At 42.7% G+C, this 51974-nt stretch overlaps 1 protein-coding gene across 1 annotated transcript; it reads right to left on the reverse strand.

The window, feature by feature from the left end:
* Positions 1–307: 307 nt before the first annotated feature.
* Positions 308–50124, reverse strand: tecta (tectorin alpha). The gene is made up of 25 exons (XM_064982064.1): positions 49926–50124; positions 38768–38832; positions 38326–38465; positions 37880–38167; positions 34305–34442; positions 33847–34012; positions 33333–33745; positions 32609–33179; positions 31697–32307; positions 29447–30017; positions 28547–29217; positions 17288–17972; positions 16688–16887; positions 12466–12846; positions 12080–12241; positions 11825–11949; positions 11305–11585; positions 8888–8998; positions 7482–7684; positions 5545–5708; positions 4376–4624; positions 4045–4207; positions 3601–3685; positions 3354–3473; positions 308–1733 (listed from the first exon to the last, which is right to left on the reverse strand). The coding sequence occupies exons 2-25, from the start codon at positions 38829–38831 to the stop codon at positions 1630–1632; spliced, it is 6666 nt and encodes a 2221-aa protein (XP_064838136.1). The 5' UTR covers position 38832; positions 49926–50124; the 3' UTR covers positions 308–1629.
* Between the last annotated feature and the right edge of the window lie 1850 nt (positions 50125–51974).

Here is a 51974-nt window from a genome sequence, read left to right on the forward strand (position 1 = left end):
TTAACATTAAATTCACTGGCAACACCTCTGTTGGACATTCCTGCAGTCTGCATGCCAATCGCACGCTCCCTCAAAACTTGAGACATCTGTGACATTGTGTTGTGTAAAAAAAATGCACATTTTAGAGTGGCCTTTTATTGTCCACATGTGTAATGATGTTTAAATCAGCTTCTTGATATGCCACACCTGTCAGGTGGATGGATTATCTTGGCAAAGGAGAAAAGATTAGTAACAGGAATGTAAACATATTTGTGCACAAAATTGGAAAGTAATAAGCTTTTTGTGCATATGGAACATTTCTGGGATATTTTATTTCACCTCATGAAACATGGGACCAACACTTTACAGGTTACATTTATATTTTTGTTCAGTATACATTTGTACATAATGAAAATGTTATGAGATACTCCAATATTTTCTAACATAAATGGTTATTGCTAGCTATATGGAGTGGGATGAGCTTCTTTCTGTGTCATTGTACAAAAACATTGCTTATTTCACATGCTGATAACAGTAGCCTAGGTAGGCGTATTTTGACACAGGTCACATTGCTTTTTTGCTCATAATGATATCGGTCTGGAGAACTGGACCTGCATCAGTTTTTACAAAATGTATGTTGTGCACAAAAAAAAAAATCATTTTGAGAAGTAATTTAACTTTCACAATATTCATTATTTTTCAATCAAATGTTTCTAGGAGTATCATTTTGAACATACAAATTATTTTAGAACTGTTTCTGATTGAGGCTGGCACATGAGTAGGTACATAGAATGGCAGTGTGACATGACCAAACCCTTTGGTAGTCAAGGCACATCTACCAGCACATTGTATGTTATTGAGACTCATTCAATATTTTCAGAGTTGGGGATAAGGGGTTGAGTGGGGAACAAGTAATCAATTCACATACACAGCCTTAGACTTTACACATAAATAATGATAAAATATATTTTTTAATCATTTTGGAAACCAAGCTTTGCCATCAAAGATAAATGTAGTGCAAACTATGCCCTCACCTTTCATAAAAAAAAACGCTTTATCTAATACTAACTCACTAAGCTGTTTTTTAAATGAAATATACTGACTTTCTTGTGTCTAGCTAAAGTTTACGTGAGTAAAAATATTTATTTTTCATTGTGAACCAGGGCCTTGTGAGTTGTTGTTGTTGTGATCCAGGGCCTTGTGAGTTGTTGTTGTTGTGATCCAGGGCCTTGTGAGTTGTTGTTGTTGTGATCCAGGGCCTTGTGAGTTGTTGTGATCCAGGGCCTTGTGAGTTGTTGTTGTTGTTGTTGTTGTTGTTGTTGTGATCCAGGGCCTTGTGAGTTGTTGTTGTGATCCAGGGACTTGTGGTTGTTGTTTTTGTGATTCAGGGCCTTGTGAGTTGTTGTGATCAAGGGCCTTGTTGTTGTTGTGATCCAGGGCCTTGTGAGTGGTTGCTGTTGTCAAGTCCACCCAGAGGGAAGGGCTTCTTGTCTCTGTGATTGGTTGCTGTGGATGTCTCTGTGACCGTGAGCAGGAAGTGTAGCTGCCTGTTCTATATTTTGCTGTTATTTCGTATTACATTACTCTCCTCTTCTCTTTTTATCTGTCTCTCTCTCTCTCCCTCCTCTCTCTCTAACTGTCCTCCCAGTGTTAGGAGAAGAGAAAAGTGTGTGAGTGAGCATGGAGCACGGAGACCACTGTGCTAAGGGCCAGAGGGAGAACGAGGGGTCGTAGGTCAACGCTGGAGCTGACAGCTGGATGGAGGGAATAAAAAAGAAATGAAGAAGGATGTCTTATGAAGGACAGAATAAAGGGTCAGATGCAGGGATGAAAGTAATGCGGTCCGGTACGGCGTCCCATCAAAATAAATAGTGGGGGTACGCCGTACTGGTAAAACATGAGCCTATCACAATAACTAAAACCAAATGTCAAGAAAACTGGAGGCTATTACACCACTATTTATCATTAGGCTACCGCATGTCAGAGGCATGAAAAATGAGTGAATGGACAAGTAAACAGTTGGTATAGCCTACGCCCTAACATGCAATGTGGTTAGACGAGAACACTGAAATTTTGCCAAAGAAGAGATGAATTGCCGACACCAAGACGCACGCGGACAGTAGTGGATACATAAATTCTGGCCTAATGACAAAATGTCATTACACTTTGTGGTGTTTGAGGAAAAGATGTCTCTTTCCATTCACCACTGCTTGGAGGTTGGAAATATATTTCTCGTGGATGAACGTGTACGGGTAGCCTAGTAAAGGAGCTTCTTTGAAGTGACTAAAAACATCAAGACTGGTTGTGTTTATGCCACAATAAAATGTAATACATTTAAAAAGTTAAATTATAAATCTTTACGGCTAGGCCCACAGAGATCCTACTGAAGTAATAGGGATTCTCAATGTAATTCTATGATTAAGCATGTGCACACATAGGAGGTCCCATACTTTCACCCCTGGTCAGATGAGAAAGAAGAGAACCCCAGTGCCTATGGACGTAAACATTATTTTTTGGTAGCACTTACTTTACGGTACTGAAATGACCAGGTATTACTTAAAAATAGATGGTAACATGTTAATAACACAGTATTAATGATTTACGTGCTCGTTTGTTGAGGATTGATTAAAACAAGCACAACTGGTTATCATTAGGTAACAAGTAGTTACCAATTGTGTTGAAAAAGTACCAGAAAGTAACCATTGATACCACATATTTTCCCTAGTAAACACACCAAGTTAATACCAGAGGGAAAAGTACTGTAAATACTGTAAAAATATTGAACAAGGAAGTCACATGCACACTCTCTGTGCTTGTCACACTCTACATTTACATTTGACATTTTAGTCATTTAGCAGACGCTCTTATCCACAACAACTTACAGTAGTGAGTGCATACATTTTCATCATTTATTTTCTCCCTATACTGGTCCCCCATGGGAATCAAACCCACAACCCTGGCTTTGCAAGTGCCATGCTCTACCAACTGAGCTACACAGGACTTCCTCTACACATCACTTACTTGCAAGTACAGTACCATCAAAATTAAGACAGATTGTGTGCCCAGAGTACAGTGCGTGGGATAAATTCTATTTAAATTCAGTCAATTATAATGGAATTGACCCCAACCTTTGTAGAGTATATGTGCATTTTTGTTTGCACAATTCCCAAGTTATGCAGAAATCCAGATTTGGGAATTTTGGGAAAGTTACCGGAATTTTGCAACTCCAGTCACACTGTTGAGATGGGATAACATTGTTACGAAGAAGGTTAAAATGATGTGAAATAGTATTTTTTTAAAACAAAATTACAATACTTAAAAGGCACTTTATTCATAGAATGACCCATATAGCAATGTATAGGATGTGTGTTTACCTCTACAGCTCTTCCCGTCCCTCTGCAGCATCCCAGTCACACAGCTACACACAGCTCCCATCCCTTTACTGGTGCAGATCTGCTCACAGCCCCCGTTCCCCACCTCACACCAGTCCGACTCTAATATACACAAAATTGTGAATCGCACACATACTGGTATTTACACAAGTGCATGCATACACTAAGGCGACATGTCTGTATCACATACATGCACGCACACACACACAAGGGCAACACTGATCTGTACCTCTCCTTCTGATGGGTCCTACAGTGAGGATCTGCTCCTTGTGATTGCTGTAGTCCGTGTACATCCTCCTGTTGTGGGGACAGTTCTACACACACACACACACACACACACACACACACACACACACACACACACACACACACACACACACACACACACACACACACACACACACACACACACACACACACACACACACACACACACACACACACACACACACACACACACACACACACACACACACACACACACACACACACACACACACCACACACACTTGTATTAAGGTGGCATAACATAGCTATTGTAAGCTTAGCTATTCTAAGCATGCTTCACAACATGTTAGATTTGTTATCATTTGCCGCTTATAAAAACTGGACAAAGACAAAACTGGTTCCGGATTTAATTCAGTGTTCATCACCATGTTCAGGGTTTCCTCACCACTTTGCAGGCATTGATCTCGTGGTCACACAGAGACACATCACAGTGGAGGTGGACCTCATCATAGTCCCCAATGAACTTGAAGACTGTGACGTGGAAGCGGCAGGTGAGGGACACCCCGTTCTCAGCCATGCCTATGGTGTTATCCTTGATGTTGGGACAACTTCATAGATAAAGAAAGAGAAGTTAGTGTGGTCCTTTGTTTTCGTACAATACAACCTAACGTCTGTTCCTAACGTCTGTCCATCCGTCTGTCTGGTCATTTGTGCAATTTATAGGGGATAGGGTTCTATATTGGCTGCAGACATGTGGTATGTTATTTTGAGCCTACCCTCTTTCTATGATGATGTAGCGGAGCCGGTCGCTGCTATAGCGGGACGGCGTGGCCCAGCACATATTGACGATAAGGATGAGCTGGTTCTCGTCGGCTCCCTCCACAAACACCCCCACGAAGAGGATGTCCCGCGTGCTCAGCACCACCTCGCCCTCACGGTACGGCTGGTGGTACGACGAGTTCTTGTACAGTGCCATCTTAGTGATGAAGTTACCCTCCTGGGTGGGGAGGGTGAGGTTGATCACACTGGAGAAAGGGTTTAGGGAGAGAGAGATACAGTAAGGGGGGAGAGGAGGTGAGGGATATCATTGAGGGACATCATTGAATAAACTCTATAACAAGTCAGGCGATGGAAAACATTGGTCTTGTGTGGAGCAGTACTTTTCTGTACACGCATGCGAGGGCTACACAGAGAAGTATCGCTTGAGACCAACGGAATGCTATAACGTTGCGGATAAAGTTGTAATGACACAATTTCATGTGTACAACATGAACATACAACGAGCATGAGAAAGTATATCACTGGTGGGCAGGTTTCTCCAAACCAAGTTAAATCTAAAAAAAAGTGTCTGGACACTTCTATAACATGCCAAATACATTTTTGGTTAAAAAAAATAAAAAAAAGTGAACTTGTCCTTTAAAGGCCTAGTGCAGTCAAAAATTTGATTTCTAGTTTTTATATACATTTCCACACTATGGGGTTGGAATAATGCTGTTAAATTGTGAAAATGATAATCCCCTTTTAGTGTAAAAGCTGTTTAAAAAGACTGCCTGAAATTTCAGCCTGTTTTGGTGTGATGGAGTTTTGAGCTACCTGGTGACATCACCAGGTGGTACATTAGTTAATAGACCAATAAGAAAAAAGGTTTCCAAACCTCTGCCAATAACAGGTAGTTTTCAGTTTTCCCCTTCCCACTCAGACCACTCCCAGACAGTGCTAGTAAAATTCTTCCTTGAGAAATTAGTCTTTGCCAAGAAGCTATTTTAGTTTCTTTCTGACCATTTTAATTGAAAACAATCACAGTAGGGTTGCAAAATTCCGCTAACTCTCCCAAAATTCCCAGGTTTACAGGAAGTTATGATTTGAGGATTCCAGATTTCCTGCTTAGATTAGATTGGAAAACCTGGGAATTTGGGGAAAGTTGAGAAAAAGTAGGTCCTCTAACCTGAGCATGGGCCTAAGCACGGTCTCCAGAGATATTTTGAGGTCCAGCTCGTAGGCGCAGGAAAACTCCACATTGATTGTCTTGTCCCTGGTAATGATGTTGCCAGTGTTGTTCACGCTCTCAATCCACACCGTGTTCTTGTACATGATGTGTGTGCTGTTGGACTGGTAGAAAATAAAAATGGCAGATATGCTGGACAATAAACATCATTACAGTAAGCATAGTATGCCTATTGGTCGGGGAAGAGATTTCCTCAGTAACATGGAGCCCTACTGGCCCTTGCGATAGGAAATGACAGGTCTACCCTATTGGCTATACAGTTTCTCACCAATAAAATTAATCCTATTGCCCCTTGGTGATGAGTCACAAGCCTAAGGCATGTGTTTGGCACCAGTAGGTGGAAGTAGCACTAACCACTACTCCAGGATCAGATATTTCTCAATCCCCTTAATGACTAGTTATGATTAAAGGTAAGATAATCTGACTACAGATCTGTGGCAACCTTTACAATACAGCCACGTGGCCCCTGGTGTTGTTAATGTAGATGGAGGTCACTGATTTAGGGTCAGGTACACAGTTGAAGTCGGAAGTTTACATACACCTAAGCCAAATACGTTTGAACTTAGTTTCTCACAATTCCTGACATTTATTCAGAGTAAAAATCCCTGTCTTAGGTCAGTTAGGATCACCACTTTATTTTAAGAATGTGAAATGTCAGAATAATTGTAGAGAGAATTATTAATTTCAGCTTTTATTTCTTTCATCACATTCCCAGTGGGTCAGAAGTTTACATACACTCAATTAGTATTTGGTAGCATTGCCTTTAAATTGTTTAACTTGGGTCAAACATTTCCGGTAGCCTTCCACAAGCTTCCCACAATAAGTTGGGTGAATTTTGTCCCATTCCTCCTGACAGAGCTGGTGTAACTGAGTCAGGTTTGTAGGCCTCCTTGCTCGCACACACTTTTTCAGTTCTGCCCACAAATTTTTTATAGGATTGAGATCAGGGCTTTGTAATGGCCACTCCAATATCTTGACTTTGTTGTCCTTATGCCATTTTGCCACAACTTTGATTGGGGTAATATGCTTTGGGTAATTGTCCATTTGGAAGACCCATTTGCGACCAAGCTTTAACTTCCTGACTGATGTCTTGAGATGTTGCTTCAATATATCCACATAACTTTCCCTCCTCTATTTTGTGAAGTGTACCAGTCCCTCCTGCAGCAAAGCACCCCCACAACAGGATGCTGCCACCCCCGTGCTTCACAGTTGGGATGGTGTTCTTCAGCTTGCAAGCCCCCCCCCCCTTTTTCCTCCAACCATAACAATGGTCATTCTGGCTAAACAGTTCTATTTCTGTTTCATCGGGAGAGAGGACATTTCTCCAAATTGTACAATCTTTGTCCCCATGTGCAGTTGCAAACCGTAGCCTGGCATTTTTATGGCTGTTTTGGAGCAGTGGCTTCTTCCTTTCTGAGTGGCCTTTCAGGTTATGTCGATATAGGACTCGTTTTACTGTGGATATAGATACTTTTGTACCCGTTTCCTCCAGCATCTTCACAAGGTCCTTTGCTGTTGTTCTGGAATTGATTTGCACTTTTCGCACTAAAGTACGTTCATCTCTAGGAGACAGAACGCGTCCCCTTTCTGAGCGGTATGCGGTTCTATTGATTTTCCCATGATGTCAAGCAAAGAGGCACTGAGTTTGAAGGTAGGCCTTGAAATACATCCACAGGTACACCTCCTGTCAATCAGAAGCTTCTAAAGCAATTACATCATTTTTGGGAATTTTCCAAGCTGTTTAAAGGCACAGTCAACTGAGTATATGTACACTTAAGTGTATGTACACTTCTGACTTCAACTGTATTATCACATCCCTAATAATTAAGGTCAGGTTTTAATAATTATCCACTGATCCTAGATCTGTGGTTAATTACCTGTACGATGGAGCCGCAATGGCCCTTAGTGTTGTTGATATGAAAGGAGATGAAGTCCTCTCCCTCGATGCCGGGGCAGTGCTGGTCGTTGATCCTCACGTCCTCACGCTCGAAGCCCAGCTGGAAGAGCTTACACTTGGAGATGGACACCTCCATCTGGGCGTGCTTACACGTCACCTCTGCCTGGATGATGTCATCCTCGTCTAGTGGGAAAACACAGGGGTTGAGAAACATAAGACTACGGTAGCTAACTTGAATACAGATGCTAGACTTGGGCTTGGGTCGTGTTCAAACTTATATATATATATATATATATATATATCCCATTTAGCAGACGCTTTTGTCCAAAGCGACTTACAAGTCGGCTGGGGCCACTACTTTTACATATGGGTGGCCCTAGCTGGAATCGAACCCACGACGCTTGGCGTTGCAAGCGCCATGCTCTACCGACTGAGCCACACTTGAATCAAATAAAATCGTATTTGTCACATGCGCCGAATACAACAGGTGTAGTAGACCTTACAGTGAAATGCTTACTTACAAAACCTTAACCAACAGTGCAGTTTTAAGAAAATACCACAAAAAATAGTAAGAGATAAGAATAACAAATAATTAAAGAGCCGCAGTAAATAGCAATAGCGGGGCTTTATACATGGGGTACCGGTACAGAGTCAATGTACGGGGGCAACGGCGTCGAGGTAATTGAGGTAATATGTACATGTAGGTAGAGTTATTAAAGTGACTATGCACAGATAATAACAGAGAGTATCAGCAGTGTAGAAGGGGGGGGGTCAGGCAATGCAAATAATCTGGGTAGACATTTGATTCGATGTTCAGGAGTCTTATGTCTTGGGGGTAGATGCTGTTTAGAAGCGTCTTGGACCTAGACTTGGCGCTCCGGTACCGCTTGTTGTGCGGTAGCAGAGAGAACAGTCCTTGACTAGGGTGGCTGGAGTCTGACAATTTTTAGGGCCTTCCTCTTACACCGCCTGGTATAGAGGTCCTGGATGGCAGGAAGCTTGGCCCCGGTGATTTACTGGGCCGTATGCTCTACCCTTTGTAGTGTTTTGTGGTCGAGCAGTTGCCATACCAGGCAGTGATACAACACGTCAGGATGCAAGTAGTTCTGTCCTTGAGCTGTTCTTGTCTATTAATATTCTGTATTATGCAGTGTTTCATGTTTTGCGTGGACCCCAGAAAGTGTAGCTGCTGCTTTCAGCTAATGGGGATCCTAATAAAATACCAAATAAAAGATTTGTTCAAAATAAGACTGAGCTGGATAAATGAATTATTAAGATTTAAAAATAGAGATACAATATATATTTATCCTGTATAGCCTAACGATTACCACAACCCCCTCGCTCATCCCCATTCCCTGACTCCCCTCCCTCCCTCCACACACGTACCCCCAGCGTTGTTGGGCAGCTCGGGGCAGCCACACAGGTCGCCCCCGTTTTCCTGCTCACACGTGTTGTTGGTGCAGATCTCCCCTGCACAGGGGTCGTAGATCCATTCTGCTAAAGACAGATGCAGGCACAATGTTAGCTGTCACACCACCTCATCCAACCAATTGTACTGACTGTTATTCTTGAAGAGCCTAATGCTATGTTTTATAAATGTAACCAACATTTTCCTGCAAACCACCCAGATATTAACACATGCTCCAAGTTCAAGTTACCTGTATATAAAGTGCCTTCAGTATTAATATCCTTTGACTTATTGCACATTTTGTTGTGTTACAGACGGAATTTAAAATAGATCAAATGTATTTTTATCTCACCCATCTAGACATAATAACCCATAATGACAAAGTCATTTTTGGACATTTTTGCAAATGTATTGAAAATGATATAAAGTATTACCACCGCTTGGCTATGATGTTACAAATTGAGCTCAGGTGCATCCAATTTCCTTTTATCGTCTGGAGTATGCAAAAAGTCATGTGAAAGACAGACCATAAAGGCAAAAGATTCTGTGGTCTGAGGAGACAAAAATGTTCCTTAACTGTGCACAACTCATTACCTGTCTAACAGTCTGACACCATCCCTACTGTGAAGCGTGGTGGTGGCAGCATCATGCTATGGGGATGCTTATAAGCAGCAGGGACTGGGAGACTGGTAAGGATAGAGGGTACAATGAATGGAACCAAATACAGGCAAATCATTGATGAGATGATGATTCAGAGTGCAAATGACCTTAGACTGGGGCGAAGATTTACACTGAACAAAAAATAAAAAATACAAATCCCATGTTTCATGAGCTGAAATAAAAGATAGCAGAAATGTTCCATATGCACAAAAAAGCTTTCTCTCAAATTTTGTGCACAAATATGTTTACATCCCTGTCAGTGAGCATTTCTCCTTTGTAAAGATAATCCATCTACCTGACAGGTGTGGTATATCAAGAACATGATTAAACAGCATGCTCATGGTGTAACTGTTGAGAACAGAGTGCTCCATGGTTATGGTATGGGCAGGCATAAACTACAGATAATGAACACAATTGTATTTTATTGATGGCAGTTTGAATGCACAGAGATACCGTGACGAGATCCTAAGGCCCATTGTCATGCCATTCATCCTCTACCATCACCTCATGTTTCAGCATGATAATACATGGCCCCATGTCGCAAGGATCTGTATACAATTCCTGGCTGCTGAAAATGTCCCAGTTCTTCCTTGGCCTGCATACTCACCAGACGTGTCATCCATTGAGCATGTTTGGGATTCTCTGGATCGACGTGTACAACAGCGTGTTTCACTGGTACAACATTACACAGGCAACAATCAACAGCCTGATCAACTCTGTTCGAAGGAGATGTAAATGGTGGTTACGCTAGACTGCATGAGGTAAATGGTGGTCACGCTGGATACTGACCTGTTTTCTGATCCACGCTCCTACTTTTTTTTTTACAGGTATCTGTGATCAACAAATGCATATCTGTATTCCCAGTCATATGAAATCCATAGATTGGGGCCTAATGGATTCATTTCAATAGACTGATTTCCTTATATAAACTGTAACTCAGTAAAAAAATTGAAATTGTTCCATGTTGCATTTATATTTTTGTTTAGTATATGTCCCAACAGGACATTGACACCAAGCATACAGCCAAAACAGTCCTAGAGTGGCCCAGCCAAAGCCCAGACTTGAATCCCATTGAATATCTGTGGAAAGACTTGAAGATTGTTGTTCACTTATGCTCCCCATCTAATTTAACAGAGCTTGAGAAAATCTACAAGGAAGAATGGGAGAAAATCCCTAAATCCATATGTGCAAAGCTGATACAGACATACCCAAGACGACTCAAAGCCGTTATCGCCGCCAAAGGTGCTTCTACAAAGTATTGTCTCAGGGGTGTGAATACTTATGCAAATCAGATTTTTCTATATTTTATTTTCAATAAATATGCTAACATTTCTAAAAACATGTTTTCAATTTGCTATTTGTGTAGGTGGGTGAGATTTTTTTTAAATGTAATCCATTTTGAATTCAGGCTGTAACAACAAAATGTAGAATAAGTTATGGGGTTTGAGTAGCTTCTGAAGGCACTGTAGCTCAAGTTTGAAACAATGAGAGCCATTGCAAAATATGTTTGTGTGTTACATCGCCCATTGGTAGCATGTACAGCTTAGTCGGAACAATAATGGTCCAAGGACTTACCCCTGCAGAACTCTTAGTGAACTCTTAGTGTTCTAAATACTATTTTATCAAAATGCACAAATTGGTACCTATTCACCATCGTGCCTCCCTTTATACCCCTCCTCCAGAAAGCCATTCTTTCCACCATGCCCCCATGACCGTCCCCATCCCGTGCCCTTACAGCAGTTCTCCTGCGCAATCCATTTTGTTGTGAGCGTGCCCAGGGAGCGGCAGGCCTCGCCGTAGGCAGCGAGCGAGCCGCACACCTGGGCCTTGCGGTGGTTGTAGCAGCCGTCCAGGTAGCAGGACTGGTAGAATGGCCTGGGATCCAGCAGGCCATGGCAGGGCTGGAAGAAGCCCTTCATTTGGGTCAGCTTCTGGCACCCCTCCTCGCCCTGGAGGCCAAGCACGGCCGTGTTCTCGCACGACTGGGCCAGTGCCACGTACTGGGTCTCGTCACAGCTGGGGAGAGGGTGAAGGGATGCGAGGTAAGAGGTTGAGATGGGAAGATCCATCCATGCTTTTGAATGCACCAATCTGTTTAAACTAGCACCACAACATTCTCCAGAAATCCTAGAAGATTCTGGACACTGCCAAATAACCAGCAAACATATTTAAAAACAACTTGGAGGAACCCATAAAATTCTAGCTGTGATAAGCTCTTCCATGTCACCCCTTCCCATGCCTCCTCTCCAATTCACCTGTTCTGCATGCCATTGGTCTTCCAGCTCTGGGCCAGCTCCAGGGCGCTGATGGCTGGCTTCCCGCGGGAGGTGATGTAGTCGTCAGTGGGGTCTCCGTTGAAGTTGCCACAAAGGCCACACACCTTAATAATATATAGCTCTTTTATAGCTCTCACAGTTATTTTCTAAAACCTAAAGACGCTTTACAATAACCATATAATGCATTACATAAAGCGTATATAATGCTCTACAACCACAAGGAAAACAACAAACCTTGTTTTGCAGCCGCTGACCCATGGTGATACTAAGCGTGTTGAAGCGGTTGTAGCGCACCTGGATGTCCTGTGGTGTGTCGATGACCAGGAAGCCCTCCGAAGTGGAGACGCGTGTCATTAAACCCGTGACGAATGGCACCGATACGGGTGTGCCGTTCACCTGGTCAGGAGGATGAGAAAGCGAAGATTCATGCGCGCATTGACGTGATGAGACAACTATACACATAACTCACCATCTAACTTCAAACTAATACAAACACACACATTTCACATGTATTCTTTTCATAATAAACATTATAAAGTGATGCTAAAACTCATCCATCCATGTATTCATTCATCTATTAATCTATCCACCATCCATCTCTATCCCTCTTTTCTCCTCACTTTCACAGTGCTCCCGGAAATCAGTATATTCTCCTCGTTGATATAGAGGTATGCGTGGGAGATGGTGGTGAGGTTTGGCGTGCTCCACTTGTCGAAGTTGGCGATGAGCTGGAAGGAGAGGTCAGGTAGCTTGTGGCAGTTGGTGGACAGCACGAAGGAGCAGGAGGCAGGCAGGCGCAAGGACGCCCCGTCAAAGGTCCTGAAGACACCGCCGCCGGATGCCACGCAGTGCTGCGAGCGCCGGGCAAAGCAGCCACGCACACCGTGGTGCAGGGCACACTCCTCCTCGGCCTTGCAGCGGCGCGGGTCGCACTGGATGAGGTTGCGGCCGATGCACTGGCAGCGCTTGGTGCAGTCGCCATTCCAGAACAGCTGTTTGGGCTGGCGAAGAGGAACATAAGTTATGACAATACAGTGCCGTCAGAAAGTATTCATACCCCTTGACTTTTCCTAAATGTTTTGTGTTACAACCTGAATTCAAAATGGACTTAAAAAAAATATATCTACACATATTACCCGATACTGACAAAGTGAAAACATGTTTTTAGAAATGTTTTCAAATGTATTGAATGTGAAATGCAGAAATATCTAATTTACTTAAGTATTCACACCCCTGAGTCAATACCTTGTAGAAGCACCTTTGGCAGCAATTACAGCTGTGACTGTTTCTGGGTATGTCTCTAAGAGCTTTCCACACCTGGATTGTGCAACAGTTTCCCATTATTCTTTTCAAAATTCTTCAAGCTCTGTCAAATTAGTTGTTGATCATTGCTAGACAACCATTTTCAGGTCTTGCCATAGATTTTGAAGTAGATTTAAGTCAAAACTTTAACTTGGTCATGCAGGAACATTCACAGTCTTCTTGGTAAGCAACTCCAACATAGATTTGGTCTTGTGTTTTATGTTATTGTCCTGCTGAAAAAGGAATTTATCTCCCAGTGTCTGGTGGAGAGCAGACTGAACCAGGTTTTTGTCTAGGATTTTGACTGTGCTTAGTTCCATTCCGTTTCTTTATCCTGAAAAAAACTCCACAGTCCTTAATGATTACAAGCATACCCATAACATGATGCAGCCAACACTATTCTTGAAAATATGGAGAGTGGTACTCAGTAATGCGGCAGGTAGACCTAGTGGTTCGAGCGTTGGACTAGTAACCGAAAGGTTTCAAGATCAAATCCCCAAGCTGACAAGGTAAAAATATGTCGTTCTGCCCCTGAACAAGGCAGTTAACCCACTGTTCCTTGGCCATCATTGAAAATACAAATTTGTTCTTTAAATAACTTGCCTAGTTAAATAAAGGTAAAATAAAAAATGCTTTGTATTGGATTTTCCTCAAACATAACACTTTGTATTCAGGACAAAATGTGAATTGCTTTGCCACATTTATTTGCATTATTACTTTAGTGCCATGCTGCAAACTGGATGCATGTTTTGGAAGATTTGTATTCTGTACAGCCTTCCTTATTTTCAATTAGGTTAGTATTGTGGAGTAACTACAATGTTGTTGGTCCATCCTCAGTTTTCTCCTATCACAGGCATTCAACTCTGTAACTATTTTAAAGTCACCATTGGCCTCATGGAGAAATCCTTGAACAGTTTCCTTCCTCTCCGGCAACTGAGTTAGGAAGAACGCCTGTGTCTTTGTAGTGGCTGGGTTTATTGATACACCATCCAAAGTATAATTAATAACTTCACCATGCTCAAATGGATATTCAATGTCTGCTTTTTTTACCCATCTACCAATAGGTGCCCCTCTTTGTGAGGCATTGGAAAACCTCCCTTGTCTTGTGTTTGAATCTGTGTTTGAAATTTACTGCTCAACTGAGGGACCATATAGATAATTGTATGTGTAGGGTACAGAGATGAGGTAGTCATTCAAAAATCATGTTAGACATTATTATTGCACACAGAGTGAGTTCATGCAAATTATTATGTGAGTTGTTAAACACATTTTTACTCCTGAACTTATTTAGGCTTGCCATAAAAAAGGGGTTCAATACTTATTGACTCAAGAAATTCAGCTTTTAATTTTTAATAAAGGTATAAACATTCAACTTTGACATTATGGAGTTTTGCATGTAGGTCAGTGACACAAAATCTACATGTAATCAATTTTAAATTCAGGCTGTAACACAACAAAATTTGGAAAAAGTCAAGGGATGTTAATACTTTCTGAAAGCACTGTATGTGCAGTTTTAATGTTACAATATTTAAACATCTAGGTGAGGATTTCAAAGGCTGAATACCATTCCATAATGTTCAGTTCACACAACAGACAATTAACTGCATTAAGTAGTGTCTGTGCACTCTCTCCAAACATAATTGAAATCTCAAGCTAACTACCCAGCATACTGGGAACATTCCCAGAACATTAGCTAAGATTCCCATTAAGCTCTAGTTGGGGTTTTATCTAACTTTAAGATGATAACATCCCCAAAACATTCTAATAATGTTTTTGATGAAAATACAAAATAAAAATGTTTTAAATAAGATATCCTTGTAATGTTCTCCTGACATTCATTAAAATGTTATGCACAACATCTGTAACAACCACCACAGAACCTTCCCCCAAAGTTCTCATTAGGTTTCCAAGAAGTGTAAAAACAATGTACCAGTAACATTTTCCCAGCCAACCAAAATTTGTTCTGTGAAAGTTCCCAGCAAATTTTCTCAAAGCACAAAAACTGTTTAGTCATGATGATGATCATAATGTTTTTATAAAACATTCTCCTTATGTTGCAATAATGTTCCCAGAACACATTTAGTCTGTTCCTTAAAAGTTCCCTGATTTTTCATTAGGTTGTGGGAAGAGTCTGTTGGGAACATTGTGGGGACATCACAAAAAATATGTTCCCAAAACACAAAAAACAGTTGAGTTGTGCAGATTATACAGGAATGGCCAACATTTTTTTGTTTTACCTTTTATGCACCTGGTGTTAAAAGAATGTTCCAATACCAAATGTTTTATGTTCTTTAAAAGTTTGTAAAAAGTTTCTTTAGGTTGTGGGAACATTTTGGGGATATGACAAGAGATAGTTTTAGTGTTATGGGGACCTATCCAGATGTGCTGACATTAAAATTATGTTTGTATTAGTGTGCATAAAATACGAATATAATGTTGCGAAAATGTTAACAGAAAAGGTTCTCAAAACATTTAATTAGGCTTTGGGAACAGTGTGGGTACATTATAAGAGATGTGCTTTGTTGTGGTAACATTCCTAAAAATTAAAGCTAGGTTACACACGACATTCTTATAAGAATGCTGACATAACACCTGGTCTGGACCAAATAAAGACATCCTCTCTTTCAGTAGAGTATATCTGTGCCTCAACTTCACTGTTGTTTTGTTTTTAATGAAACATGGTTAAAAAATAAGTGGGATTGAACCTGCAATATTAGGATCTCCAACCAGATCATTAACCCTCTTCACCACCAGTGGATGTCTTTGGCTTTGCAGGATTTTTTCAGTCTAATATGGTCTATCAGGACACAGAACACATTTTCTGAGTTATTCAAATGTTCCCATTCTCTTCATATGCTGTGTACTGTAACACTGCATATTATGATTTTTCTCTTTGCTATTGTATTTTTTGTTGTGTTCACAATTTTAATTGAAAACAATAACAGTAAAGTACTTCATTGTTACCCCAAAATGATTTGATATTAAGATTAAAACAGTTGCATTGGACCTTTAAATCAATAAAAGATTATTGCATTGAACATCAATATGTTTTTATATATTTCAGAATGGCTTTTGCTTTTATAAGAAAAGGTCAAATTATTTTATTATTTAGTTTGATGGTTTGGAGCCTGTATTTAAGAAGCATATGAATTCACAAGAATTCAAGTTACTTAAAGGAAGCTCAATCAAACTCAAATCCAATTTTATAATACTTTCAACACGTGATGGAGAAAGGAAATCCTCAAATACAGTTTTACAAGTACACAGCATGTGAAGAGGATGGGAACATTTTAATAACAAAAAATGATGATGTTCTATGTCCTGATTTACTCACACTGTTCCCATAACCATATTAAATGTTCTGGGAACACTTAAAAGAAACATTCTATAAACATCAGCACAACTGGACAGTTTGTGTGTTATGAGAACATTTGCCGTGACCTAACGTATGTTCTGGGAACTTTTTGTTTGCTGGTACCATGTCAGGTGAACAGTACATGACTGTCTGTGGAGAGAGACTACTCTGTGTGATTGACTCACCTCATAGTACTTGCCGTCCGTGTAGCAGCCACAGTTCTGGGGCAGGATGCAGCCTTTGCCGTTGAGGACGTAGCCCTGGTCACACTGACAGCCCTCCACACAGTCCTGGGTGCACTCCCTCTGGCCTCGGGCTGGGGCACACTGCGGCTGGCACACTGACATGCAGTCAGAGTAGTGGCTGTTGGCTGGGCATGTCAGCACTGAGGAAGGAGAAAAATGAATCATGTCCTCAACGAAGATGTGGGTTAAGACCAAAATGGCACCCTATTCCTTATGTACAGTCGTGCACTAGACAGACATGATAAACCTTTTTTCATTTACCTGGCACTGGCACTCTGGACAGATTACAAGTCTGGGTGCATTTAGTGGATGGTAGACGCAGAATAGATATGAACAAAATATTAGTTAGCTGTTCATGTGGCAGTGTACGTCATTGTATAGGAGGGGTTACATAAAGCTCCTGCTTGTGATTAATCTCTTCCTTAATAATATGACTGAAAACTCCATGTAACCTTTGAGAAAGTATAAGTTATTATTATCGAGTAAGCTATTTCTATTGAAGTGTAGTCCCATGTGAGCCTCAATTATTATTGTGCTCACCACAGGGCGTGTCACTTCTCCAGCCTAACACGCGCACCCCCTGGGTCTGGCATGTGCTGGTGTAGATCTGCAGCCAGTTGCAAATAGTTTCTGGGGCGCCCTGGTCCAGGCACGTGTCCTGCAGACAGCTCTGGTAAAAGAACGCTGGCGCCACCTTGCTGTGACAGCGTGCAAACACACCACCGCGGTCCGCGATCAGCCCGCACAGACGCACTGCCTCGGGCTCCACAAACACGTACAGCCCGTCACCCAGGTGGAATCGGATTCCCGTGTAGCCCCCGCCTTCAACATTGATACCTCCTCCCTCAACATTTTGGGCCCCATCTTCCACGTTGGCATCCGTGACAAGGAGAGGGGCGTCGACGGCGCCGAGGCCTCTCTCGACCAATCCACAACGTGGGCACGAGTCGCCGCAGCCTACCTGGCAGAAGGTGTCCCGATCGGCCCAGGCCATGCCCCAGTCGTTGGTGGTGAAGGTGGGAGGAGAGGAGAGTGGCATGCCCTGGCACAGGCCGCAGGTTGCGTTGTAGAGGCGTCTGGGCAGCGTGAGCAGGAGTAGGGTGTTCCAGTCGAAGGCTACCTTCAGGCCAAAGTCCGTCTCCAACACCAGCTGCATGCCGAAGGTGAAGATGTGGACCTTCCCTGGTCCCAGCTTCAGAGGCAGGTATAGACGCTCCTTATTCACCTAGGAGATAACATGAGAGAGAGTCATGGCTGTGTGTCTGTGTGTGTGCAGGGACGCCGTATAGGGGGGGGGAAGTTAAGATGATTCTAAGGGCCTGTGACTGACAGGGGCCCTAAAAAATTATTAGAACATGAGGTTAATAATTTAATACTTTAAAAAAATGTACCGATCATCATTAACATAATATTTTATTTACAATGTACTAATAAAACTAACAGTTTATTTTTCTTTTCTTGTTTTTGGCTAAAAGTAAACATCCAGATAGCCTCTCTTTACATGAAATGGTTCTGTCCTGCCCCCAAACTGGGAGGGAAAGGTGAGTGAGGAGTATCATGTCTCGCTTCCAAAAGAAAAATCTGGCTTCCAAAAACTAAAAGAAAGACAGGAGAGAGAAAAGGGCGACAGTATGTTTATTTTTTTATTTATTTTTTACAGGGACAATGCACGTTAATCAACGTTTCAGTAAAAGTGCTGGTTTTAGCCAGCCAGCTCATTTTCATCCGAAGTCCCTGGGCAGGTTATAATGTGTCACCCAAGTTTTTCACAAAGGAAGGTGGGTGTAGTCCATGAGTGGTGGAAATTAACCTGTTAGCTTAGTCCATAGTGAAATATGCTACTTTTGCTCCCCTAACATTAGTTACTTAATATTTTCACAGAAAATTTGAGTGTTTACGTATCGCTCCACTATTAATCAACATTTAAACAATGCAGGCAAACCTTTAGCAAGCTAGTCATACTAAATCAGGGATGCTGGCCTTCTAGGCAGAGTTCCTCTGTCCAGTGTCTGTGTTCTTTTGCCCATCTTAATCTTTACTTTTTATTGGCCAGTCTGAGATATGGCTTTTTCTTTGCAACTCTGCCTAGAAGGCCAGCATCCCAGAGTCGCCTCTTCACTGTAGACGTTGAGATGGGTGGTTTTTTCAGGTACTATTTAATGAAGCTGCCAGTTGAGAACTTGTGAGCCGTCTGTTTCTTAAACTAATATATTTGTCCTCTTGCTCAGTTGTGCACCGGGGCCTCCCACTCCTCTTTATATTCTGGTTAAAGCCAGTTTGCGCTGTTCTGTGAAGGGAGTAGTACACAGCGTTGTAGGAGATCCTCAGTTTCTTGCCAATTTATCGCATGGAATAGCCTTCAAGTCTTAGAACAAGAATAGACTGACAAGTTTCAGAAGAAAGTCTTTGTTCCTAGCCATTTTGAGCCTGTAATCGAACCCACAAATGCTGATGCTCCGAATACACAACTAGTCTAAAGAAGGCCAGTTTTATTGCTTTATTGCTTCTTTAATCAGCCGAACAGTTTTCAGCTGTGCTAACATAATTGCAAAAGGGTTCTCTAATGATCAATAAACCTTTTAAAATTATAAACTTGGATTAGCTAACACAACTTGCCATTGTAAAACAGGAGTGATGGTTGCTGATAATGGGTCTCTGTACGCCTATGTAGATTTTCCAGGCATTTCCAGCTATAAAATATATTTACAAGCACTGTATTTCTGATCAATTTGATGTTATTTTAAAGGATAATGTGCTTTTCAAAAACAAGGACATTTCTAAGTGACCCCAAACTTTTCAACGGTACTGTACACACACAACACACGCACAGTCAAATGTTTGGACACACCTACTCTTTCAAGGGTTTTTCTTTATTTTTACTATTTTCTACATTAACAGTGAACACATCAAAACTATGAAATAACACATATGGAATCATGTAGTAACGAAACAAGTGTTAAACAAATGAACATATTTTCATATTTGAGATTCTTCAAATAGCCACCCTTTGCCTTGATGACAGCTTTGCACACTCTTGGCATTCTCTCAACCAGCTTCACCTTGAATGCTTTTCCAACAGTCTTGAAGGAGTTCACAAATATGCTGAGTACTTGTTGGCTGCTTTTGCTTCATCTGCGGTCCGACTCATCCCAAACCATCTCAATTGGGTTGAGGTTGGGGGATTGTGGAGGCCAGGACCTCTGATGCAGCACTCCATCACTCTCCTTCTTGGTCAACTAGCCTTTACACAGCCTGGTGTGTTGGGTCATTGTCCTGTTGAAAAACAAATGATAGTCCCACTAAGCGCAAGCCAGATGGAATGAAGTACAGTTGAAGTCAGAAGTTTACATACACCTTAGCCAAATACATTTAAAACAGATTTTTTCACAGTTCCTGATATTTAATCATAGCAAAAATTCCTTGTCTTAGGTCAGTTAGGATCACCACTTTATTTTAAGAATGTGAAATGTCCGAATAATATTTATTTCAGCTTTTATTTCTTTCATCACATTCCCAGTGGATCAGCAGTGTACATGCACTCAATTAGTATTTGGTAGCATTGCCTTTAAATTGTTTAATTTGGGTCAAACTTTTCGGGTAGACTTCCACAAGCTTCCCACAATAAGTCCGGTTTGTAAGCCTCCTTGCTCGCACACGCTTTTTCAGTTCTGCCCATACATTTTCTATAGGCTGAGGTTAGGGCTTTGTGATGCCCACTCCAATACCTTGACTTTGTTGTCCTTAGGTCATTTTGCCACAACTTTGGAAATATTTGCTTGGGGTAATTGTCCATTTGGGAGAGCCATTTGCAACCAAGCTTTAACTTCCTGACGGATGTCTTGAGATGTTGCTTCTATATATCTACATAATTTTCCTTCCTCCCGTTGCCATCTATATTGTGAAGTGCACCTGTCCCTCCTGCAGCAAAGCACCCCCACAACATGATGCTTCATGTTTGGGATGGTGTTCTTCGGCATTCAAGCCTCCCACTTTTTCCTCCAAACATAACGTTGGTCATTACGGCCAAACAGTTCTATTTTTGTTTCATCAGACCAGAGGACATTTCTCCAAAAAGTACGATCTTTGTCCCCATGTGCAGTTGCAAACCATAGTCTGGCTTTTTGTTTATCGCTGTTTTGGAGCAGTGGCTTCTTCCTTGCTGAGCGGCCATTCAGGCTATGTCGATATAGGACACATTTTATTGTGGATAGAGATACTTTTGTACCTGTTTCCTAAAGCTTCTTCACAAGGTCCTTTGCTGTTGTTCTGGGATTGATTCGCACTTTTCGCACCAAAGCACGTTCATCTCTAGGAGACAGAACGCGTCTCCTTCCTGAGCGGTATGACGGCTGCGTAGTCCCATGTATTAATACTTGCATACTATTATTTGTACAGATGAACGTGGTACCTTCAGGCGTTTGGAAATTGCTCCCAAGGATGAACCAGACATGTGGAGGACTACAATGTCTTTTCTGAGGTCTTGGCTGATTTCTTTTGGTTTTCCCATGATGTCAAGCAAAAGGCACTGAGTTTGAAGGCAGGCCTTGAAATACATCCACAGGTACACCTCCAATTGACTCAAATGATGTCAATTATCCTATTAGAAGCATCTAAAGCCATGACATAATTTTCTGGAATTTTCCAAGCTGTTTAAAGGCACAGTCAACTTAGTGTATGTAAAATTCTGACCAATTGGAATTGTGATACAGTGAATTATAAGTGGAATAATCTATTCGTAAATAACTGTTGGAAAAATTACTTGTGTCATGCACAAAGAAGATGTCCTAACCGGCTTGCCAAAACTATAGTTTGTTAACAAGAAATTGTGGATTGGCATGAAAAACAAGTTCTAATATTTCCAAGCTAAGTGTATGTAAACTTCCGACTTCAGCTGCATTGCTGCAGAATGCCCTTGGTAGCCATGCTAGTTAAGCTTACCTTGAGTTTTAAATAAATCACTGATAGTGTTACCAGCAAAGCACACACACCTCCTCCTCCATGCGGAGATCATCCGTTCACCAACTCTGCGTCTCACAAAGACACGGCGGTTGGAACCAAAAATCTGAAATTTGGACACAGACCAAATGGACAGATTTCCACCGGTTTAATATTAATTGCTCAGGTTTCTTGGCCCAAGCAAGTCTCTTCTTATTATTGGTGTCCTTTAGTAGTGGGTTCTTTGCAGCAATTGAACCATGGCCTGATTCAAGCAGTCTACTCTGAACAGTTGATGTTGGGATGTGTCCGTTATTTCAACTCTGAAGCATTTATTTGGGCCGCAATTTCTGAGGCTGGTAACTCTAATTAACTTATCCTCTGCAGCAGAGAAAACTCTGGGTCTTCCTTTTCCTGTGATGGTCCTCATGAGAGCCATTTTTATTTTTTACATTTTATTTCACCTTTATATAACCAGGTAGGCTAGTTGAGAACTAGTTCTCATTTACAACTGTGACGTGGCCAAAATAAAGCACAGCAGATTGACACATACAACAACAGAGTTACACATGGAATAAACAAACATACAGTCAATAATACAGTAGGAAAAATATATATATATTTAAAGTCTATATACAGTGTGTGCAAATTAGGTAAGATAAGGGAAGTAAGGCAATGAATAGGCCATGGTGGCGAAGTAATTACAATATAGCAATTAAACACTGGAATGGTAGATGTGCAAAGGAGCAAGATAAATAAATAAATACAGTATGGGGATGCGGTAGTTGGATGGGCTGTTTACAGATGGGCTATGTACAGGTGCAGTGATATGTGAGCTGCTCTGACAGCTGGTGCTTAAAGCTAGTGAGGGAGAAATGAGTCTCCAGCTTCAGTGATTTTTGCAGTTAGTTCCAGTCATTGGCAGCAGAGAAATTGAAGGAAAGGCAGCCAAAGGAGGAATTGGCTTGGGGGGTGACCAGTGAGATATACCTGCTGGAGCGCGTGCTATGTGTTGGTGCTGCTATGGTGACCAGTGAGCTGAGATAAGGCGGGGCTTTACCTAGCAGAGACTTGTAGATGATCTGGAGCCAGTGGGTTTGGCGACGTGTATGAAGTGAGGGCCAGCCAACGAGAGTGTACAGGTCACAGTGGTGGGTAGTATATGGGACTTTGGTGACAAAACAGATGGCACTGTGATAGACTGCATCCAATTTGTTGAGTAGAGTGTTGGAGGGTATTTTATAAATGACATAGCCGAAATCGAGGATCGGTAGGATGGTCAGTTTTACGAGGGTATGTTTTGCAGCATGAGGGAAGGATGCTTTGTTGCGAAATAGGAAGCTGATTCTAGATTTAATTTTGGATTGGAGATGAGAGTTCACAGTCTAACCAGACACCTAGGTATTTGTAGTTGTCCACATATTCTAAGTCAGAACCGTCCAGAGTAGTGATGCTGGACGGGCGGGCAGGTGCGGAAAGTGATTGGTTGAAGAGCATGCATTTAGTTTAACTTGCATTTAAGAGCAGTTGGAGGCCACAGAAGGAGAGTTGTATGGCATTGAAGCTCGTCTGGAGGTTAGTTAACTTCTTCAATATAGGGGGCGCTCTTGTAATTTTGGGATAATAAAACGTTCCCGTTTTAAACAAGATATTTTGTCACGAAAAGATGCTCAACTATGCATATAATTGACAGCTTTGGAAAGAAAACACTGACGTTTCCAAAACTGCAAAGATATTATCTGCGAGTGCCACAGAACTTATGCTGCAGGCGAAACCAAGATGAAATTTCAAACAGGAAATGGCCCAGATTCTGAAGGCACTGTGTTCCAATGTCTCCTTATATGGCTGTGAATGCACCAGGAATGAGCCTACACTTTCTGTCATTTCCCCAAGTTGTCTGCAGCATTGTGACGTATTTGTAGGCATATCATTGGAAGATTGACCATAAGAGACTACATTTACCAGGTCTCCGCTTGGTGTCCTCCGTCAAAATTATTGCGCAATCTCCAGCTGCGTGCACTTTTCCATTTGGTTCAGAGGTGAAAGGCAACTGCCACGAATGATTTATCATCAAATAGATATGTGAAAAACACCTTGAGGATTGATTCTAAACAACGTTTGCCATGTTTCTGTCGATATTATGGAGTTAATTTGGAAAAAAGTTTGGCGTTGTAATGACTGAATTTTCGTTTTTTTTTCTTAGTTAAACGTGATGAACAAAACGGAACGATTACTCCTACATAAATAATTTTTGGGGAAAAACTGAAAATTTGCTATCTAACTGAGAGTCTCCTCATTGAAAACATCCAAAGTTCTTCAAAGGTAAATGATTTTATTTGAATGCTTTTCTTGTTTTTGTGAAAATGTTGCCTGCTGAATGCTAGGCTAATGCTATGCTAGCTATCAATACCTCTTACACAAATGCTTGTGTAGCGATGGTTGAAAATTATATTTTGAAAATCTGAGATGACAGTGTTGTTAACAAAAGGCTAAGCTTGTGAGTGAATATATTTCTTTCATTTCATTTGCGATTTTCATGAATAGTTAACGTTGCGTTATGCTAATGAGCTTGAGGCTATGATTACGCTCCCAGATACGGGATTGCTCGACACTAGAGGTTAACACAGTGTCCAAAGAAGGGCCGGAATTATACAGAATGGTGTCATCTGCATAGAGGTGGATCAGAGAATCACCAGCAGCAAGAGCGACAACATTGACATGTACAGAGAAGAGAGTTGGCCCGAATATTGAACCCTGTGACACCCCCATGGAGACTGCCAGAGGTTCGGACAACAGGCCGCCCGATTTGACACACTGAACTCTATCAGAGAAGTAGTTGGTGAACCAGGCAAGGCAGTCATTTGAGAAACCAAGGCTGTTGAGTCTGCCAATAAGAATGTGGTGATTGACCCCTCCTGTCTCAGCCTCCGGGAATTTATGCTGCAGTAGTTTAGGTGTCGGGGGGCTAGGGTCAGTTTGTTATGTCTGGAGTACTTCTCCTGTCCTATTCAGTGTCCTGTGTGAATTTATGTGTGCTCTCTCTAATTCTCTTTCTTTCTCTCTCTCGGAGGACCTGGGCCCTAGGGCCCTAGGACCATGCTTCAGGACTACCTGACATGATGACTCCTTGCTGTCCCCAGTCCACCTGGCCATGCTGCTGCTCCAGTTTCAACGGTTCTGCCTTATTATTATTGAACCATGCTGGTCATTTATGAACATTTGAACATCTTGGCCATGTTCTGTTATAATCTCCACCCGGCACAGCCAGAAGAGGACTGGCCACCCCACATAGACTGGTTCCTCTCTAGGTGTCTTCCAAGGTTTTGGCCTGAAAGGCAGGGTGGCATAGATATAGGTCTGTAGCAGTTTGGGTCTAGAGTGTCTCCCCCTTTGAAGAGAGGGATGACCGCTGCAGATTTCCAATCTTTGGGAATCTCAGACGACACGAAAGAGAGGTTGAACAGGCTGGTAATAGGGGTTGCAACAATTTCGACAGATCATTTTAGAAAGAGAGAGTCCAGATTGTCTAGCCCAGCTGATTTTTAGGGGTCCAGATTTTGCAGCTCTTTCAGAACATCAGCTATCTGGATTTGGGTGAAGGAGAAATGGGGGAGGCTTGAGCGAGTTGCCGTGGGGAGTGCAGGGTTGTTAACTGGGGTAGGGGTAGCCAGGTGGAAATCATGGCCAGCTGTAGAAAAGTGCTTATTGATATTCTCAATTATAGTGGATTTATTGGTGGTGACAGTGTTTCCTAGCCTCAGTACAGTGGGCAGCTGGGAGGAGGTGCTCTTATTCTCCATGGACATTACAGTGTCCCAGAACTTTTTGGAGTTTGTGCTACAGGGTGCAAATTTCTGCTTGAAAAAGCTAGCCTTAGCTTTCCTAACTGCCTGAGTTTCATCATAGCGCTTGATGGTTTTTGCGACTGCACTTGAAGAAACTTTCAAAGTTCTTGAAATTTTCCGGATTGACTGACCTTCATGTCTTAAAGTAATGATGGACTGTCGTTTCTCTTAGCTTATTTAAGATGTTCTTGCCATAATATGGATGTGATCTTTTACCAAATAGGGCTTTCTTCTGTATACCACCATTACCTTGTCGCAACACAACTGATTGGCTCAAAATTAATTAAGAAGGAAATAAATTCCACAAATTCACTTTTAACAAGGCACACCTGTTAATTGAAATGCATTCCAGGTGACTACCTCATGAAGCTGGTGGAGAGAATGCCAAGAGTGTACAAAGCTGTCAGGTCAAACTGTCTGTGATTTATAAGGCACACTTAACCAGCATGGCTTCAACACCATTCTGTAGTGATACGCCATCCAATCTTGTTTGTGCTTAATGGGACTATCTTTTGTTTTTCAACAGGACAATGACCCAACACACCTCCAGGCTCTGTAAGGACTATTTGACCAAGAAGGAGAGTGATGGAGTGCTGCATCAGATGACCTGGCCTCCACAATCCCCAACCTCAACCCAATTGAGATGGTTTGGGATGAGTTGGACCGCAGAGTGAAGGAAAAGCAGCCAACAAGTGCTCAGCATATGTGGGAACTCCTTCAATACTGTTGGAAAAGCATTCCAGGTGAAGCTGGTTGAGAGAATGCCAAGAGTGTGTAAGCTGTCATCAAGGCAAAGGGTGGCTATTTGTAGAATCTCAAATATAAAATATATTGTGATTTATTTAACACTTTTTTGGTTACTACATGATTCCATAGTTTTGATGTCTTCTAGTATTCTACAATGTAGAAAATAGTACAAAATAAAGAAAAACCCTGGAATGAGCCAGTGTCCAAACTGTTAACTGGTACTGTATGTTTTTTATTTTTTATATATATATATATTTTAACAGGACAAATATAATGGGACACGTGCCCTTGTGCCCCCTATGATCATGATGGCTCTGTATGTCTGCTTGTTTGTATTTGTTTGTTTGTGTGTGTTGTCGTGGTAATTTCCTGTATTACTAAATGAGGAGAGTTTACAAACCACACACAAGTCAGAGTTATACTTAAACTTCATCTTTTAATAATATGAGCTTAACCATAGCCCTGTGACTCTCAGATGAATTCAGTGTCTATAAATGAATTCTGAAGGTGTCAACATAATGGCAACTGAGATCTTTTATAGCAAAGATCCACCCCTCTCAACTTACATGACAAACCACAGATCTCAGGAACTCTTCACAAAGGGCCTTTTACTTAAAATATGAGTATCCCATAGCCAGATGGCATTAGCTATAAATCATCGTTCAGTTTGGTCTCTAAAACAAGATTCTAATCTCGTTCCTGATACTTCATAGTACCAAAACATTACCTCACTATCTGGAATGTTTTTTAGGCTTTATTGGCCAAAGACATTGCAAATCTCCTCTGTCAGTGCTATCTCATAGAGGCCCATCCTCAGTGGAACACTGAACACACAATAGTCGACAGATTCTATTCTGCCGAATAAAACAACCATTCTAATGCAATACAAAGATTATAAAATAATCTTACAAGCACTATAACATAATCTTGCAATTTTCCACGACATCTTCCCATCTCATGGTATAACAGATACATTCACATATAAAGAAAAAGTTCAATTCTGACTTCTCCCTTTATGATATTCTGCATATTACCAGACATGTAAAATACAAGCCTGACCTCTCCCCTCTCTGGGCCCCAAGGGACTTTTCCCTAGAGAAGAAAGGAAAATACAACTGCCGACAGTATAGTCCAAAAAAAGACATCCTAATGACAAGTATCTCACCTAAGCATATTATGAAAGTAAATAAAACATTTAATTTATCAATGTTTCCTAACTAATTCTGAGTCAGCCATGACAGTGTGTGTGTGTGTGTGTGTGTGTGTGTGTGCATGTGTGTGCGTGTGTGCGTGTGTGTGTGTGTGTGTGTGTTACATCTAGTGAGTGTGAGTGTATAGGATCAAGTGTGTGTATTGTGGTTTTTCTCAGATCTTTGGGTTGGCTTGTGAACCCTTTCCAAATGTCGCTCAGGTCAGCCATTCCTCTGAGCCCAATCCAGCCCGATAAAAGATGTTGATTGAAATAAGATCCACCCTGAGCCAATCAAAGAGGAATTCACACTTTTCTCCGTTATTCTATAGGCTTGAATAGCAAATAACTCTCCCTTACACATCCAACCACTGTGACCTTCACAATACATCAGTCACATTGGAAGGATGAATATGCACTGAAATTAAGACATAATAAGAACACATTTCCCCTGTCACTTTTCAGTTGGATTCTCTGAAAGGCATTGGTAAGATTATTGGCCTGTTTCCATTACTTACCACCGAGGTTTCTTCCTAATAAAGTCAAACAAGATTGACTGTGCTTCAAGAGTTTTTCACACTACTGACTCAAACCAAACCAAGAATTACTGAGCATTTCACAAAGGACAATGTGAAATAAAAATATCAGAGCCGGGCCTCCCAGGTGGCGCAGTGCTAGCTGTGCCACCAGAGACTCTGGGTTTGAGCCCAGGCTCTGTCGCAGCCGGCCGCGACTGGGAGGTCCATGGGGCGACGCACAATTGGCCTAGCGTCGTCCGGGTTAGGGAGGGTTTGGCCGGTAGGGATATCCTTGTCTCATCGCACACTAGTGACTCCTGTGGCGGGCCGGGCGTAGTGCGCACTAACTAGGTCGCCAGGTGCAGGGTGTTTCCTCCGACACATTGGTGCGGCTGGCTTCCGGGTTGGATGCACGCTGTGTTAAGAAGCAGTGCGGCTTGGTTGGGTTGTGTTTCGGAGGACGCATGGCTTTCGACCTTCATTTCTCCCGAGCCCGTACGGGAGTTATAGCGATGAGACAAGCGATGTAGTGTGAAAAGGGAGAGGTAGTGTGAAATCCACTCACCGTGATGGTGTGTTTGTAGCTCCGAGACACCTCAATCTCATAGCCGTAGACCTCCAAGATGAACCCTCTCACCCAGATGGCCTGCCCCGTGTCCCTCTCCTCATTCCGGGCTGACAGCTTGAAGTGAGGGAAGGTGTCGCTGCTGCTCGTCCCAGGCTGGGTGGCGGGGCTCTGATCCCCATCATCCTCCCCCACCACCCCGCCGTTGCACGCCGTCGTAGCCAGCCTCAAGGTACAGCTGCTCTGTAGCTCGAAGGGCACACCACCGAACGGAAGGAAGTGGCTGTAACCGGCGGCAACGCATAGCGCCTCAGTGCGCGGCTGACAGAAGTAGAGGCCCTCAAGGCCCTCCTGGCAGTACTCCCCCTCCCCACATGGTGCCAGAGTGCAGTAGATACTGTTGTCCGAGCCGTTGCAGTAGCAGCGCTCTTTGCACTCCCAGTCGGTCCAGAAGGTTTGGTTGGTGGTCAGCTGCCGGCTGCCAAGGTCGAGGCAGCCGCAGTCACTGCGTGCCACGCACTGGCCATCACGCAGCGCAAAGCCCTCCTCGCACTGGCAACCCTCCTGGCAGGGCAGTGGGCACGGCTCGTCGGGCTCGTCAAGGCCGGCGCAGGTAAGCTGGCACGCGCTAGTGCATTCATCAAAGTGACTGTTCTCTGGACAGGGCAAGGCTGCAGGGAGGAGAGAGAGAAAGGTGGGGGAGAAAGAAAGAAAGAAAGAAAGAAAGAAAGAAAGAAAGAGAAAAAAGTAGAGAGATAAAGACAGATGTCGAACAGAGACAGAAACAAGAGAAACAAAAATAATTAGCAGATTCAATGCGTGGTTCATAAAGGAAAAATACATGGTTAGTCAATTACTCAACAACATTCCAAGGTGGTGGTGGTGAGGGGACTAACTCACGGCAATTGGTAGCACTCCTCCAGGCGGCAAGGCCCACCTGGGCGTCCTGACAGGCTGAGGCATACGCCTGGAGCGAAGAGCAGAGCGCCGAGCGGTTTCCCTCCCGCACGCACATGTTGTACAGGCAGTTCCGGAAGAAAGGCGAGGGGTTGACGGCACCGTGGCACGCCAGGAAGGAGCTGTTCCCCGGGTCGTTGATGTTGCCGCACATCCATGGGCTCTGGTAGAGCCGCAGGTCTGTGCACATGCGGTACAGGTCGTCGCAATCGCCGTTACATGTCAGGTCGTCGGCGATGGCCCGCCATCCTTCGGTAAAGAGTTCGGGGGATTCGGCCAGACGGCCGTTGGGTAGACGGAGGTCGTCGCTGGCATTTCCATTGAAGAGGCCACACAGGCCACAGGTGGCATTGTAAAAGAGGGTTGAGAGGGAGATGTTGAGGAAGCCCTGGCGGGTGTAGCGGACTAGGACCAATCCGCTGGACTCCACCACGGTGGCGTTGCCCGGGGCGCGGTAGATCATCAGGGTCTCCAGAGGGTGGATATAAGGTAGTAGTACCGCCTCACCGTTCAGCTGGGAATTAGAGATATCATAATATTGTGTCACAGACTGGTAATAGCAGGGTAAATTAATTTGAATTCAATCACTTTTTGACAGCATCCCTTTTGATTTAAACAATATTTTCTTCTTGAGACAACCATGTCTTCATCACTGGGAAAGATAAATGGTTGAGTTTGATATAATTTAAAAGTTTACAAAACGGGTTTGTCAAACTATTTTATAATAATTTCTTTCAAATATATATATATATATATATATATATATTTATATATATACATATACACATATATATACATATACACACATATATATATATATACATACATACACACACGACATTATTCTACCTTAAACGTCAATTATCAAAACTTTTGTAAATTCTGATTGTTTTCATATTCACGTATGTTGTAGTTTAGACCCTACTTTACATCATCTGTGGGTTTTTTTTGTGCCTGCCATTGGTTGATACAACATGCTCTTGAATACAGGGTGGGTGTCATTTCGATTCATAGATTGGACCTATCCCTTCAGACAACTGCAATTTAGCTAGTACACCATTGAAATTGAATTTACATTTTTACTTCGAATTACTACAACAAAGATGGCCGCCGAATCACCCACCGTTGAATGTCAACTTAAATGGTCATGTCTATTCTATTATCTATATTTCTATGATTTCAATAGGTTTCCTATGGAAGATTGACAGTATTATTTGAAACAAAAGATATTCCCATCCAAGTCAACATTCTCTGATGTGTGGACCTCCAACCATCTTTGTGGTACCATTTGAAAGTTGAAATGTAAATGCTTTTAACATTAATGACACCCATCCTGAGCATGACACCCATATTCAAGAGCGTGTTGAGAGCAACCGATGGCGAGCACAACACAAGGTGATGATGTAAAATTAAGTGTAAGCTACAACATATGCGAATATGAAAACTCTAGTTCATGCATTTTTAGATAATTGTTTAAGGTTAAAAAAAATACAAAAAAACATGTCCAAGAAAAATTATCAAATAATTTGACAACCCTGTTTGTAAGCTTTTAAATCAATCTCAACCGTTTATCATTTCCAGTGATGACGACATGACATGGTGGGGTATAAGAAATTGGTAAACTTTGAGCACCTTTATCTCCAATATGTCCCTTTTTGAGCACTTATACCATTGGCAAATATTTATGGAAGGTTTCATTCAAATCAAGAGGGGTGTTGTCAAAAAGCGATTTAATTGAAATAGATTTACCCGGCAGCAACATTCAATCACTGTAATGTAGTGTTGGGAAATACATATTCCAGCTAAATTACTTTGAGCATGAGAAAGGTATCTCATGATGACATTAGACTTTCAGGGTGAGTTTCCCAGACTCATAATTAGCCTATCCCTGGTGTAAAATTATGTCAAATGGAGTTTCTCCACTGGAAGTGATTCTTAGTCCAGAAGTAAAGGTCTGGAAAACCAACCGGCAATGAGGACCACAATACTGATGCTTTCTGAGTACATTTTCAACAGAATCTTTACAGATCTCTTTATCTGTCTGGAGACTCATACGTTTTCTCTCAATCATAAGACTGAGGTAGTACCAAAATAGCCTGTTCCCATACTGTATGTTTTGCATGACAATGAACAAACACAGAGACAAGTTGGCTAAAGCACAAACAGACTGGAGCACCAGGCTATAATACTGACCTTCACTGTGTCAAAGTCCGATCCACCCATCTGGGCCTCCAGGTTGGCCACCCTGACCACCACGGGCCTCATCCAGGCCGGACCCTTGTTCACCAACCGCCGGCCCATCTTCACCTCCACAGCCGACACGTTGGCCGGCGTCGGCCCGCACGACCTCAGCAGGTAGTAGGAGCTGTCGTCCGGAAAGAACATGGAAGCCCCGTCGAAGGAGGCCGTCACAGCGTTCTGGCCCAGAGAACACACTCCCTCCCTGCGGGGGTAACAACCCAACAGGCCGACCTCCGCCACACACACCTCGCCTTCTCTACACGAGTCGTTGAAGCAGGAGACTTCGCCGTTGGGCCCACAGACACAGCGCAGGGTACACTCTCTGGCCTCACCAGTGGGGCCCGCCCAAAAAGTGTCGTTGAGGTGGTAGTAAAGGCCGTCACGCTCGCAGCCGCAGTTCTGCCGCCGGACACAGCGGCTGCCACTCAGCACGTAGCCCGGGTCGCACTGGCAGCCCTCGGTGCAGGGGTGGGCACAGTACAGGTGAGCGGTGAGGTCTGAGCAAGAGGCCGGGCAGGCACTGGTGCACACCTGGTAGTGGCTGGACTCAGGGCATGTCAGGGCTGGCAGCAAATCAAAGGAGAAAGAGGATGTTATATTACAAATTATATTAATGAAACATTGTTATGCTGTTATGTGTTAAATGATTACTACTGTAAGTTGTATTATGATATTGTGGGGGCAAGGAAAGAATGAGAGATAAAGACAGCTGTTGGAATAAGCAATATTAACCACATCTAACAGAAACATCAAATGACATCTTAATTTTAGGGATAAGTAGCTATGAGTCCCTTTCATGTCCAAACAAAACCATTCCTACCCCGACATATGTGGGAGATACACGTGGGACAGAAGAGCACCTACCACAGAAGGTGCGTGATCTCCAGGGTCGTATGGTGACCCCCAGGGCTTGGCAGGCTAAGGCATAGGCCTGGATGGCCTGACAGAGGGTGGTAATGTTGTCCCTGTTGCTGCACATGTCGTAGACACAACTATAGACGAAGGCCGTGGGGTCCACCACTGCCCTGCAGTCCCTAAAAGGCCCGTCTGTCTTGTTGATGAGTCCACAGTAGTCCGGGCGGAAGTAGAACGCCTCAGTCAACGGGTCACAGATACTGCAGTTCTGAGCGCAGCCATCCGTGCAGCGCCAGTCAGCATCCTCTGCCCGCCAGCTGCCACCTAGCTCCACCACGCTCTCGGCCAGCGAGCCGTCGGGCAGCACGGGGTCGTCAGCAGGGTCATCGTTATAGTTACCACACAGACCGCATGTGTTGTTGAAGTAGGAGCTAGGCAGGGAGATAGAGGCATAGTGCTGCCCGTCGTAAGACACCAGGAGGCCAAAGTCAGTCTCCAGGGCGACAGCAACACCTGACTGGTACACCCTGACCGCACCCAGCTGGAGTTGGACTGGCAGTGTCTTTACCAGCCCATCCACCTGGAAAAGAAAGAGCTAGGAGATTCAGGGCGGATTGTGGAGTTTAGTACCACGTAAACACCATATTCGATAACCAATAGAGAGGTACACAGAATCTGCTGGTCCTACCTGTCAAACTACCTGATCAGACCACTTTTATGTACCTATCCTCACCTGTACAGTGCCCTGGCTGCCCTTAGGCAGGGTGACGCGGTGGCCATACACCTCCACAGTGACGTCCCTCAACCAGGATACGGAGGCCACGCCGCGGTTCTCGTTCTTTGCCTCCACGCTGAAGAAGGGCAGGCCGGCCACCTCCCAGCATGGCCGCGCAAGCAAATAGGAGCAGGTGCCCTGGAAGTGGTAGAGGAAGCCGTCAAAGGTATGGTAGTGTGGGTCACCGAAAACCACGCAGGTGCTGGTGCGCGTGGGCTGGCAGTAGAAGGCACCCTCCTGCTGCTCGCATGTTTCCAGCTGGCCGCATGGCGCCTCCTGGCAGAGCACCTCATTGTCCAAGTCTAGGCAGCGGCACCGCTGGGAGCACTGATCAGACAGCCAGAAGATCTCGCCGCGGCGATAGAACCGCCCTAGGAGAAGATATGGACATTCCTAATGACTATGGGGTCTTCCCGAACCTAGATATTTGTCCAGTGTGTCAAGTCTTTGTTATGTTCCACTTAATACTCACCATTGTAACTGCAGCCATTGGCTGGGTCTATCAGGGCAGTGTCTATACGGAAGACCCAGCGGCCAGGCAGGTTAACATTGGTCGTCTGCTCGATTTCAACCACGTCATTGGAGCGGGACCCAGGCAGGTTGAGGAAGTGACCAATGTCTCCTCCATTAAAACCTGACTGGAAATGGGAGAGATGGGGAAAGGCAAGTGAGGAGGTTATCACTTACTTAGAGGCGGGAGGCTTCAAGATTGATCTGCTGTATTTCAGCTATATCTGGGGGGTTGGTCTTCTGTGTTTTAGAGGTCATAGGTGGGACTTCATGATTGGTCTGATATGGTTTTAGGGGAGGTATATGGGACATCATGGTTGGTTGGTTGGTTTGGTGTGTTTTAGGGGTAGTACATGGGGAAATGTGATTGGTTTGATGTGTGCCGTTGGTGGTATATGTAGGTTATCATGATTGGACTACCTGTGCTGTGGTTCCACCTAAACCAGTCAGAGGGTCTCCTCCACTTGCAGTGCCTGTGCTCCAGTTGATCTCTCCATAGTTGAACATGGAAAAGCATGACAGACCATCTGATACCAATACAGCCTGAAACGTGTTAACCTATAGAGAGGTGAGAATATGCAGGCATAGTAAGTTCAATATGAGCCCAAAGAGAGAGAAAAGAAAAACCCTGAGTGAGACTAAATAAACAAATATTCACCACCTGGCAGAACGGAACTTTTAACTTAAACAATTAACCATCCATTAGACTAAACAAATACTTACCTAGAGGTTCAATGAGATTTCTATTTGAGGCAACATTTACCTTCAGTTCTGGCTAAGGATCACAGACACACATGATTTTTTAAATTTCTTCTGGGATAAATGGTAATGTCAGTGGCCATCGTCAACTAAGGCCACATACTGTAGAACCCCAATTCAGGTACCATCTCTTTTCTAGCACACTCTGCTAACCCTGATGTCCTTGCCGTGTCTGAATCCTGGCTCAGGAAGGCCACCAAAAATTCAGAGATTTCCATACCAAACTATAACATTTTCCGTCAAGATAGAACTGCCAAAGGGGGAGGAGTTGCAGTCTACTGCAGAGATAGCCTGCAAAGTAATGTCATACTTTCCAGGTCCATACCCAAACAGTTCGAACTACTAATTTTGAAAATTACTCTCTCCAGAAATAAGTCTCTCACTGTTGCTGCCTGCTACCGACCCCCCTCAGCTCCCAGCTGTGCCCTGGACACCATTTGTGAATTGATCGCCCCCCATCTAGCTTCAGAGTTTGTTCTGTTAGGTGACCTAAACTGGGATATGCTTAACACCCCGGCAGTCCTACAATCTAAGCTAGATGCCCTCAATCTCACACAAATCATCAAGGAACCTACCAGATACAACCCTAAATCTGTAAACAAGGGCACCCTCTTAGACGTCATCCTGACCAACTGGCCCTCCAAATACACCTCCGCTGTCTTCAACCAGGATCTCAGCGACCACTGCCTCATTGCCTGTATCCGCTATGGAGCCGCAGTCAAACGACCACCCCTCATCACTGTCAAATGCTCCCTAAAACACTTCTGTGAGCAGGCCTTTCTAATCGACCTGGCCCGGGTATCCTGGAAGGACATTGACCTCATCCCATCAGTTGAGGATGCCTGGTCATTCTTTAAAAGTAACTTCCTCACCATTTTAGGTAAGCATGCTCCGTTCAAAAAATGCAGAACTAAGAACAGATATAGCCCTTGGTTCACTCCAGACCTGACTGCCCTCGACCAGCACAAAAACATCCTGTGGCGGACTGCAATAGCATCGAATAGTCCCCACGATATGCAACTGTTCAGGGAAGTCAGGAACCAATACACGCAGTCAGTCAGGAAAGCTAAGGCCAGCTTCTTAAGGCAGAAATTTGCATCCTGTAGCTCCAACTCCAAAAAGTTCTGGGACACTGTGAAGTCCATGGAGAACAAGAGCACCTCCTCCCAGCTGCCCACTGCACTGAGGCTAGGGAACACGGTCACCACCGATAAATCCATGATTATCGAAATCTTCAACAAGCATTTCTCAACGGCTGGCCATGCCTTCCGCCTGGCTACTCCAACCTCGGCCAACAGCTCCGCCCCCCGGCAGCTACTCGACCAAGCCTCTCCAGGTTCGCCTTTACCCAAATCCAGATAGCAGATGTTCTGAAAGAGCAGCAAAACAATGGCCCCGTACAAATCAGCTGGGCTTGACAATCTGGACCCTCTATTTCTGAAACTATCCGCCGCCATTGTCGCAACCCCTATTACCAGCCTGTTCAACCTCTCTTTCATATCGTCTGAGATCCCCAAGAATTGGAAAGCTGCCGCAGTCATCCCCCTCTTCAAAGGGGGAGACACCCTGGACCCAAACTGCTACAGACCTATATCCATCCTGCCCTGCCTATCTAAGGTCTTCGAAAGCCAAGTCAACAAACAGGTCACTGACCATCTCGAATCCCACCGTACCTTCTCCGCTGTGCAATCTGGTTTCCGAGCCGGTCACGGGTGCACCTCAGCCACGCTCAAGGTACTAAACGATATCATAACCACCATCGATAAAAGACAGTACTGTGCAGCCGTCTTCATCGACCTTGCCAAGGCTTTCAACTCTGTCAATCACCATATTCTTATTGGCAGACTCAGTAGCCTCGGTTTTTCTGATGACTGCCTTGCCTGGTTTACCAACTACTTTGCAGACAGAGTTCAGTGTGTCAAATCGGAGGGCATGCTGTCCGGTCCTCTGGCAGTCTCTATGGGGGTGCCACAGGGTTCAATTCTCGGGCCGACTCTTTTCTCTGTATATATCAATGATGTTGCTCTTGCTGCGGGCGATTCCCTGATCCACCTCTACGCAGACGACACCATTCTATATACTTCCGGCCCGTCCTTGGACACTGTGCTATCTAACCTCCAAACAAGCTTCAATGCCATACAACACCCCTTCCGTGGTCTCCAACTGCTCTTAAACGCTAGCAAAACCAAAGGCATGTTTTTCAACCGTTCGCTGCCTGCACCCGCACGCCTGACTAGCATCACCACCCTGGATGGTTCCGACCTTGAATATGTGGACATCTATAGGTACCTAGGTGTCTGGCTAGACTGTAAACTCTCCTTCCAGACTCATATCAAACATCTCCAATCGAAAATCAAATCTAGAGTCGGCTTTCTATTCCGCAACAAAGCCTCCTTCACTCACGCCGCCAAACTTACCCTAGTAAAACTGACTATTCTACCGATCCTCGACTTCGGCGATGTCATCTACAAAATTGCTTCCAACACTCTACTCAGCAAACTGGATGCAGTTTATCACAGTGCCATCCGTTTTGTCACTAAAGCACCTTATACCACCCACCAAAGCTCCGCCTCATCTCAGTTCACTGGTCACGATGGCAACACCCACCCGTAGCACGCACTTCAGCAGGTGTATCTCACTGATCATCTCTAAAGCCAACACCTCATTTGGCCGCCTTTCGTTCCAGTTCTCTGCTGCCTGTGACTGGAACGAATTGCAAAAATCGCTGAAGTTGGAGACTTTTATCTCCCTCACCAACTTCAAACATCTGCTATCTGAGCAGCTAACCGATCGCTGCAGCTGTACATAGTCTATCGGTAAATAGCCCACCCATTTTTACCTACCTCATCCCCATACTGTTTTCATTTATTTACTTTTCTGCTCTTTTGAATACCAGTATCTCTACCTGTACATGACCATCTGATCATTTATCACTCCAGTGTTAATCTGCAAAACTGTAATTATTCGCCTACCTCCTCATGCCTTTTGCACACAATGTATATAGACTCCCTTTTTTTCTACTGTGTTATTGACTAGTTAATTGTTTACTCCATGTGTAACTCTGTGTTGTCTGTTTACACTGCTATGCTTTATCTTGGCCAGGTCGCAGTTGCAAATGAGAACTTGTTCTCAACTAGCCTACCTGGTTAAATAAAGGTGAAATAAAAGGTGTGCCTAGAGGTGTTTTGAGTGTGGAGCATAATAATCCCTGTGATTAGTGATTGTGGTTATTTTACCGGGGTGGTCTGACTGCCTCCGTAGAAGGTGACCTGGTGCCAGGTTGTGATGAAGATCCAGGTGGCTGTGAAGGTGGGCATGTTCTTGAAGTACTTGCGGATGTCTTGTGAGGCCCGCTCCAGTAACTCCGGGTCTGCGCTCTCGCGGTAGTACACGTCTCCGCGGATGCCGTTGTGCACGTCTGCCCATAGTGGGGCGATGAAGGATCTGCTGTCACTCAGGGGGAAGGCCTCGGGGGTGAACTGGCTCACCTGCACGTTGAAGGAGATCACACCGTTGTTGTTGACCTGCAGAGATTGAGAGGGAGGCAAGGTCCTGATTGATGTGTTGATGAACAGATTGGTGATAAAAAGAACAATTAATCGTTAGGTGAATGATATGGTGGATTAACATTTCTCTGAGATATTTGCATTATTGAAGGAAAGAAGGGTATATAGGAGCTTACATAGATTGAGCGATAGGGGTTATTAAAGAAAATGAATGGCATGAGTATAATTATTTCAGTGGAACTTCCATCATCCATCTTGGGTGTCTCCAGATCTCGGTGGACGGGCCCATAGGGGTACATGATCTCTTGAGAAAGAGCTGAAGGAAGAAGGAGGGAGACAATTGTAACAGATCTAGCAAAGAAGGGAGAACAACTGGTCACATTTTTAGATAGACTACTCATGTCATCTGAGACATTTTGGAGAATTCAATCAAGACAAGATCAATGTTGTGCTTGTTAAACCAGAAAGAAAGGGAAAATAACTTATGCCTTCTAAACATACAGAACTTTTACTCTTTCATAACGTTCTATAAGACAGAGGTCATTGAATAATTTGCTCTGATACCTCTATATAAGATACAGAAAACATGTGAATCAGAATGGGATCCACGTCACTCACCTTCTCTCTGAGTAAAGAAGCTAAAGAGGTGGAACAGAATGACTGGAGTGCCTGGCCTGAGCATCCTAGATGGAGGAAAGCGTTAAGAGGGGATTGAAGTAAGTCCACTGGGTACAATGAGAGTGAGAATAGTTAATTCAGGACAAAGCATTTAACGAGAGTTATTCAGGAAGGGCTTGTTGATTGAGTTTTTTAGATTCTTCCATGGCCATAGACCCCCAAAACCTCATGAACAACAGCGCCAGCAACTATAACCCTATGTCTTCTAGGAGGCTGATACCAAAGAAGGGTAAAATGACTCACAGAGACAACTTCTCATAAACAGGAGCATTTAACAAGAGCACTGGGGAGCAAGGGAGTACCGGCCAGCCGGTCGACGACGACGACACGTAACTTCTTTAAAATCAGTCTCCCATGTCTCCCTTGGGAGTACCCCTTTCTCCCCGCCATGGTGGCCCATTAAAGGAGCCCTGAAAAGGCCCCATTATGCATTCAGGAACAATGTGTCAGGATCACATTCGCCTTGCGGTCCCGTGTGAGTGGACCACGGTGGGGCTGTGCCCTCTCAAAGCCATGGACCCTGCGGCCCAACCCAAGCCTCTCCGCTCCAGAGTCTCCTTGATGGGAGCTGGGCCTGGGAGCTCATTACCACGTCTGTTTTGGAGCCATGTCTTGTTGGCTAAAGAGAGGGGAGTGTAAACAGTGGAGCACTAATAGCTTTAATTGAGCAGGCTTGAATTGCTAGGGTTCTTACTGTGGCCCTCTGGGGTTGCGTCGGTGCCTGGCTTGGCTGGCTTCCCACTGCCAAACCAGAATGTACAGCCAAGTCCATCTAAGGAAAAATTCCTGATCTAATTCAATTCAACATTTGATTGAATGGTAGCTGAATGTTGATTGAATGGTTGTCGTCAATTGAATGTAAAAATATCATTTAACGTTGTGTCCTCTCTGATTTGTGCCTGTAAGACACTTGGAGAAAGTCCCAAACGGGTTCAATGGTTACGGTATTACTTCATTACTGATTTGAAAAACCAAAACTCAAGGTACTTTTTTTGCATAGGTGTTTTTTTAATTGCCTTTGAAAGTGATCACAGAGAATAGCATGTTTTATTCATAATGGACAATGTTAATTGATATCCATGCCCATTGTTCTACATGATCCAAATTAAGCGTTTGTAGATGTAGTTTAAAAAACATTCATTTATAAAACTAGATCTATGTAAATTTGTATATTTTTTTAATGTATTAGTTAATGTGGCTCTTGACCTTTTTGCTAAGAATGAGAGATACAGTATCATATGCAACATTCTCGGCACAAACTGGTTGAACCAACATTGTTTCGAAGTAATTTTACAACATATTGTGACGTAGAATCTATGTGGAAAATATATTGGATTTGACAAAAGTAATCAACGTAAACTGGTGGAATTTCAACCATAGGATTATGTCATCATTGTAACCAATTTTCAACATAGGCAAACCTTGCATAAAATATGTTGAATTTGTACCTTTGAAACAATGTCAGATCCACTATCAGAAAAAAAAACTATCGGCGAGGCAACACATCCTACTGGAGAGTTGATCTATTTACAGCTATTTGTTTGGCTATCCATCCAGGATTTTAACCAAGCCCTGGTTTAGCTTTGTCACTACTAACAATGTGCTATTGTGAGAATGATTATTGAGAGATCTCTTAATAAATGAATATATTTCACTGTTGCTATCGAAGTCATTCCTATTTTGATACATTATATTTTTGTTTTTTGATGTCACACTTGCGCAGACCCAAGTTCCCATCGTATCCACACTCAGTGTTGTTTCTAATACTTGTAAGACTCTACCCCATATGACAAATTGTGTTTTTTTTCTGTCTAAAATAATGAAGCAGTATATTCTTCCATTCTCTTAACGTTGGAGTATCATTTGACTCCCAGTATTTATGTAATAGCATATTCAGTTTGTCACAAAAATAATATTGTCCAACCCACTGGGTATCTCACCGCACCCCCATTTGCCATGTCTTGGAATATGCAGATGGGTGGATTAAAAGTCAATTTACATTGTCAAACTTCTGACATCCAACTTTCTAACTCTACCTTTAACTTTTGGACTTGATGGCTCTCGCAGAAGTTATGAATTATTGAGTTAGTGTCAGTTTTACACTTAAGACATAAATCTGACATTGTTGTTTCTAATTAAAGCATTTGTTTCTTTAAAAATTATAAACTGGTTTGGTGTGTACTCATTTTGTGAGGGCTGTGTGGTGTTTACCAGGTTTATTTGGCATAAAATAGTATGCTTTTTTTAGTTTAACCTGAAGCTGTTGGCTCTCTTCAAAAGTAAAATATCATATACAGTGGGGCAAAAAAAGTATTTAGTCAGCCACCAATTGTGCAAGTTCTCCCACTTAAAAAGATGAGAGAGGCCTTAATTTCCATCATAGGTACACTTCAACTATGATAGACAAAATGAGAAAAAAAAATCCAGAAAATCACATTGTAGGATTTTTTATGAATTTATTTGCAAATTATGGTGGAAAATAAGTATTTGGTCACCTACAAACAAGCAAGATTTCTGGCTCTCACTGACCTGTAACTTCTTCTTTAAGAGGCTCCTCTGTCCTCCACTCATTACTTGTATTAATGGCACCTGTTTGAACTTGTTATCAGTATAAAAGACACCTGTCCACAACCTCCAACAGTCACACTCCAAACTCCACTATGGCCAAGACCAAAGAGCTGTCAAAGGACACCAGAAACAAAATTGTAGACCTGCACCAGACTGGGAAGACTGAATCTGCAATAGGTAAGCAGCTTGGTTTGAAGAAATCAACTGTGGGAGCAATTATTAGGAAATGGAAGACATACAAGACCACTGATAATCTCCCTTGATCTGGGGATCCACGCAAGATCTCACCCCGTGGGGTCAAAATGATCACAAGAACGGTGAGCAAAAATCTCAGAACAACATGGGGGGACCTAGTGAATGATCTGCAGAGAGCTGGGACCAAAGTAACAAAGCCTACCATCAGTAACACACTACGCCGCCAGGGACTCAAATCCTGCAGTGCCAGACATGTCCCCCTGCTTAAGCCAGTACATGTCCAGGCCCGTCTGAAGTTTGCTAGAGAGCATTTGGATGATCCAGAAGAAGATTGGGAGAATGTCATATGGTCAGATGAAACCAAAATATAACCTTTTGGTAAAAACTCAACTCGTCGTGTTTGGAGGACAAAGATTGCTGAGTTGCATCCAAAGAACTCCATACCTACTGTGAAACATGGGGGTGGAAACATCATGCTTTGGGGCTGTTTTTCTGCAAAAGGACCAGGACGACTGATCCGTGTAAAGGAAAGAATGAATGGGGCCATGTATCGTGAGATTTTGAGTGAAAACCTTCCATCAGCAAGGGCTTTGAAGATGAAACGTGGCTGGGTCTTTCAGCATGACAATGATCCCAAACCCACCGCCCGGGCAACGAAGGAGTGGCTTCGTAAGAAGCATTTCAAGGTCCTGGAGTGGCTTAGCCAGTCTCCAGATCTCAACCCCATAGAAAATCTTTGGAGGGAGTTGAACGTTTGTGTTGCCCAGCATCAGCCCCAAAACATCACTGCTCTAGAGGAGATCTGCATAGAGGAATGGGCCAAAATACCAGCAACAGTGTGTGAAAACCTTGTGAAGATTTACAAAAAACGTTTGACCTCTGTCATTGCCAACAAAGGGTATATAACAAAGTATTGAGTTAAACTTTTGTTATTGACCAAATACTTATTTTCCACCATAATCTGCAAATATACTAATAAAAATCCTATAATGTGATTTTCTGGATTTTTTTCTCATTTTGTCTGTCATAGTTGAAGTGTACCTATGATGAAAATTACAGGCCTCTCATCTTTTAAAGTGGGAGAACTTGCACAATTGGTGGCTGACTAAATACTTTTTTGCCCCACTGTACCAGTTTAAGTTCAGAATTGGTATTATCTTCTTTACCATGTAAAGATTTTTTATATTTTTTTCTAAAATACTTTTTTTCTAGAATACAAATAAATAATAAATAAATAACTAACTCAGATTTAATAATATAATAATAATAATATATCCCATTTAGCAACGCTTTTGTCCAAAACTTAAGTCGGCTGGGGCCATACTTTTACTATGGGTGGCCCCACGGGAATCGAACCCACGACGCTTTAACTTTTGCAGAGTATGAGATTATCATTCCCCTAAAGGACATCTTAAAAGCATCCCAAATTATGTAGGGGGCCAGCTCCTCTAGGTCTACATCTGTAATGCAAAATTCATTTTTGTTTTCATTTACATATTGAATATCTTTTGGGTCTTGAAGATGCAATCGGTTCATTCTCCATATTCTGTCACTAAGTGTATTTTCTGTGGGTACAATTAAGCATGATACAGGAGAATGATCCAATATCACTATACAGTGCATTCAGAAAGTATTCCAACCCCTTGACCTTTGACACATTTTGTTAAGTTACAGCCTTATTCTAATATGTATTAAATTGTTTTCCCCCTCATCAATCTGCACACAATACCCCATAATGACAAAGCAAAAACAGGTTTTTAGAAATGTTTTCAAATTGCCTCGATCTTGACTAGTCTCCCAGTCCGGACCAAAAGGCTCCTTAACAGCTTCTACCCCCAAGCCATAAGACTGCTGAACAATTAATCAAATGGCCACCGGACTATTTACATAGTCCGCCCATTTGTTTTATACACTGCTGCTACTCGCTGTTTATTATCTATGCAGTCACTCAACATCTATCTCAACATGTACAAATGACCTTGAATAACCTGTACCCCTGGACACCGGCACCCCCTGCATATAGCCTCGTTATTGTTATTTTGTGTTACTTTTTATTATTCTTTACTTTAGTTTATTTGATAAATATTTGGTAAACTCTTCTTGAACTGCATTGTTGGTTAAGGGCTTGAAGGTAGGCATTTCACGGTACGGTCTACACCTGTTGTATTAGGCGCATGTGACAAATACATTTTGATTTGATTTGAGTCCGTGCCACTGAAAAACATTCCCACCACAGCATGATGCTACCACCACCATGCTTCACAATAAGGATGGTGCCAGGTTTCCTCCAGATGTGACGCTTGGCATTCAGGCCAAAGAGTTCAATCTTGGTTTCATCAGACCGGAGAATCTTGTTTCTTAGTCAGAGTCATTAGATGCCTTTTGGTAAACTCCAAGCGGGCTGTCACATGCCTTTTACTGAGGAGTGGCTTCCGTCTGGCCACTACCATAAAGGCCTGATTGGTGGAGTGCTGCAGAGATGGTTTTCTAGAGGGTTCTCCCATCTCCACAGAGGAATTCTAGAGCTCTGTCAGAGTGACCATTGGGTTCTTGGTCACATCCCTGACCAAGGCCCTTCTCCCCCGATTGCGCAGTTTGGCCGGGTGGCCAGCTCTAGGAAGAGTCTTGGTGGTTCCAAACTTCTTCTATTTATGAATGATGGAGGCCACTGTGTTCTTGGGGACCTTCAATGCTGAAGACCTTTTGTGGTACCCTTCCCCAGATCTGTGCCTCTCCTCGACACAAACTTGTCTCGGAGCTCTACGAACAATTCCTTCGACCTCATGGCTTGGTTGTTGCTCTGACATGCACTGTCCTCTGTGGGACCTTGTATAGACAGGTGTGTGCCTTTCCAAATCATGTGCAATCAATTGAATTTACCACAGAGGGACTCCAATCAAATTGTAGAAACATCTAAAGGATGATCAACGGAAACAGAATGAACGTGAGCTCACTTTCAAGTCTCATATCAAAGGGTCTGAATACTTACGTAAATAAGGTATTTCTGTTAATTTTTTATACATTAGCAAAAATTCTAAAAGACTGTTTTTGCTTTGTCATTATGGGGTACTGTGTGTAGATTACTGAGAGAAAAAAAAATGTGGAAAAAGTCATGGGGTCTGAAAATTTTCCTAAGGCACCGTATCATATATTTTAAAACCCACTATATTGTTGAGTGCATTTTTGTAAATCAAAATGTAGTCAATTCTTGAATAGCTTTCCTTACTTTGAGACAAAATAAAGTATTTTGTAGTTGGGAATAATAATCTGCAGAGTTCCTGTAAAATATTTGAAGTGATGAAAATGTTCAGCCTCTTTGGAGGTTCCTTGAATTTCACTTTTTTTATTGCCATATCTGTCTAACTTGCTAAATGGCTGATCACCTGCTAAAATAATAGTTCCAGTCTGGTGTTGATCTAATATAGCTTGAATTATATCTAAAAAAACAGGTTTGCACCTGGGAGGATATACAATGAAATCAATGTGTATATTTCCTCATGTAAGGTACAATTCAAATGAGAAAATGTCCTTCTTGGTCCGTATGCTGGGATATACAGTAATGGAAAAGGGTGTATTCCTATTTATGAGGATGCCTACACCTCTTCTGTTACTACAGTAGGTGGCAGCATAGGCCTCTCCAACAAGATTCTCTTTAAATATTACATTTATCATTTTTTGAGGTGTAGCTCTTGCATAAAAAACAAATTACATAAAGCAATACTTACAGTTGAAGTCAGAAGTTTACATAAACCTTAGCCAAATACATTTCAACTCAGATTTTCACAATTCCTGACATTTAATTAGAGTAAAAATTCTCTGTCATAGGTCAGTTAGGATTACCACTTTATTTTAAGAATGTGAAATGTCAGAATAATAGTAGAGAGAGTGATTTATTTCAGCTTTTATTTATTTCATCACATTCCCAGTGGGTCAAACGTTTACATACACTCAATTAGTATTTGGTAGCATTGCCTTTAAATTCTTTAACTTGGGTCAAACATTTTGGGTAGCCTTCCACAAGCTTTGCACAATAAGTTGGGTGAATTTTGGCCCGTTCCTCCTGACAGAGCTGGTGTAACTGAGTCAGGTTTGTAGGCCTCCATGCTCGCACACGTTTTTTCAGTTGTGCTGACAAATTTTCTATAGGATTGAGGTCAGGGCTTTGTGATGGCCACTCCAATACCTTGACTTTGTTGTCCTTATGCCATTTTGCCACAATGTTGGAAGTATGCTTGGGGTCATTGTCCATTTGGAAGACCCATTTGCAACCAAGCTTTAACTTCCTGACTGATGTCTTGAGATGTTGCTTCAATATATCCACATAATTTTCCTGCCTCATGATCCCATCTATTTTGTGAAGTGCACCAGCCCCTCTTGCAGCAAAGCACCCCCACAGCATGATGCTGTCACCTACGTGCGTCACGGTTTGGATGGTGTTCTTCAGCTTGCAAGCCTCCCCATTTTTCCTCCAAACATAACAATGGTCATTATGGCCAAACAGTTCTATTTTTGTTTCATCAGACCAGAGGACATTTCTCCAAAAAGTACGATATTTGTCCCCATGTGCAGTTGCAAACCTTAGTCTGGCATTTTTATGGCGGTTTTGGAGCAGTGGCTTCTTCCTTCCTGAGCGGCCTTTCAGGTTATGTCGATATAGGACTCGTTTTACTGTGGATATAAATACTTTTGTACCTGTTTACTCCAGCATCTTTACAAGGTCCTTTGCTGTTGTTCTGGGATTGATTCGCACTTTTTGCACCTAAGTACGTTCATCTCTAGGAGACAGAACGTGTCTCCTTCCTGAGCGGTATGACGGCTGCGTGGTCCCATGGTGTTAATACTTGCGTACTATTGTTTGTACAGATGAACTTGGTACCTTCAGGCGTTTGGAAATTGCTCCCAAGGATGAACCAGACTTGTGGAGGTATACAATTGTTTTTCTGAGGTCTTGGCTGATTTATTTTCATTTTACCATGATGTCAAGCAAAAAAGGCACTGAGTTTGAAGGTTGGCCTTGAAATACATCCACAGGTACACATCCAATTGACTCAAATGATGTCAATTAGCCTATCAGACGCTTCTAAAGCCATGACATACTTTTCTGGAATGTTCCAAGCTGTTTAAAGGCAATCTACTTAGTGTATGTGAACTTCTGACCAACTGGAATGGTGATACAGTGAATTATAAGTGAAACAATCTGTCTGTGAACAATTGTTGGAAAAATTACCGATGTCAAAGTAGCTGAAAAAGCATGCACAAAGTAGATGTCCTAAACGACTTGCCAAAACTATAGTTTGTTAACAAGAAATGTGTGGAGTGATTGAAAAATTAGTTTTAATGACTCCAACCTAAGTGTATGCAAACTTCGAACTTCAACTGTATTTGTATTTTGAGGCACTATGCCTTTTTAGGGCTTCTAAGCTCCTACTCCTCCCCTAACATACCAAAAATATGTGGATATGTCATTGTAAATGAATTGGAGAAAGACTGACAGTTAAATACTGTGGCCAGTTTGTAATACCTTGTGAATTAAATTAAATCATACCACAGCATTATTGAATGCTTGTTTTTGATTGGTTAGCATGTACATTAAAACAAGATATCGGGACAGTTGGAAAAGACATTGGGACACCTTGCAATCATGACGCAATAAGCACCTTCACATGTAGGCCGGACTTGCTTCAAAGTCACAGAAAGCTAAACCAACAACCACCCAACCAAAATTGGATACATTGTAAATGCAGGTCCAACAAGGAAAAAACGTAGCTAGCTAACTAGCATTCATTTATTTTTGCAGATACTTTTTTTTGGAGCATCTGATGACCTAACATGGTGAGTGATGAACATGAATTCCTCTGGTCCCTACTGTCGCTTATGAAAATATCAACGGCAAAAGTTTTTATACTGGTAAATTAGTGCTTTCATATTATTTTCTTATGCAAATGTGGAATAAGCACGATTTATATTTAAAAAAATGTAAAATATATTTGTACCTTTATTTAACGATAAACGCCTCTGTTCTGTACATTATCTTTAAAAAATTAACTCTGCAAAGGGACTGGGCTCCACCTCGTCCTGCAGCATTATTCCAAGGTAATGCACCGAATGTTGCCGTTTATCCCTTATGTATAGCGGCTGGGGGGGTGTTTCTACGTGAGAAGAGTGGGTCCATCGAGAGACTGAAGTGAGATGCATGGAGGCACCACCAGCTATCGAAGTCATTCCAAAGGGTAGGTTTAACAAAGCAAATTAAATGTTACCATACTTTATAAGTCTCATAATAATGATATTATTTATTAGGCCTTTATAGCATTTGCAAAGTCATCAACAGCTTTCATTTCAACTGAATACAGACAATACATATAGGCCTAGAGTTTCGAGCTTTGGTTGATTTCAAATGTTATCTTCAAGTAAATCATTCAAATGTTGGATTCATCTCCATCTCAACCAACAATGTAAGTTTAGTCCTTAAATGTAGTCCAATTCTTTAACTTAGATTTTGGTTGAGATGGAGACAGGAATCTAACATCAATGATTAATTTGTAGACAAACTTGATATTGAATTGTGTTTGGTTGTCAAGACAACCAATTACCAACATTTGAAGGAGATTCATCTTCTGCTTAGATAGTTCCATCTGTGCCACTGACTTAGACTGGCTTTAATTCCATCAAGTCTACAAATTAACAATTGATATGTTGGATATCCTTTAAAATGTTGATATTTGGTTGCGTTGTCAACCAAACAGAAATCAATATTCAGTTAATCTACAAATTAATAATTGATGTTGGAGTCACATAAAAGTTAAGGCTACTAAACTAATGTAACAGTATTTATTCAACATTAAAACGAGTAACACATCCATGGCCACATTTTGAGTTAAGCCTACAGTAACTTCTTATGTAATCATAATCAAGATAGCATGCAGGTCGCTGGTCTGTGGAGATCTTCACAACTGCTATAATAATATGCGCAGAATCTCAAACAGCTTGGATCACTTGCATTATGTACTTTTAATGCAATCTCAACTGCAATTCAGGTCAATTGGTTGTGCTATGAGAGGAAGCACAGTGATGAAATGTATTCCCATTTTAACTCTGTTGTGCTATTAAATGGTTGAAAGCCCAGTGATAACACAATGGGATTTCAACAAACGTCTGACAGTCTTTTTGAGTGGGTGAATAAAGGTTGAAATCTCATTGAACAACGTCTCAACCAAATATTACCCAAATGTCCATGTTGAAATGATTTGGTGTGCCCAGTTATCCTCATTGTGATCTATGGGGAATGTGATGTGAATGAAGCATGTCTCTCCCAAATCTCCACTGTCATCTCTTTAATGCGTGTACAGTATTCAGCCTGATGGTAAATTGTGTTCAGGTGTGCCAAGGTTAGTGGACCCTGGTGAGAGGGGATCATCGTTCAGTCATCACCCTGTCGTCATGCTTTGTCAACACAGAGATTACCACAACTGCTATTTTCACTCCTTCAGTTCCCCCCCACGCTATCTGACAGACATTTAATCCATAATGTTTCAACAGAACAATGGAGATAAAGCCCGGGAATGCACTCAGGGACTGCACTTTCAAAAGAAAGAGCTCTTCTAATGGTGTAAACACAACCACTCTGGGCTCACACTCCAGTTCCCTAAACTTCTGAATGTATCAGGAGTTTACTCCAGCTACAACTAATAGAACACAAACAATTGTGGGAGTATTCAATCCATGAAATAATACAGCTAGTAGAACATTCAAATATAGCATAATTATTGCCATGTATCTGAAGACACAAGTAGATTAGGGACTGATGGCTAATGTTACTGAAATTCTATTAAAACGACAGACTGATTAACTTCTCAACACACATCTTCATTGGCACATACTTGTCAAGTCAAACTATATTGCCAGATGCTCAGCAGTAGCAATGTTATAACATTGAACATATAATCTTAATACAGTATTAACTAATGAAAGAAAGGCATTACATTATTCCAAGACCAAATGCCAAGGATAGCTCCGTCATCTTCCCTGTGAGACATCACCATACACATGCTCATAAAGCAATATGACGTCCTCTATACTCTCATGTCCATATTTCATAAGAGCTGAAATGGGTGAGGCTATAAAATGTCCTGATACCTTAAATGCTGTAAACACCATGTCTATCAGTGACAGGGATTATCTTCAAAAAGCTATGAGATGCCAAGGATAAACAAGTATAAAACACACACCTATCCAGGAGTCAGAATCAGGTGCACCTTAACTGTCCACTTGTCGGTGAGGAACCTGCTGGAGTGAAAGAGAGATAGAGGAAGAGGCAGATAGATTGACCACTCACCTGCTTTCAGAAGATGGACATTTAGCTCCTCACCACTCTCACCAGGCTGCCTCCAGTACACAGCTGTGTTCCATCCAGCTGGGAACATCCACAGAGTTTAAAAGAAGTGAGGAGAGGACTGGAGAAAGACTGAGGGGTGGTGGTGGTTGTTGTGGTGATGGTGGTGGGAGGGGGGGGGGGTGGACATCCAAACAGAGGAGCACTTCTCGTCCACTTCCAGCAGGATTAACGGTACTGTAATAATGGGAGTCCCAGAAAACAGCCGAATCCTCGCCTAGGGCATCCAATGGATTTCAAAAGGAGCAGGGAGAAAGAGAATACTTGAATGAGAGGAGCAGAGAAAGTGTAAGCCCCTGCCGAAGCTCTGGAAGGAACTTTACTAAAAGAGGCAGGTGCAAACTTTACCGGGGATAGTGTTCAACTTAATCAGAAATCAGTGTTTGGGGAAAGTGGGGAGGGGGACTTTGAGAGTGCAGAAAGAGGGAGAGAGAGTGTATAGAAAGTGAGGAGAGAGCAAATAAGAGATCCTGGAAATGAGGGAGGAAATACTACACAAGCAAAGGCAAAATATTGAAACTAGACCTTATTTCCGCAAAATATTGAAACTAGACCTTATTTCCCTCCAAGCATGGAAGGCAAAACGGTTTAAACAGACAGGAATTTGGACATAAATGTCAGCCCCATGGATTGGGCCCTGATCTCTCTCTCTCCCCCCACCCCCCCATCAGCCCTGTCGACAGGGTCTGTCTATGTATGGCTAAAGCTTTCTACCGGAGTGACTCAGACCCAGCCAAAGCAGCCCAGTCTCACTCTGGGTTATTTTATGGACACAAAGAGAGAGAAAAACACACATACTAAAACCTTGCTTTTTCAAGACCTTGGGTAGTTTGAGTTACAGAATTAACATGAGTCACTTAGGACACACTGTGTGCTTCTATTTAATTAGGGATGGCCTCATTTACAGGGACACACAGCGCACCTCATTTCCATAGATCCCGGAGAGATTAGGCATAAGGGAAATCGTAGGTGGATCCGTGCTGATAGGGTCTGGGAAGGAGAGGGGAGTCACTTGGGTCTTTGTTGTAAGGGGGACAGTGGAGGTAACTGGAGAGGTGGGAGCAGGATGTGTGAAAGGCTGCAGGACTGAGGGTCGACCCGGGGCTCCCATTGACCAGTGTAGGGGCTCTCTGTGGAGGATTCTTTTACACCTCCCATGCCTTGTTGTGTAAAAAGCACATACTCTTAACCAACCTGTGAAAGAGAGCGACAAACAAAAGGGGACAAAAAACAACATGATCCCAGTGGGCCTGAAGGGACCGGGATCCTCCTGTGCTAACGGTCAGTGTTTTGGGAAATGTCGAGGACAAGGAGAAGTGGGAGAAATTGAGATGGGGACGATAGGCCGGATTTTCACTTGAACCCTCTCTCTCTCGCATGGACTCACTCACACTCTCATCTGCCCAAACAAAATTCTTTAGACAACAAGGACATGATAGTGAGAGGATAATGGTCGCTCCCTCTCCATTTAGCTCACTGGGAATGGGGACAGTGTTATATAATCAAATTGGTTGTTACATACTGAGCTCAGCTGAGGTGACACTGCATATTTGCCCTATGTAAGGTGTGCACACATCTATGCCGAAATGGAGGACAGGATGACATAGATATATCCAGGAACATAGTCTTCCTAAGGAGGTTGAACTATGACTAAATGGTCTGATTGTCGTTTCAATTGTAAAAAAGTTGAGAAAATAAAAGTCATGGTTGAAACGGACTGATCCATTTGCCCCAATAAGTAAAAAAGCATTACATCAACCGTTTATGTGGGACCACAGTGACAGGTGAGAACAGAGTCGGGTTGTATCAAACATCAGAAGTTCTGGAGAGCCCATCAAGCTTGACCAACCATCCAAAAAAAATAATCCTGGAATGGATTCTGGGTGAGCTCAGCACAACAGTCACCCAATCCCCAGAGGGGGCCACTCCATATCAACACTCTAACCTCCCCCTATGCCCAGCAGTTGGCCTTGCCCTCCTCTCCTCTTCTTT

This window comes from Oncorhynchus masou, chromosome 12 (assembly GCF_036934945.1).
Source record: "Oncorhynchus masou masou isolate Uvic2021 chromosome 12, UVic_Omas_1.1, whole genome shotgun sequence".
Taxonomy (NCBI): domain Eukaryota; kingdom Metazoa; phylum Chordata; class Actinopteri; order Salmoniformes; family Salmonidae; genus Oncorhynchus; species Oncorhynchus masou.

Excerpts from the sequence above, each read along its gene's own strand:
- tecta (XM_064982064.1), bottom strand. The coding sequence starts at position 38,831 with ATGCTCAGGCCAGGCACTCCAGTCATTCTGTTCCACCTCTTTAGCTTC. Across the intron at positions 12,242-12,465 it reads TTTCCGGGAGCACTGTGAAA|GTGAACGGCACACCCGTATC; the intron begins GTGAGGAGAAAA and ends CCTCCTGACCAG. Across the intron at positions 1,734-3,353 it reads GGACGGGAAGAGCTGTAGAG|CTGTCAGCTCCAGCGTTGAC; the intron begins GTAAACACACAT and ends CCCTCCATCCAG.